Genomic DNA, 72,089 nt, shown 5'->3' on the forward strand with positions numbered 1-72,089 from the left:
TTTGGGTTGTGAATTCTCTTGTATTTGCCAAATTTGGGTTGTAAATCCATAAACTTTTATTGTAAATCTTCAAATTTTACTTGCTCATTTGCACTTAAAACTTGCATTTGGGGTTATGACTTTATTATGTTATTTGTAATTGCCTAATTTTTGTTGCAAATTTCTGAATTGCACTTGTAAATCGTCTAATTTCACTTGTTCACTTACACTCAAACACTTATATTTTGGGTTGTGAATTCTCTTTTGTGTTGCCAAATTTGGGTTGTAAATCCATAAACTTTTATTGTAAATCTTCAAATTTTACTTGCTCATTTGCACTTAAAAACTTGCATTTGGGGTTATGACTTTTATTATGTTATTTGTAAATTGCCTAATTTTTGTTGCAAATTTCTGAATTGCACTTGTAAATCGTCTAATTTCACTTGTTCACTTACATTTGGACTGTTGCGTTTATTTTGTTATATATAGTTTTTTTGCATTTTATGATTGAATGGGTTGCTTGGCTTGGTAGTTACAAGTTTTTTGGTGTGCCAAGGGGTCCTGGGTTCAAACCCTCCCTTGGCCACTTTGTTTTAAATAAAAAAACTCTGGCCACCGGAGGTCCCATCGGAGTTACTGTTCCGGCCACCGGTGACCGGACCCCGACGGCGGCCACCTGAGCGCCGGTGGCCGAACCTCCGACCTCCGGTGGCCGGAACAGTAACTCCGGTAAATATTTATTTTTTAATAAAATAAAAAGGGAGGGGTATTATTGTAATCTCACTCTAAAATGAGGGGCAGTGGCGTCATTTCGTTTGTGGAATTAATATCAGATTGGTCCCTTGGTCCTGTAGTGAGGTTTCAGAAAGTTTTGGGGGCTGTTTGATATTAATTGTCTTCTGCGATCGTACAGTGAAATTTTCCCTTAAAACTATCCTTTAATTAGAAACACTCTTTATACATGTGTAATTAATATGAATATTTTAAATAAAAATTGATAAATTTAAGAAGCAAACTAGACTGAGATCTTATATTTATCATCAAAATCAACCATTTATCTACATATATTTATATGTGATAGAGCAGCACGAGATGGTTCAATAACATTTAAAAGAAAAAACACTAAGTGCTTGTTTGTATCAACGATTGAGACTCTAAAAGCTACTTATTTTTCTAATAAGCCCGTTTGGAAAATTGGAAGGTGTTTAGCGGAGCTTATAAGTGCATGTTTGGATCAACATTTTCAATAGAAAATGTGTATTGGAATGGCGCAAACTAACGTTACTAGCAGATAAATGTTCAAACAGATGTTTGGGTGAGCGTTTTTGCAAATGAACTTTTGGGTAAAAAAATGCATAACGCTGAAACCAATTTTTTGAGCTTTTGCCGTCATAAACGTGGAGAGAGAAAAGATGGTAATGAAAAAAGACAAAATTACCCCTAACAAACCCAATAATTTGATACTACGTATTCTTAACATAAGAGTTAGATAACTAATTTAAAATATTAATAAAATTAATTAAATTATTTATTTGTAATAAATTAATATTGTCTTGTCTAAAATATTTTTATTAATCATGTGCATTAAAACTACCCATTAATAAAAACTCCTTAATATGTATAATCATTACAGGGATTACTTGAGAACAAAATAAATAAATATTTTATAATTTCACAAATAAACTATTTTTATTTTATCATAATAATTTTAGGTATTTTTTTCAACAATTATCATATTCAAAACATAAAATTTCAAACACTACTATTCAATAAAGTCCATGCCCTTTTCAATCATTTTACAATTAAACTAACTTTTTTATTAATCATCCAAACAACTTTTAACTTTTTCAACTGACTTTTTAAAAAACCTATCCAAACATAAATCGCATTACATTAACTGACTTTTACTCTGACTTCAATTACAAAAGTCAGTTAGGCTAGAAGTCAGTTTTGCCCAACATCAATCCAAACATATCCTAAGTCATCTGATTTGGGCCCAAAAAGCTGGATTGAAACGGACTTTTACATAAGCTGATATTTGTAGCTTATGGGAATCAAATTTGAAATCCCCGTTGGGAGACTCACCTACCACAGCCAGGTACGCGACGCGGATCGAATCTAAATGTAGTAGGAGCAAAGCTCCGGTGAACTGGGTAGACAACTAAAGGGAAAAAAAAAAATCGGGCTTACCATTGGAATTGTATATGTAGGTGGGTCCACCATCCAATTCTGACCTTTCCCCTTCATTCATTTCCCTCTATCAGCCAATTGCTATTTGAATACCATTGGGGTAACCGTTGTTCTTTTTCTTCTTTTTTTAATTTGATTTTGCTTAATTAATTAAAAATTTAAAATTAAGCAGTAAATTACAATATAAATTGTTTAAATATAATAATCTAAAGAGTTCAAGTTATGAAAAAGTAGTAAGAATTTACTCTTCTTCGATATGATAAAATTTTTTTCAATTTTTTATATTTTATTTGTTGAAAATTAAAATACTTTAAATTATGAAAAATGTATGATATTCGTATTTTATAATGCGTAAAATTCTTATAAGTTCATTTACAAATTTTATTTAAGAAAAGTGTATTTTAAAAAATTGCCTTTTTGAGGTATCTCACATATAAAAGTTGTCTCGAGTTAAAAAAAAATTATATAAAATTTCTCTTGGTAAAAAAAAATTGTATTTTAAAAAAAATATTACTTGGTTGATGCAAGATATTCAACACCAAATGAATATCTAGGTCCAATGCCAAATTAATTTTAATTCATTATATTATGTAAAATCATTTTTTAATCATGTTTCATTACTTATTAAAACTCATACCCATTTTGGTAATTTTACAAACAAACTTACTTTTACTCAATTATAATCCAAACAACTTTTTATTAATTTTACTTTTGCAAACTAATTTTTCTGAATTCCAATTCAAACACAATTCAGCTTATCCAATTTAGCTTTTACCCAACTTTACTTTTCCATAAACCAAATTAATAATAAACTACTTTTCTAATTTTACTTATACTACAAATAAATTACTTTTAAGCCCCTCAAAAGCCCTGCCAAACGGATCCTTATACAGTCTGATCATGTCTCGAAAAGTGTGTGGAGAAATGAAAAGGGAGCATCATTCACAGGTTTTGTTATTATCTATAATTTATAATTTATATTTTTTGGCCAACATATTATTTATAATTTATAATATTTAATTATGTATTTTTAATATTTGTAATTTTTTCAATTATAAATTTCTATTCACAATTATTTTATAAAATTTCTAATTTTTAAAATTAATTCACTCATTAAAATTCACTTCTTCATATTAATTTAATTTAAATTCATTGTATTATGTAAAATTATTTTTTTAATGATGTTTCATTATTTATTAAAACCCATACCCATTTTGATAATTTTACAAACAAGCTTATTTTTACTCAATCATAATTCAAACAACCTTTTATCAATTTTATTTTTACAAACTAACTTTTCTAAACTCCAATTCAAACACAATTCAACTTATCTATTTTAACTTTTACCTAATCTTATTTTTTTTAAAATTAGATTAAAAATAAACTGTTTTTTCTGTCGCTAATCTAAACAGGTCCTAAAAGAGGGGTAATAAAAGTTGAGGTTGCATCCTCCGTTTAACTGGCCTGCCTTCTCCATACGAGCCTACTTTATCAAACAATACTAACGCGTTACGCGTCATCCATTCCCGCTGTCTTTTATAATAGTTCCCGCTGCCACAGCCCACGTTGCATTTATGCAATCTCACTTCCTCGACTTTTACCCTCTTTTATATTTTTTTATTTCTAAATTTAAGATTTATTTTATATTTTAGAATTAGAGAAGTTTATTTATTTATTTTTACCGCCAATCTCTTGCTACCTCGCTGCATCAAAACTCAGACCGTAACTAATTCATCTTTTACGGAAGAGTTAATATAATTTTAGATTTTTGAAATTTGAGCTCATTTTGATTTTAGTTTTTTAGTTTTTTAAATTTAGTTTATCTCAAAAACGTTAGTTTTTAAGGATGCAATGATTGTTAAAATCAGCTAAAATGTCATCAATGACGTTAAAAGTGGTAATGTTGACTCACAAGATGACATTTAAATAGATCTTGTGTGGATAATAAAATGCGATATAGTGAATAACTCTTACAATGAATAGCAAAGAAGAAAAAAAAATAGGGGGCTAAATAGCTGCGATTTGAGGACCTATTCTTTTTTTACCATTCTATTATTCACACAAAATCTAGCTAGGTATCATCTAGTGAGCCTACATCACAATTTTAACGTTATTGTTTGACACTTTAGTAGATTTTAACATCGTTACATCTTTAGAGACTAATGTTTTAAAACAAACTAAATTTCAAAAATTAAAATAATATGTTTGAAATTTGAGGGATTAAAATTTAAATAAACCCCAATTCCAGGCATATAAAAAATTATACTACCCCTTACAGAATAACCAAAATAAAAATCATTTGATTTTGACATCATTTTATCGCAAGTATTCAAGATTTTAGCCAATACTATTAAATTAGCAATCGTAAGTACACTATTCCCGCAGCTAAGCCTGCCTCTCCCATTGCCTTTTAAGGCAGGCACCTATTTCCAGCTAAGCTTGATAACCCATGCCAGCGGTTCAATTTTTTTTTTTTTTAAATTTATAGAAACGGATCTTAAAATCAGGTAAAAATATAGGGACCAAACACTTCGTTTTCCTAAATATTAGTAACGATTTCGATTTACTCTCATCCGTGTTTATGTGGTTGCTTCAAAAACTGAAAATGAATTTGACAATAAAAATAAAAATAACGACTTTTTTTCTTCCGGATAAAGGGTCGGTTTTATTAACTAACTAGGAGCCAAGGGTGGGCTTAGGTGCACGCGAATTAGGTCTTGGCATCGGAGGAACGAGAAGCTCCGACGGTGTAACATTCAGGCCATCATCGGAGCTTCTTCCTCAACCTCTAAAATCTGCCCGCGTTGCCCATCTTTCGCTTCCTGGTATAAGATTTTGTTTTCCGTTTCGTCTCATCTTCATAATTATCTCTTTCAGATCGAGGGAAATCACTTCATATTTCGAGCTACGATTGCCCTCAATTGGATTTATTTCTCCAATTAGTTTGATTTCCCAGTCTGATGCGTCTCTTTACACATATTTTCTGTGTCTGTGATGATGGTCTTTCTCATTCCTCATGTGCAATGAGGAGATTGACTGCGCATCTCTAATCTCTTCATATTATATGTTCATTTGTATGAAGTTTATACTGCGGTTTCAATAATTTCTGATTTTAATTATTTTTCTTCTCAGCTATTTATTTCAGCATTTCGGAACTTTATTTCTCGTCTCAAAGCTTTGGTGGAAAACTTCTTGCTCGTTAGGGAATGAGATTTTGTAATCTGGGCAACATCCTAGGTTTCCCCAAAAGAGAAACTGAATGTTAGAACTCTGCATAAGAGCTTAAGAATCCTTCTGGTTATCTATCAAAGCTGAACGCTACCATGTACTGTCGTTTTCGGGAAGGAATAACTCGGCAACAAGGGCTGCGATCTTTGCTATATAGACGTTCATCTGCGTCTGTTTCTTCACTTTGTTCAACTTCATATATATCTCATGCCAGTCCTTCCTTTTCAAGCCGTACGCCTAAAAGCAAATCAATGGCTGCTTCAACCTCCAAATCTGTACTGCGAGGTGTTTGTGTCGATGATATCTCCACTAGCTGTAGCAATACGCTAGACTTCAAAAAGCCTGGTGCTGGTTGCTTTGTTGACAGAACTCGTAAAGGTTACCTAAATAATGCTCTTAATACTAGGTATTCGACTCTCGATACTATTTCAAGTTTTCCTCATCGACCGTGGCTGAAGAATTTCTCTGCTACATTTTGTACTTCCTTCTTTGCTCGGGCAGCACACAATGTCTCATTTGACCGCAGCGCGTGTGATGAACAGCTTGAAAATTCCACCCCTACAGTAGCCCCGTAAGTGTGCTCTCTGTGCATTAGTTTTGCATCAATCATAATTTTCAAATAATTAAAAGAGGGACCAGTGTTGCTGGATCACATATAAACGATTTCTCGTAGGAGTCTGTTATGTGGTGAGTAGTGCTAGGGATGGTTAACTGAGAAGGTTAGTATAAAATACAAGCATGTGGTGATGTATTATGTTTCGTTTGATGTAATAGACTGTCCTTACGTTTCTTATTTGCCACGCTACATTATTGCTTGCTCTTTAGTTAATTAATTAGTCACTTATAAAGAGTATTTACTTTCTAATAACATTAGTTGTGTTATTTTCAGAACAGTTGATGGTGGCGAGACTTTGAAGCTATTTTCAGGATCTTGTTACTTACCACATCCAGATAAGGAGGAGACTGGTGGAGAAGATGCTCATTTTATTTGCACTGATGAACAAGCATTTGGAGTTGCAGATGGTGTAGGTGGTTGGGCAGAAGTTGGTGTTAATGCGGGACTCTTTTCTCGTGAACTTATGTCCAATTCAGTAAGAGCAATCCAAGACGAACCAAAAGGTTCTATTAATCCAGCGAGGGTGTTAGAGAAGGCTCACTCAAGTGCAAGAGCCAAGGGTTCATCAACAGCCTGTATAATTGCCCTTGCTGAAAAGGTTTTGCTTTTTTATTTTAAGTTCATACAAACCAATTACTTTTGGTCAATTATCTATAGAATAAATTAAATGGACTCTAAATAGGTGAACCAAGCCACAAAAGCATTTTAATGGCACTGAATCTCCAGAAGGTTACTCTTGTTTTTATCTGTATCGACATGAAAGCTTTTGACAATTGCACTGCCACTTCTGCAGTAGTTTACATTAGTAACAATCATTTGATCTTATATTGCCCAAACTTTGTGTTTGAAACATGATGTGCAGGGCATGATTTTGGACAACAATAATTATACTCTTATCTAAATTAGGATTCAGGATCATCAGTGTGTTAATGTCTTTGTGGATTGATGACTTTATCATGTCTACAACCAAGCTCTAATTCAAACGCTAAATGGAATTAATGCATGTAGGAATTTCTGCTAGCGTCTTCTCTCCTGTGTTTTGATGACATTTTTCTTGCCAATACTCATGGATATGCATACGTGCTCATACTTTTCTCGTCTGACTCGCTTATACACTTGATATTGTTTGGCTGGTGTTCTATATCCTGCATTTAATTGACTAAATTCTGCGGCCACTGAATTTTTCAAGGAAACTTGGCTAGTTTTTACCATGTACACACATAATTGCCTACATATGTGTGTATGTAACAAGTATTGTTGATTTGTTGATATTCACTTCCATCCATTTGACTTCTTGGTCCAGGAGCTGCATGCTATTAACTTGGGTGACAGTGGATTCATTGTGGTTAGAGATGGAAGCACCATTTTCAAGTCTCCTATTCAACAGCATGGCTTCAATTTTACATATCAATTAGAGAGTGGCGATGGAGGTGATCTACCCAGTTCTGGTGAGGTAACTTCAAATACTAGTATCCTCACTTCATGTTGGCATGACCTTGATCTTTTCAATGGCCTGCTTTAGCCATGTGTAAATTTTCAAATTAAGGAAGTCTTCCTTCCGATAGCCATTTTTTTAAGTGAGATGTGGCCTGTTGTCAGCATAAAGCTATGTGTAGACACCGAACAGCTCTTCCCTTTGACACGGCCCACCCCCAACCAAAAAAAAAAAAAGGCCTTCAGTATGGAAGATGGAAAACAGAGAGGAGAGTGAAAATCAGTTTCTTTGATTATTTGGTAGAGAGAGGTTCATCACACACAGATTAGAGAGAATGAAAAATAAAAAGCATGTGGATCTTGTATAGACATGAAAGAGGATTTGCGTTTTAAATTTTGTAAGTTGTACAGTTGCATGGGTCTGTTTTCACTCAAGGAGACACTGAAGATGTTAGCTAACTGATTTTCTTGTTTGTTCTCCCGAAATAATGATATTAGTACTTTTCAGCAGCAAAGCCTCGTGGAAGATGAGATCTGTGTATTTGAAAACATATGTTGTTTGGATCTCTATTTTTGTTACTTAATTTCTTGTCAATTTTGAAGAAAGTAAAATACAGAATGCACGAGGCTGACTTAAGCGGTAGGTTTTATTGTGATGTATGAGACCTACTCGAGTGATGTATCCCGCACACTGTCTGGCTATCTCTTCAACATTGACAAGAAACGAGAAGAAATAAAATGCAAAGAATCTGTATAACTAGTGGTAACCCCAAGGCAACCTAAGTATGCATGTTTCTTGCAATAATGTGAACAGGTGTTTACAGTGCCTGTTGCTGGAGGAGATGTTGTGATTGCGGGAACGGACGGGTTATTTGACAACTTATACAATAATGAAATTACAGCAGTCGTAGTACATGCTGTTAGAACGGGACTTGAACCCCAAGTTACTGCGCAGAAGATAGCAGCTCTGGCCCGTCAGCGTGCACTGGACAAAAACAGACAGACTCCGTTTTCTGCCGCTGCTCAAGAGGCCGGCTTCCGGTATTATGGTGGCAAGCTCGATGACATTACGGTTGTTGTATCATACATAACCTCAGCAAACTCCTGAGTTCCTGTCCATCATGCTTTGGCTGTCTCTTGATGAGTATTTGTATTTGTCACACTGCCGTGGCTCCTGTATAATATTTTCATTTTTGACCTCTTCACACGTGCTCCCTTGCTCCTCCTACTTTTTCTCCAGCATGAGTTGCTCGAGAGATGTATAAATAGGAAATACAAGGATAAGTAGTCCTTACAGTGCAGGGCTTTATTTTTTTATTTTTGATCATTTACGTTTTTTTTTTTTTGACGTTTTGCAATCGGACTTCAGTCTCTCAAAATTCAGAAGGTTATATTTGAAGTTGTAGTTTTTATGAATTTTAAATTATATGATCTTGAAAGTCTTAATTGTATGTGGGATGGAAGTTGGAGTCCTGCAGAGTTGAGCGGCTAAGATGGACAGCCGTTAGGACTAAGGAGTGATCAATTTCTGGGACGCACATAGGATCTCCCAAGTTTATATCAGTGCACTGAATTGTGACAAAACTAGTGATATTATATGAAACTGAGTGCTGAGTATTAAAGTGATAATAAGAACAGAAAAGGGGGACGAATGTGATATGGATGTGAGAAATCAGATTTGAATCAATTACATGTAGGGAGAAAAAGGAAAGAGGAGTTTTTGGTATTTACTGATGAAAAAGATAGAAAACTGATAGGGGATTTGGGGGAGATCTAAGTATATGGTTTTTATCCCCATGAAAAGATCTAAACTGCGACTAATTAAATAAAGACCGGACATAAAGAAAATAAAAAATAATAGGTGGATCCATAATTACGAAATTAAAGATGAAACTTTTATATGTGATCAACGATAACGCTTGACGTCCATTAAATTTTTTTAAAAAAATTGTCTGGTATAATGTAAAAATTATATTAAACCATAATAGTATTTTAATTTAAAATAAAAATAAGATCAAGGGAGATGAGAGGTATATATATGTAGCATCTTGGTTCCATTTGCAAATTGATCAAAGGAGCCACAAAGGGGTGCATCGCATTTAGGAAAATAGAAGATCCTTCAATCAGTAGCCACGTGATGAATAACACTAATGTTAGTTAGAAGTAATTTTGATTAATTTTTCAACATGAGGAAACAAAATGATTTTGGGTACTTCTCTCTCTAAGATTGAGGGCAGATATCAAAGATTCCCACCTTATTGGAAAGAAAACTTTATTATTTGTGACCCCGACGACTAAAATTCCTTTTTCGAAGTGGAACACTTGGAGTTGGCACCATCATGCATATTGTTAAAATGAACATGGCTTTTCATGTATTTTTAATTTTAAATACTACCTCTGGTCCTAAATATAAGATGTCATTTGTAATTTACAAACAAAGCCTTACATTTAGGACCAGAGGTAGTATATAAATATACGTATGTACATACATAAAATAAATAAAACTCTTATATAAAAAAAATCGTTCTAAAGCATTTAATATTTTTCTCTGTTTTATCCTTCTATACAATTAAACTTTATAAATAATATAATTAATGTGTATTGGCTTTTAATGTAAGAGCATAATTGAAAACGCTAACAATTTTTTTTTACATGTTTAATGATATAACTATCATCAACTATTACTTTTTTTCAATAAAGAATAAGGTTTCTCTAATGTTTCAAAATACAAAATAAAAAAAAACAAGAGAAACATCTCAAGATTAAGAGAATATTATCATATACTCCCTTAAATCTTAAATAAAGAAGCTGAATTAAGAAAATTAATTTGGTTAATTATTTGTAAAAATGTGTATTAGTTTTTATAAGATGCCCCTTAATCATATGCATTGAAAATATAAAAACACCGATTTTGTATGTGCGATCAATGTAAATAATTTAAATAAAATATTATGAATTTAAGAATAAAATTGATTAAAATCTTATATCTATATCTCGTATTTAATCACCATTGAAATGAATAATTGTATGATTTTTTAATAAGGATGTACTGATCTTAAAACCGGAGGGTCATTGTCAGATCAAATTCAGGAGCGCAGTGAAAACTACAGAAGGTAGACAGGAGGTGAGGCCGAATTGATTGGGTGGTTTGGGCCCGGCATGAAGCAGGTCGCGTCAACCTCACGACCCTACCTAACCCGTAGATAGGTATGGATACTATTTTTTTGGGGAAAAAATATTAATTCAAATTGACTCTTTTGATTACTGTTAATTATAAGTATTATATTTTAAATAAAAAAATGGACAGGTATTCATAAATATAAATTTGAGTGTATTTGGATTAGTTTTTTAAAAATAATTTTATAAGATTTGAAATAAGTATGTGAAAAAAGTTTTGTTTCTACTTAAATTGAAACATTTTTTTCAGTGTTTTTACATGATTCTCAAATCTTTTTATGGAGTGTTTGGATAAAAATTAAATCATAATTTTAAATTTTTTTATGATATACAGAGTAAATATGTAGAAAAATTTGCTCGTTTTCTAAAAAATACTTCTAAGAAGTATTTTTGGGTGCTTTCAAACACTTCCTTCATCAAGGTTTCTCTATTGCATGAGTATCCCTATGGCTCTTTGTCTGATTGGGTCCAGCCCGTTTTGCACTATCTCCTAATTTTGAAGGATCAACGATTACGCATTTGGATTCCCCCCCCCCCAAAAAAGGAAAATATGTGTTCTAATTTGATGATAAAAATATAAATATTTCATTGAAACATAATTTTTAACGGGAGTGGCAAAAAGGCCAGGCGCAACATGTGGGAGGAATCACACGCGGGAGATAAATTGTTGTGGCAGCAGAAAAAAAGATTAAAAAGAAACAAGTATTCATAGTTACAATAAATAAAATTACAAGAGGAAAAAAAGAAGAAGAAGAAAAGAAGGGAGTTTGATAAGGAAAGCAGAAAAAGAAAACATATCCTGAAGGATCCCCATGCCATATTGTAAAGAAAGAAAAGAGGTAAAGCTTTGCTTGGGTGTGTGTTCTATTATTTTGGGACATATAAACGAAACAAGATCCATCAAACCCAACACACACGTTGATCATATACAGAGGGAAAGAAGATGCAAAGCCTTATGTTCTGTTACCTCCAGTTTTAAAAATAAAATCTAATTTGCACTAAACAATTCCGCTTCTTTGCAGATCTGTAGGTATACATGTATAAATCACTTACAGGTTAATCTAGCCACCTTCTATATACGTAGATTTAAATTTGAAATCAAATTGTCAATCTCTTTCTTATTCACTACTACTTCTTATTCTAAATATAAAATCTAATTCGTAATATAATTTGTACTATAAAAACTAGATCTTATATTTAGAATTTAAAAAGACATTTATATATACAGAGAGAGACATATAGACGCATAAACAAATTACAAAAATTGGGAAGGACGGTGACAATAGGATGCCCAAAAATATGAAAGAGGAGAAATGGGGCCACTTGTGAAGAAACAGGCGCTAGGCTGCTTTTAACTTTGCGAGTGAATGCGGACTCACCTTTTTTTTGAATTATGAAACATGGAATCTCTCTTCTCTCTTTTTTTTTGGTTCTTCAAGCTTCCCACTCCCTACCCGCGTCTCTTTCGTGTTCTTCTTTTCTTTCTTCCTTCTCTCTTCCATATCCCATCCTTAATCCTTAAGTATCTCCCAAACCCTTCCCTCTATCCTCCCCATCTCTATTCATCTTCATACACACATACATATACACATATATATATATATATATATTCTCCTCCGTTTTACTATATCATAGAATAATGCATGACGCAATTTGAATACTATAAGACATTACACTTAACGTTGACAAGAGGGACGACAAGTCCACATAATTACCGATCTCTTCTTTTTATCATGCTGACTAAAAAGAAAGAAAATATCTCTCACGTATGCTTGGGATTTTCAGCATTGGATCCTTTGCGCCCATTGACAGATCCAGGCGTTGTTTACCCATGAACCACGGAAAAGACGACGGCATAAATAGATATGAGACAATCAATCAGTGCTGTGTTTGGAAGAATGGGCAAACTAGTTCTTCACAGCAATGTTTTTTAAAAGCCGGACCGGAAGTGAACCGGAAAAAATCAAACGATGTCATGTTCAATCGGTCGGACCGGTCGAACGGGTCATGGTTCAATCGGTCGGACCGGTCGAACCGTTTGGTCGGACCGGTGATACAATAATTAATTTAAAACAATATTATATACAATAATTAATATATATGAAAAAATTAAATTATTAAATAATTTAGAAATGTATTTAAATGATCCAAAGTATAATAAATCATTGAAAATGACTAAAACCCTTATATATATTTAAATTTATGTATGTTTAAAATATTTAATAATATTAAAAATTATTAATTTATTCAAATCAAAAATTATTTTAAAATATAGAGCAGACATCAAAACAAAAAGACTAGTGATTCACGATTTTTAATATCACAATATGTGAAATTTTCAATAAGATATACTATATGTTTATAAATAGTCTAAAATATGTTAGTTTGGTGCCAAAAAATAAAATAATCATTAAAAGCCGATGATTGTGGAGCAATCTATAAATGAGATATAGGAAATTGATTTAAAAAAAAAGTGTGGCTCATGCAAGAGTCAAAAAAATATACAAACTTTTGTTTGTACTATTGGTCGCTGATTGATATGATATTCTTGCATAGTATAAATACACTAAAAATAGTCTTATATTTAGGATCAGAGGAGTATTATGCTTCCCAGACATAGCAAATGGACATAAAGACGCTTTTTAATTTCAGGAGGCCTAACTTTCTGCTAAGCTTCTCCCTCATCAACAAAGCATGGGCTGCATCTTCCATTATTTCATATATGGCCAAAGCATATGCATACGGGAGTTTCTATTTAAAAATTTAATTGTTTAAAAGGATTAAATTGAGCGAGTGCATCCATAATTTGTGAGTGCAACTTTTTTCCCATTGTGTGTAATATATCCTTAGTGATATGTAATAATTATCAATACAGAAGTTACTCGCATACAGCGAAAGATATGTTATACACAGCAGAAGAAAAATTGTACTCATAGATCATGGTTGATGTACTCAAATTTAAATTTTTTAACCAATTAAATTTTTGAACAGGATTTCATATACAATTTTTATTTTGATTTTATTTTATGTATCAAACAGTTATGGTGTCTAAATTTGTAATTTTGTTAAAAAAATGAAAAGAAATAATGAGGGAGGTCGTGTGAGTGTGAGGTACGTAATTGAAAAATGAGGCACGTAACTTGGAGACGGACGAACGGACTACACATCAAATTGGATGCCCTGTCGCCTGTCACAGATCATTGGCCCTTCCCAACTCCGAACATATTCCATTCCTCTCCCCTCACCGCAGCTCTTGGAGCGTGCTCCACACTCCCTTTTTGTCCATTTAACCCGCCCATACATGATGCATATCCGACAAAACACAAAAAAAAACAGAGGGCCCCTCCTGTGGGGTCCACCGAAAAGTCGGCCCTGACTAATCACGTCAGGGTTCCACGTCAAGCGTTAGGCCCCGCTTAAATTAATTAATTAGAGGAATATTGATTAAAGGAGGAGTCCACTGTGTTAAAAGGGTGATTCTGCGACTTGAATCGCAGAAAATTATGTTAATTTTTGTTTCCGAGTGTGAACGATCCATATGTCTGATTCCTGAGAAATGACAAATACGATCTTCATTCAATTAAGTCACTCATGTGTTAGTCAATTAACAAATATTGAGTGAAGATCATGGGAGGGAGCTTCTTTCACAAAGTGAGCAACACGAGCATCCTCCACTTTATTTGTTAGATTAAAAAAAACAGATTTTTTTTTTTTTGTAACTCAAAGTATTCTTAAACCACGTTGAAAGAAGACAAGACTGTTTACTATCTTAGTCAACAGTCTGTTGGTTTTAAGAGAAGAGATTTTATGACAAAGCCTACAATACAAACGATAAAAAGACACGTGAGTGCATATTATAAATAAACAAAACTTAAAGGTAGGTGATTACTAATATATATCTAGTAATACATTATGATCCTTGCCAGCCGAAAGAAAGAGCTGAGAAGAGACAGTTTATTCATCAGATGAAATAATAAAATTTATATATAAATAAGAGCTCTTGCACGTATTTTCTATAAACCAATGACTCTTATTATTACTTCCAGTCCTAATTATAAAATCTCGTTCGTAGTCTACAAACGAGATCTTATAATTAAGACCAGAGGTAGTATTGTTTAAGATGTCGTTTATATAAAACCTTAATTAATATTTAATTAAACTGCATTCTATGTTTATGAATTTGAAAGGATCCCCTCAGAGGCGGAAATGACATTGAGTTCTAAACTAAAAGAATTGTTGAAATAAATGTCAAACAGAGAAGGGAAAACAAAAGCCAGCTAACGTGAAAAACAGGACTGGGTGTATGTTTCCACATAAAAGAATAAAGCTAACGAAACTTTCTTCATACGAATCGATATGATTCAATGGAACATGCAGTGGCAAACCTAACGTAATATATAATCATCTGCAATTACACAGATACTGAATCCCACCAATTTTTACTGCTCATAAAGACCATCGACCACTTTATTAAAAATATAGGGGAGGAAGTCAAAAAAGCCAAGATTCGTGAACAAATATTGGAGTTCCTTTGTGTGTGTGTGTTTTTTTTTTTTTAACGTGGTTCGATCGATCCTTTTCACATTAGCTAGATGTGGATCCTTGGGGGTGAGGGAGAGAGGTAAAGAAAGGAAAAGGAAGGAGAAGGCCATTAATTCTGCCTGATTGAACTTTCTCACTCTGCAATGTTTACTTAAAAACAAAGAGTGAATATCTAAAAGTAGTTCACTTATTTTACCAACTTTACAAACAAAAAAAAGCTTTGAACGTAACTCTAGAAGATATGAATTCTTTTAATGTGAAATTAACTCTATTTGGTTTTCATTTGAGTATGGAGCCTGGAATTTGCTTCCCGATCCAATGAATATTTTGCCAAAGGGTTATATATATATCCATGAAGCCCTTCTAAAAATTCTTCGGTTTCTAAAAGAGATGAATACTAAAGAAAACTTTTTATGGTGTGCACAGTGTTCAGCGTCCTAGATATTATTAGTTTTTTCAAATAAGGCTAGGTAATTAGAATTTGAAATATGAATATTTGGTACGTACGATCGAATTAAGCTGATGCTACAGTTTTATCAAAGGCCTCATTTGATAATTATAACTGAGCAACTGGAACTATGCTTAATTCGGACTTTAATCATTTCGCAAAAAAGGTTTGCTTTGAAGAGATGGGAAAAATTAAAGGGCCAAAAACAAAAAAAAAGCAAGCGAAAAGACGAAAGGTTGAGGGTTAAAGCTATTAGAGGCTTCAAATTGAAGGTTCATGGGAGATAGAAAGGGTGTGGCTCACGCACACAAGTTGATTATTATGCATATATATATATATATATATATATGGCCATGCATTGACCCTATTAATTGATCCCACACATGGCATCCCCCACAGATATGTAACCCCACAAACTCCCTTTACATGCACTAACTCAGATAAAGCTAAGAGATGAGAGACCCCCCCCCCAAAAAAAAAAAAAAACCCACTAAACCACCACCACCACATCATCATCATCACGACGCACAAAAGCAGCCTCGCTGCTCCCCTCACTTTCACTGCCAAAACCACTCAAAGAACATCTCTATTTAGAAGCATATAGGTATATCATCTTTTCTTAGCCTCTCCTTCAGTCCTTCCTTCCTTATTCGCTTAGCGATGAGAGTTCCCGTTTCTTCATCCCCACAGGCATCCCTTAAACCCTCTCTCTCTAACAACAATAACAACACAAACACCACCACCACCACCTCTACCTCCACCAACACAAACCTAAATATTTCTCCAGAGCCCTTCCCTTATTAACCCTTCTTTGTGCTACGAACCCACATCGGTTCTCGACCTCTGCCGGAGCCCTAGCCCTCCACGGGATCACTCTGCCGTTATTGAGTCCGTGTCCAAGCCGCCGGAGGACTCTGCCGAGGTGGACGAGCATGCGTTTCACAGTCTGGATTGGGATTCCATTATGAAGGACTTGGATTTACATGACACTTCTTTGAAGAGTATTCCTCAGCCAAATCCATGTGAGCCTCAGGTCCCCATTCTTCCTGAGTTCCCTCCTTCACATGACCCCGCACTGTTCGATCACGCTTCTGCGGATTTCAACCTCTCTGATATTTACTCCAATCAAAATCTGGGATACAGTGTCAACGGTTTGGATCATTTGGTTTACGAGTTCAACCCTAACAGCAATTGGAGTAGCAACGGTTTTGATTTGATTGACTTGCTTATCCGTGCAGCGGATTGCTTTGATTCGAACCAGCTGCATCTCGCCCAGGCTATACTGGACAGGCTTAATCAGAGGCTACGATCTCCCGTCGGAAAGCCTCTCCAGAGAGCTGCGTTTTATTTCAAAGAAGCCCTCCAATCTCTTCTCTCCGGGTCGAACCATACTCCTCGCGTTTCTTCACTGTTGGAATCGTGCAGAGCATCAAAACCTTCAAGGCGTTTTCTGGTATCTCTCCAATACCCATGTTCTCCATCTTCACCACCAACCAAGCACTCCTCGAAGCTCTTCATGGATCTTCCTTTGTGCACGTCATCGATTTCGACATCGGCCTCGGAATTCAGTACGCTTCGCTGATGAAGGAGATCGCGGAGAAGGCTGAATCGTGTAAAATCAACTTGCCACTACTCCGAATCACAGCCTTGGTGCCGGAAGAATACGCCGCCGAGTGCAAGTTGATACTACGAGAGAACCTGAACCAGTTCGCTCTTGAGCTCAGGATCCGAGTCCAAGTCGAGTTTGTGCCTCTGCGCACCTTCGAGACGATGTCGTTCAAGGCTGTCAAGTTCATGGACGGAGAGAAGTCGGCTGTTCTATTATCTCCTTCCATATTCCGCCGTCTCGGTTCGACCAACAACATGGCTGCGTTTTTGTCCGACGTTCGAAGGATTCCCCGAGTGTGGTGGTATTTGTAGATGGTGAAGGGTGGACGGAGGCGTCCGCAACGACGTCGTTCCGTCGGGGGGTGGTGAACAGCTTGGAGTTCTACTCAATGATGCTGGAGTCGTTGGATGCGTCAACCGCAGTGGGGGGAGGAGGCGACTGGGTTAAAAGAATCGAGTTGCTTCTGCTGCGTCCGCAGATCATGGCGGCGGTGGAAGGAGCCGGAAGGATGGTGTCGCCATGGAGGGAGGTGTTTTACGGGGCCGGAATGAGGCCGGTGCAGTTGAGCCAGTTTGCTGATTTCCAAGCCGAGTGCTTGCTGGCCAAAGTTCAGATTCGAGGGTTCCAGGTGGCGAAACGACATGCCGAGCTGGTTCTCTGCTGGCACGAGCGGGCCATGGTTGCCACGTCAGCATGGCGATGTTAGGACAACGTAACTCTGAGAACAACACAAGGTTATAATTAATGGCAGTAGCCTGATCAAGTATCAGTTAATAATTAGTTTATGGAAAATCAAAGGTGGGGGGTGAATAATGTTTAGGTGGTTATTAAAACGAGCCTTGAAAAGTACATAAACATATATAACTTGTATTTAGTCATCAGCCATTTTCTGTTCCTTTCTCTCTCTCTCTCTCTCTCTCTCTGTTTTTTTTTTTTGCCTCTCCTTGGGATGGTAGAAAACGGGTGGAGTCTTTGGTTAGGGATGAGCTAAAACAAAAATCCGTTGTTGCATGGCATATATGACTCGCTAGTTCTTGGTGCGTTACCTAGTCTAATGAAGCGTACGCGATCAACTTTGGTTGCTGGTTTACCAATTGAGATTGCTTGTATGTGTTTTAGAAATGTTCCAATGAAACTGAGTAGAAAAGCAAAGCTTATGAATAAAAGCATATTCAGTACGTAAGGAAATAAAAGCGTTATCTTCGTCTTCCATTCTTTTCAAGGGACATGATCACACATGAAAGATCCGTATGGCTAAAAGATATTCTGTGAGTACATGCAGATGGTGGGTGGGGTAAACACGAGCATATCTGATCAGGATCCCCAGTGCATTATTTCTTATATAATTACGGGTGGTGCATGTATAGAGGAGTTCAAGCGAGGACCCTTCAGCTATACGATTGTTTAGTTTTTGTTGTTATGTTTTTTCTAGCTATATATGAAATAATTTGCCTCACAAAGTTTAAAAGCATTTAGATTCCATCGTTTGCAAGAGCCTAATTTAATTAGGACTATACAAAAATCTGGTGGTCTAATATAGTTCAGTTCAACCTGAGCAAACCTAATCCAGTCCAGTTTAGAGAAAATTGACTCGAAGCAAGACTGGACTAGATTGGACAGGACTAGTCTGATTGGGTTGGACTGGACTAGGAACTAACCTCTAAGACCAGTTGGTCAAGTCCAGTCTAGCTCAATTTTTTAATTTTTAATTATTATTTATATTGTTTTAATTCTTCTATTTAAGTTTTTTTTGTCTGTTCAAATAATCAAGATTTATTTATTAACTTCTTAAATAATGAGTATGTGTATGTATTTTATTCAATATAATATCTATGTTGATCATGATTAATAAATGAAACATGAAATTATTAAGAAATTAAAAGGGAATGATCAAATTTGATCAAGTTTGGATCAAAACCTGTGAAAAATTTTATATAATAGATTGAAATCTTGCCTCCTTTAAAGAAAAAAATTTAAAAAAAATTTAAATTGAGGTCCTAGACTGCCTAGACTAGTCTAGAAAGTCTGGTGGACCAGATCCGATCCAATCCGATCTCAGATTGATACTGGATTGGGCTAGACATCGGGCTGTCTTTTTCAACCTAAGGTCTTTATTAGATCAGATTTCAACTTGATAGCAAACACGGTCCACTCTGATTCATACACACCCCTACCTATAATTACTAATTATTAACGAACAAGTGTGATTAAACCGCTGCAATTAACCCCATGCTGTAACCACCTTAAGGTCATCGATCTTAGGACTTTGACTCGTTTTCCTGTCCTGCTTTAGTGCACTAGTGTAGAATTACAGCCAAACGCGGACAGAAGTGCATCTGGCGACTTTTTTTTTTTGGGTCAAAAGACCATAGCAGCCACCTATTAATGCTATGTTTAGAATTGTACATTATTAGTAAGAATATTTTAAGAAATATGCAACCTAACTATTTTTTTAATATTCAAAAATTAGTTATTGAGTTCTTATATTAAGAACTCAAAGTAGTAAGCTCATTTCCAACAATAACAATTAGGAGACCGATTAAGAATATATATATATAAAATATATATATAAAAGTTAAAGGTGAATTTTATTAAATGGTCTGAGTTATTTTGATATGAAGAAGATGTTGGCGGCAGCACCAAAATTCTCCAAAATCCAGCAGATCTTCCACCTCCTCTATAATGCTAGGCAAAACCTGTTGACAGCAATGCCTGCAAAGAAACGGTAAATCCGAGTCGTGTCTTACAAACACTGTCCTTAAGAGCTATTCCGTAACTACCGGCAAAGTAAGAAGTGGTACTTCCCGGGATTAAACGGATTCTTCCTATAAGAACAGGGTGAGTAGAATAGCGAAAGATAAAAGAACTCAGCAAGGCAGAATACTAGAGGAGGGAAGAAAGTTGCCCGAAAGCTCAAAGCTCAGTCGTTGTGAACTTTATCTCATGCCCCATTTATAGGCCGCGGATCACAAGGGAGCATTGGGTACTTAAACACAATTAAGTTTCGGTTTCAATATCATTAACTCACTTAATGAGGATTTAGTATTATTAAAGACGTCAATTACAAATATTGAAGAGGTATAATGGTGATTAAGGAGGTGAATTAATTAGACAGATATTTTTCATAAAAAGTGCCCAGTACTGCGTTTGACTCATGCACAGGGGGTGAGGAGAAATTGTCGGATTTATCCCTGGTGGCCCATTGTGCGTACGAGCCCACTCCTCCTCTTGGCACATTTAGCAGCCCAAGACCACTTATTACTTGGACCCTCACAATCCCAAGCGATGTGGAACTCTTCCTTTGACACACCCACACATAATATTTACAACAATCCCCCACATGTGTCAAAGGAAGTAACTTTAGCTGAGTTACACACACGGATATAACCATTGTATCTAGTAGTCCTCTGGACTATGAACTAGACCTAGACTAATAACACTTAGTACATAGAGATGTCAGTGGTCTTATGGACTATGAACTCACATCTCTTGGACGTATACTAGAGGCATTATTAGTCAAATTATACCCCTACATTTCTGCTGTTAACAGCATTTTTGCGCGTTAAGACGGCCATGCGCGTGCCTGGTACATAACGAATGCTTTAATGATTTCACCACGATCTCATAGGAGCGACCCTGCTCCACATTCGTAGAGATGATTTCATTAAATGTACCTGCAATGAGCACATCATCCCATAGGATTATGAAATCATTAAAAGCTTTCACTCAGCCTCACCAAAATGCATTCTAACACTTTCTCATGCCACAGGAAGGGACCGGTATTTTATTTTAGTGCTAGCAGATGACTTGTTCTTACCCATTGAACCTTCTTCATGGGATCACCAATCACAAAGGTTGCGTTGCCATCATTGTCAATTTCAAATTGGTTTTAGTCCCATTCCCCTAGACTAATTTGTTCCTTCCCGGGGTTTTGTTAATGGATCCACTAGGTCCGCTTTCGACCTCACAAAATCGATTGAGATAACTCTGTAATTTTTAAGCTGGCTTATTCACATAGTATCTCAAACGATATGTACTTGCATTATTGTTTTTTTACAATGGTTATTGCCTTTTAGCAATCACAACTCATCAACACTAAGTGTCGGTTCTGCGTCAATATATTTGCTGAGGAGTTTTCAACAACTTAGCCTTTAATCACCACTATAGGTGAATAATCACTAGTGGATTTTCTCAAATAACTTGAAATTCAGTTAACATCCGTGTATCTCAATACAGCGAGAATCCACCATGCATGATACCAACATTTATGGTACCCCTTGAATATTTCATTTCTCTCATAAGACTCCATATTTGAACATGTATTCATTCTTACAATAAAATTTACATGACAAAAATTAACTTAATGTAACAAATTCTCAAAAATTTGTGTATACACAAATTGAGTTGCACAACTACATCAAACAAAATGTTGGCATCATAAAGAATATTCACATATTGGTTTTTTAAAACCAAGTTTTAAAAACATTTCTCTCAAAATCTTATTCTTTTATGATTTCAACACTTAGAACCATATTTGTTTCAGTCATACTTTCATACCAAATTTTGAAGCAACACAACATTACAAATATTTTATATTCACATTCAATGTTCACAATAGTTGTGCATACTCATGTATGTTTATATCCAGATAAATTATTTATCCAAAAATAATAATGTTATGAAAATTAAAGCGCATTTATCTCCATACTAAATAAATGACTAAATTTTCATACCCATATAATGCTTGTTCTAAGCAACACAAAAAAATTTGATAATTCAGCAAATTTGCTCTCAATAGCAAATAACAAAACCTCCACTTATTATTATTATTATTATTTATTTTTAATCACAACACACATATTGAGATTTGCAAAATGAGACTAACATAATTTGAAATAAATTAAAGCATATTTTTTTCACCAATATTATTTTTGTAAGATACCCCACATTTTAGGCACTCCCACACTTTCAAATATTCATTTTTATAGAAAATTATTTACATACCTCATCAATAATAATTCTAATTAAATTAGGATTTCACACCAATATCTCCTCCCATTCTAATTATAAATTCGAATTAAAAATATCACTCTAATTTCACAAGGCGTCACAACAGATTAAATTTAAAGTTTGTTCCCAATGCTAGGCTATTAAAATAATCACCACATAAAAATACAGATACATAGGATATAAAATGTTTCATTCATATAATCAAATATTTCCGTCAAAATTGTCATCACGTAATGTATTTTAAATTCCACTAACGAGTTTAATTATCCACACAACGGTAATATATTAAAATCCACAGAAGACCACTCACATGGCATTTATATACAAGGGTTATGAAACTCATAACATCAATGTTGCAGTGTATTTTTATATATGAAGCCAATGGCACAATAAAAATGATTATTTAAGGAGAGAAAATCTTGATGGAATTATAGGAGGTTAGCAACTATTCAAACCAATTTAATATATCCATCAGCCGAAAACAATAAAACCTCAACAAATGGAAGGGATTAAATTCACCGGAATACTCATTAACTAAACCCAATAAAACCCCTAACATTAAGAGTGTATATATATATGTGGAGGTTATAAAACTTAATATAATTAAATAATCTCTTTTAATATAACAATTAACTTCCAAAATTTCTAACAAGATGACCATATATGAAATCACACCATGAACGCAAACGTTCCCATTAATGAATATTTAAGCATAACAATAATAAAACCCAATAAAGGAAGTAACAGAAGCAATTACATTAAAAGGATAAATGAAACATAATATAGATTCAAAACCCATAAATCCAATCACATCACACTCATGCAAGCGATTCATACACGTTAACTTTGTTTTCTGTTTCCACATTAATTCCACCCTCAAAATTTATAAACTGGAAACTTATTATGTGATTACTTCGAGATTCATTCGTCATGAATGTCTTTGTAACCGGAAATTATTCACTTTATTGTGAACATATAATTCACAAAACAGTGAACTCCATCAATTAATACATGCTAAATACAAGTACCATTTAGAGTTGCGAAACATCAGGTCCTACATTGAATTTTGTATACAAGCCTCAAATAATAGTTTCACACAGCACAATGAATTCTCATCAATTCATATAAAATCTCCTTTCCCATTTGGAAGAGGAAAAATTCATTAAAACATAAACAAGCTCTTTGTCTATAATCACTAACTAGGATCAGAAAAGAAACACACAATAGCACATAGACGTTAAGCTAGGTACTAAATTATTAAGATTTTCCACAATGGTCCATAGAACACAAGAAATAACATCATAGTCATAAAAGTTGTTCCTGCTTAAAGAGGAGCGGTACCTGATCAGTGCGATGTGAAGCAAGACTTCTTTTTAGGTTATGATCAATCCCATCTAGTTTTCTCCAAGCACCTTCACCATTATCACAACGTTTATACCAAGACTTTCTATCTAGACTACAATGTCTACGAGGTCTTAAGTGAGTCCTATCAAAGAGGCAAAATTGGCACTTGGTATTCATAACCACCATGACCCAATTGAGCGTATAACATATGCCTCGTCACCCAGCTTTACTCACAAATATCAATATATGATCAGACCCACTGCCTCAACACATGCTTTCATCGGGTTCACAAATCACCACACAAGACGACTGTGCCCGGGTACTAATGTGAGTTAGAACTCAAACCACAGACCATCCCTGGCCTCTACAATTACCAGAGGTTCATCCCTTGTCATCTCAATTCTTCATTAGAGAAGAAGAGTAGTAGCTTATTTTAGCCAATTTCTCTATTATGAGGTCTAAAAATGTCCTGAAAGGCGGCACAAATAATGTGAGACCAACTCAATATTCCTCTTATTCAAGAGAAAATAGAAATATGAGTTCTAAAATAGGGCAAAGCTCAGACGCCTCCCTCTTTGGTAACTTTGCCGCCAATGAATGCGAAAACGATTGATGCAATTAGCTCTTAAGATTGTTGGCGGCAGCACCAAAATTCTCCAAAATCCAACAGATCTTCCACCTCCTCTACAATGCAAGGCAAAACCTGTTGACAGCAACGCTTGCAGAGAAACGGTAAATCCAAGTCGTGTCTTACAGACACTGTCCTTAAGAGCTAATCTGCAACTACCGGCAAAGTAAGAAGCGGCACTCCCCAAGATTAAACGGATTCTTCCTATAAGAATAGGGTGAGCAGGACAGCGAAAGATAAAAGAACTCAGCAAGGCAAAACACTAGAGGAGGGAAGAAAGTTGCCTGAAAGCTCAAAGCTTGGTCGTTGTGAACTTTAGTCTCATGCCCCATTTATAGGTTGCGGATCACAAGGGAGCATTGGGTACTTAAACACAATTAAGTTTCGGTTTCAATATCATTAACTCACTTAATGAGGATTTAGTATTATTAAAGACGTCAATTACAAATATTGAAGAGGTATAATGGTGATTAAGGAGGTGAATTAATTAGACAGATATTTTTCATAAAAAGTGCCCAGTACCGCGTTTGACTCATGCATAGGGGGTGAGGAGAAATTGTCGGATTTGTCTCCGGTGGCCCATTGTGCGTACGAGCCCACTCCTTCTCTTGGCACCTTTAGCAGCCCAAGACCTCTTATTACTTGGACCCTCACAATCTCAAGCGATGTAGAACTCTTCCTTTGACACACCCACACACAATATTTACAACAGAAGACTCTAAAAAAGAGGGGTGAAAGTGTCGAAAATGTGAAAGCAAAAGGGGGGGTGTGAAGATGTGGAAAAAGGGTGTTTGTGTGTGTGTGTGTGTGTGTGTGAGAGAGAGAGAGAGAGAGAGAGAGACCGACTAATAATGTGCATGATAATGATGTTAGTAGTATTGATGCATCGATGCGAGAGTTTTCTGTTGAAGGCTTTCTACTTCATGTGTTGAAAAACCCGGTCCCCATCTCTTCAAGCGGAGGCAAATTAATTGCATTTATTGCCCACTCAATTATCTGATTTCATATACACACAAATAAAGATAACAGGGCTATTATTGGTTCCGGCATTATATTTTGCTTGTGTACTCAATTTTGTAATAAGTTATATTGTTCGTGACCTATAAATTAATTATAATTTTAATAATTGATAGATGAATATTAGTATTGAATTCCTCTGAATTTTTTTCGGCTTCCATATTCTTGTCATGTAGATCACGTTTGAAAGTGGGGGTGGGAATAGGTCAGATTGCCGGGCTCAAAATCTTGTCCAGAAAGAGCATATGTTTTTTTATAATCCACAGGAAGGGGATTTTTGTTGGACCCAACATAACATTCTTCGAATATTACTGTTCGGCCCGTACTTATTCCTTCAGTCCCTTGTCCTATTAGTCAATGGCCCAAAATGTCAATCCATTTTCCAGAACACATTTAATACTTCTTTAAGCCCACGCAAATTCCAAGATATTATAACCTACTCTGTCCAATTTTCTTTTTCAAAAAATTATTTTCTTCAGAAATTTGTTATTGATTTATCTAATTTATTAAAAATCAAAGACCACATTAATCAGTAAAATTCATCAGGGAAAAATAAAAAAAATTATGTTAATTACTTTTGTTTTAAAATTTGTGTGCGTGAGTTTGAAACATATATCAAAGGAGGAAACAGAGGGGAGTAGCAACCAGCAAGGAAGATATTACAAAAATTGTAATGCATGTCCTGTGAGAATAACACAACACTAATCAATTACCGCGTTGTGATAAATATAAAATAATTTATTGATATCGAATGTTCAATCAGAATTACCTTAATAACCAGTAAAATAGAAATCTTACGGTATTAACTATTAAGATGGCTACGGGCGTAGCTTCATTTCAACAGAAAAAAATAAAATAACCCATGCATAAGAAAAATCACAAATCACATGAACAGTATAATATAATTAGAGTCAGCTTCGAGTTGGAAAAAAATTATAGTCAGCTCCGTGCCTCTATGATATTCTTTTTTATTTTATATTCAACAACTTCTCCATATTTTTTAACTGTCTATACCTAAAACTGGGTAAATTAATACATCTCTCAGTAAAAAAAAATTTCGTTAATTACATATTTTATGCAGGGTAGGAGTAGGTTGAAAGTACATTGTAGAACACAATTACCTTGGCAATATACACACTCGTGAAACTTAGACACCAATTCATATGACATATATACTCAATAATTTACTTAAAACATTGTTTTACAGTTTTTTTTTTTTAATCTTAATATTGAGAGGACTTGCAAACACAATGGTCCTGTTTGGCACAAAACATTGAGAATGAGAGGTAAGGATCGAACTTGGGATTGGAAAAGCTACTAAAGAATGTTTATTGTAAGTAATTTCTTGTTACATAAGGATTAGATAATCCCATATAGGCAAGATTGGAAAACACCATATCTCCCATAGTATTTCTCAATTTCCCAATCCCATATATATGGATTTACCCAATTTAAAATAACAAGTAATCACTCATATTAAGCACTTTTTTAACATATTTTTTTAATTCCAATTCCAATCTTAATCTTTACCCTTATTTTCAATAGTCCGTATTAAACGAGATCATTACGTTTGATGAGCAATGTGACTCCCTGGCGTCTTTTGAAGGAATATTAGGTTTATCCTGTTCATCTCGGCCATATAAAGATTAATAACGGATCGAGTGTCAAATAAAACTATAAAAGATGCAAGGCTGAGATACTTTAATTTGTTGTTATTGTTGTTATTCTAACTGAAATTGAAAATAGATTAGCATACTTTTTATCCTTGGAATTGTGGTAAATTTCGGTCAAGGTGCCTGTATAATTTTTACCTCTGTGAGTCAATCCTCAGAATTGTGGTCAGCTTTGATCAAGGTTCTTGTAGATAACATGTCACTAACGTGGTAATAATTTATCATTACAATTAAAATGATGTTTGATATAACCGTAGGAGTTTTCGCCAAAAGTGACACAATTCTATGAATGATTCTTTAATGAAAATACCCACATGTTTCATAACATGTCACTAGCATGGTAATAATTTTAGAGATAATTATTATAAAGTCTCAAATAAAAAAACATAATTACTAAAAAGTTTTAATGACAACAAAGTAATAGAATAACTTTGAATAACAAGTTCCGGGGTAGCAAAAAAACATAAAAATATTATCTCAAGCAGCAGTAAGTTTGGGGCAGCTTTATATTATTCGTGTTAAAATAATTCGACAGATCTCATATCTACCTGAGGCCATATAAATAGGGGAAAAAAATATATATTTGATAGCTCACATTTGCTCAACAGATTATGATAGCAAACTCAACAAGAATTTTGTTATTCCATTTAAAAAATAAAAGAAATAAAGGACTACCCCTTTACCGATGTTATATTCCCGAATCTATTTGATTCTTATTGCTAAAAATTCAAAAACAAGGAGATGAAGAAGAGATAAGCTGAGGTGATCGATGATTATATTATAATGTTTCGCTTTAGAGATTCTAGTTTATTTTGAAGGGCGCTTGTTTTACACTAAAGAATTAATAAAACGTCCAATACAGCTCTAATGTCATCCTTGTTGTTTTCGTTTTCTTGCTCCGACAATTATGTATCAATGGTCAATATAGAGTGGCATACTACTTACGGTATGCGGGTAACGCATTTCCACATACGTAAGTTATGTATTTTATTTTGATATGTGATCATCGTTTCTTAAATTTATCATTACTCTGCAATCCATAAGAAATATTAGATGAATAGATTGTCATAGTCTTAATTGTCGTGTTTCTCTTTTTTCTGTTGTCGATTTTTTGTTTAATTTTTACCAACAAGTGCATGGGTTTGGTTTCTATAATATTTGAAAATTTTTTAAGCTCCATCTCAAAGTTTTTGTCTAATTCCTCTTTCAACCAGAAGCTCTTTTTTTAACATGATGTCTTTTCCGAGTCTTGGAACTAGGGACCTGAATTAGTTATATTGTTATCTAGTCTCGACAGAGTTCGGCAGATAAAGTGAACAAATATATAATCGTCTCATTGTAAAACCGATGAAGATTGCAACCTTTTATGCAGACACCCTTATCCGATCCGTATCATGTTGACCCTTTTTAAATTTGGGTGCATGTATAATTTTAACCCTAATTTTTTTGGAAGTGCCATTTTAGCCCAAAGGCTACTGGGGTAAAATTACAAAAAAAAAATCATGAGTAAATCTGCACGTGACGAACAAGATCAGATTAAAATTACACTACTGAAAAGATTAAAAGTGAAAGTATACATAAGAAATAAGATTAAAAATTAAAATTACATTTTTACCCCTTTTTAATATTTTTTTTTAAATTTTTGGTTGGAATGAAATTTCGCTTCCGTTAAGTGAAAAGAGATACTTACCAACTATGCACAGAAGGAGCAAGCACTGAAAAGGTGCCAATAAACGTGGGGAGCGGGGAGAGGGGCGAGGGAACTAATCAGGGAGCAGACGAGGAGCAGACGAGCCAAGATATGATTGGGCGTTCGTCAACATTTAGGCTTCTCCCTCCCCCCCCCCCCTCCTCTCTCTCTCACACACACAAACAAAAGTGCACACATAGCTAGGAGCGAAAAGGGTATTCATAATTTTGGTGACATTCAATTTCCCAAATCATAGTCAATAATCAAGCACACATACACTACCGTTACCTACGTACGTACGCCGCAGGGCGATGAGGCATTTACATTTAGGGGATCGTTGACGGGGAGGAGTCACGCACATATATACACAGAGAGATATATATATGGGCTACGACCAATTAAACTACAGATGCTTTAAGTGGATCAGCTTCACTTCACATGTACGAACTGAGCCATTCCATGCAATTCAGGTAGTGATCTGTTGGGTACAGCAACACATCGTCGTCATCGTCGTAACCTTCGACTCCGAATTCCCCCAAAAATAGTGGGTCCCCCCCTGCTTCCATTGTCTGTGATGAGCTTGGGCTATTCGCAGCATCGTTCGACAGAACTGATCTCTCCCCCCTCTCTAACAGGCGTTGGATCTCCTTCTCTGCTTCCGAAAGCAGCCCCTTTAGCTTCGATACCTGCATGCCAAAGCCAGGATAAGATTTACAGAGGCAAGAGGCCAAGGGCGTATGCGTAACTTCATTCGCCAACAGCCAGACAACATGCAGAGCCAATTATCTGTTTTATTTATGATTACGATCCCATCTCTTTTGGATTTATGCGAGTGGATGACACATGTCAGCCGCCCACTGCCCCACAACTGGGCCGGAGGAAAGCCCAAACTGTGCCACGTTAACGTTGTACGGTTCCTCTCGATGATTGATGCCCACAGTGCATTTTGCTGCCTTGTAAGGTGGCAGCATGCTGTTCCTTATCAAATTATCCTCTTTTAAAAGAAAAAACATGTCCCCCCATCTTTTTGGGCCATTTTTAATGGCAAAGAACTGAACAGGACGACCAGGCTTTCTTCGAGCCCAGAGCTCATCCACGTTCCTTCTTTTTCTTTGGTTCAATTCTGCCCCTATCATCCGCTCTAATTCAAGTTGTGCGAGAGCCGCATCAATCATAATCCTCCGTCGAGATTTGAGGGGCTAACTAAGCACAATAAAATAAACATCCCCATAAGCGACGTCGACAAACAAAATAAATTGCCCTTCGTTACCTCTGATTGGATAAAGGCAAAACCAATGAAAAACTGAACGTCTTGCTTTTGGACTCTACAGATCGCACTATCTCTTTCTTCTTAGTAGTTATTCTTTTTTCTTTTTTTTTGCCTGAGTGCTTTAACTTGTGATTCTTTTTTAAGACAATACCTTAAACACCTGCCTCATATACTGATTAACTCAGAGTCCAGGGTATGTTAATGGAATCAAATTGACAATTATATGTAGTACCTCAGCTTCGAGGTGGCCTTTCTCGAGAAGGGTGGTTTCGTGGAGTTTCTTGAGGTCGGAGTAGGCTTCTTCCAGCTTCTGATTCTTCCACCGAGCCCTTCTGTTTTGAAACCACACGGCCACCTGACGAGGATCAAGACCAAGCTCCGATGCCAGCCTGTCCTTCCTCTCCGACTCTAATTTATGTTCGTTCCCAAAGTTTAGCTCCAGAAGATTCACTTGCTCCTCACTGAGCTTCCTCTTCTTCGTTCCCACGGCTTGGTTTTTCTCCTTCTTACGACGTCGTCTCCGCTTCGCTTCCCCTGAACATATATAAGACGACAACAACCATGAAGAATACTGAAAATAATGCAAAGCGTTTATATACACAGGAAGAAGATCATGATAAGTAGTAACCTTGTTGAGGGATGATTTGAGAGTATGAACCAGGCGGGCATAGGTGAGAGAAGAGGGCCATATGAGCATCAGTAGGATGTTGATTCATCATAATGGTGTGGTGTGCCACCCTCGGGTCCTTACTTCCTTCCTTCTCCCTCTTCCTCTCCCCCTCTGAAGATGAGTGATATATGTTGTCATGGCAAGAAGGGTCTTCGACCTTATTTATAGCGAAAATGATGTGTCTCTTATCTGGGACTCAGTCTCTTTTCTTACCATTTGGCCCTCCTATTGTGTTGCAATTTTCGTACCGCTGCCATTATGTCGTTTTTCTTGATCACATGGTGCAGGTACAGGTGCGTGCACTAAGCAAGAAAAAAAAAATTACACAGTGTACGATCATTTTAAAATACATGATGTAGATAAGAGATATCAGCATTCAGCGGTAATAAGAACTTTTAATGTTGACCGCATGTAATATATATGTCACATATTCACAACTCAGAAATAAGTAGATTAAAAAGCTTTTTTCAAGAGCTTTTCTTTAATTTGTTTGAACTTTTTCCAAATATATTCTTCAAAGGTGGGCGTGTGTGTGTGTGTGTGAGAGAGAGAGAGAGATAAACTTATCTACACAGCAGTAATTAACCAAATTAACATCAAGCCATCATCAACTGTGGCCTTCTAACTGAGTTAGCCATATCAAACGAGCACAAGAACATGAGGATGCAACTGACACTGCAAATCACGAATAATCACAATTGCACAAGCAGCTATGAGGCAATTAAATAATATGTTAAGAAAAATGCGTTACGTTGCAAGATAAAGGCACACAAAGTTAATGAGTCACATATATATATATATATATATGCAAGCTAAGTAGAGAATCATGCACAAGTCAATGGAGATTTATATATATATATATAGTGGAAAGAAAGTCAATATTTTTCGAGAGATGGGCAAGATATTTGAAGGGAAAAATGGGTAAAGAAATGAAGTATTGGTGGGTGATGAACGAATGAAGTTTAATAGTAAAAGAAAAGGGAGAGGAGGTTGGGGATCCCAAAGCAGACGCCTGGAAGTGGGGTGAATAAAGAAAAAGGTAGGGTTAGGATTAGGGGAGTGAGAGTTATGAAGGGTGATGGGGAGCGATTGGATAGAGTAAGAGACAACGCAAAGTATAGAAAAGTACTCTTCCCGTTTTTAATATTAGACTCATTTAACTAATTTGATTAGATTAAGGAAGTTAGGTAAGTTAGTTAATTATAAAAAAAGTGACACATTTTTCTTAAAACACCATAATCATCTTTCTTAATACTCCTCTCCTTCTTCTACTTGATAATGATTGACGGAGTATCCATAGGGGTAATTTAGAAAAAATTGATAATATAAAAAATGAGTCTTATATTTAAAACCAAAACCAACTCAAAAATTGAGTCTTATATTAAGGACCGGAGGAGTATTTCGTTTATGAGCCAAGAGAAGTATTGTTGTGTGCATATAAAGCCAAAGCACACTCGGGCTCACAGCTTAGCTGTGTGCGCATGCGTGGCTCGAGATGAGTGAGCGGTTGCTTCGCTTTGCACCTTCCTGCCTCTGCCCCATGGGTCCCTGGCCGTTGGAAACAAATTTAATTTCAAAACAAAATTAAACAATGAAATTTGTGACTATGAAATACCCTTCCGGTTCTTAATATAAGACCTATTTAACTAATTGGATTAGATTAAGGAGGTTAAGTAAATTAGTTAATTATAAGAAACATGACATGTTTTTCCTAAAACATCATAATCATCTTTCTTAATATCCTTCTTCCCTCATTTATTTGATTGTGGTTGACGGAGTATTCATAGGGGTAATTTAGAAAAAATTGATAAATATAAAGAATATGTCTTATATTTAAGATCAAAATTAACTTAATAATTTAGTCCTATATTAAGGATAAGAAGAGTATCTCGCCCTGACATTACAAAAACTAAAGTGCAGACTATGATACTGCATATCTTAAATTTCACACATGTATCATGTTTCACAGTGGAAACTTTTGACTAACCATTTATGCAAAAATTTGATTATGTTTATAAAGTATAATAACGTTATGTAATTCATGCAATCAGTACGGCGTAATAGGATAAGACTTTTCATTGTTGTCACGTGACTTCAGTTCTTATATAAAAACTAGTTAACTAATTTAAACAGATTAAGAAAATTAGTTAAATTAGTTAATTGTTTTTCCTAAAATACCATAACGAATCATGTGTAGAAGAAACTTTTAACATGTATAGCTACTACAAAGGCTACAAACCTTAAGAAAAATTGATAAATATGAGAAACAGAGTGAATTGGAGGTCTTATATTTAAAACCAAATTAAATGTTAAATTAGCTCTTATACTAAGAATCAGATGTGGTATATATTTGATATTATTTGGTCAAATTCAAGCATTTTTTTGGCACTCAGGTTGTGTTATTTTAATTTAAGAAAATTCATAATATTACACATTTATATCATATTAAAATTTAACATTTTAGATATAAATTTTATTTCATTGTGAAAATTTTCTATTTAATATTTTTTTAGAAAAATAAGTTATCGCTTAAACAATTTAAAATGTAAAATTTAAAAGGTTCTGATTAATTACCTGATTCTGGTTTAAAAAAAAAAAATTAAACTGAGTAGTTGGACTTGCTCATCTACACACACACAGAAACATGACCCTTGCGTCATTGTTAACATCTTCAAGTTGTGCTGCTTCAGGAATCTCCACTGGAACTGCCAGTCTCTGAGTTCTGACCTTCATTATCATTCTTATATATATATAAAACGTGATTGGGGATCCAAATGGAAGATAATATATAGAAAGTTACACGGATAAGGTGAACCACGGATGCCAATGATGATGAAACCAACTTGTTTAATTATAACTAGTTATCGCCTTGTTGGATTAAATAATCATGCCAATCATCATCTTTTTAAACCCTTTATTTCTCTTCTTCTTCCCAGCTCCAAGCGTATGTGCCATGTTAAATACTAAGCACTGGAACTCTGTTTTTTTTTTTTTTCTAAGGAAAAAGATTGTGATTCCCAATTAAACTCCAGAATGTTACCTTTATCTGCTCAAGTTTAGTGTTGGAGGCTTACTGGTTGGGATTAATTTGTGATCGTTTGTTTTCGAAAATACCAATAACAAAATCTAAGAATGAGAATACTTGATTGACGGGAACTTGCAAGACTGCAGAAAGCGAACAAGTCTTTATTTCAATGAAATCGTGCTTACGAAAATGCCCCCCATCCACGGTCGTGGAAATGAGCTCCACGTCAAAACATGCATCCTTTTTTTTTTTTTATGGTCAAACACAAGGCGCTGTTTGGCATCTGATGACAAAGGTTTGTCTCTCTTTATTCATCTGCAATCTCTTGTCTCTATCGTCCCCATGTCTGCTCTTTAATAATATCATTTTGTTTATCTACCAAAAAAAACAAGTCAAAAATTGTTTCCCTTTATTTTTTTTCTTTTACGCTGGGACAAAAAAATATTTTTCATCAATAATTATTATTTTATTTCATTCTCTTTTTGATTTTATTATAAGTATCAAGTGAGCCCGCATATAAAAGCAGCCGGGGCGGACAGATAATTTTCTTGCATGTTATATGCATGCCTCTTCTGGTTTATAAATTTGACAGCTTAAGTGAAATAGACGAGTGGTACGTTGAATATAATCATTTTTTATTGTATTTCAGAAATAATCTAATTGATGTTCCTCTATATAAGATCTCAATCTATTTTATCTCCCAAGTTTATAATATGTTTTCAAAAATATCCTCTCTCTTTTTTTTGCTAAAGCATAGATATTCTCCTATTAGAGGCAATCCTATTCAAAACACTATTTGGCACTAAATATGGGTATATCTCTTAGTAGGAACTTGAATTAATCTTGATTTGTGAAAGACTAACTCATTCTGCTAGACTCAACTCTCGTTGGTCAAAAATATCTTTATTGATTGTAACATATTTCTACCCAGGTATAGATCCAATACACATGATTGAATGATCATAATTTAGGAAAATTAATACATATTTATTATAAATAATCAGCTTAATTGATTTTCTCAATCTTTTTAAACTAGTTATTTAGTTTTTATATTAAAAATATGAGGTAGTATATGTGAATGACTCGATGTTACAGTTATCAAACCCATAACTTCATCCTTATCAAAAAGATTAGGTTACAAGGTCACATAATGTAATCATATTTTTAATAAGCCAACACCTAAAGGCTAAAGCAGATTAATTGGGCATAATTGAGATGCGGAGTTTAACTTTATATATGTCTTCATACACCACTCTATTTCTATTTGTAAGAAACTTACATTCCAAGTTCGCAAACCAAAAAATATATTAAACAGATATTTTTTTTATATTTGTCCTTATTCAAGAGAGTGCATTAAAAATCTGTTTTAGATATTTTTTTTCATATTTATTTTATCTTTCTCTGTACTTATTAAGTGAATGAGGTTAAAATTTTAAAAAAAATCATTAATTACCCTGTAAAAAATTTATATTTAGAAGCAAATTTTGTTCTCACAGATGACTCATAAATAAATAAGTTATATTGCCCTGTCTCCTAATCCTCGGGTACTTTTTTGGTTTTTACTTCTTTTTGGCTCCCTTCTGGCTTTTGCTTCTTCCTTCGTGTGTATGTGTGTTTATGTTTTTTTTTTTTTTTAAATGGTGAATAAATTCAGGGGCGATCAGTACTTTATGTCATATTTTAGGCAATGATCACACAAAACAAGCACCCTGCCCTTGTGGGCCTCTCGAGTCTTATGCCTTAGAGGCTTGTCGCTTTTGGCGGAATATTTACCGTTGGTAGGATCGGAAGATCCCACGGCTGGGAACTGCACAGCTATGGTGGCGGGGTCCTCTGAACTCGCAAAAACACAAAAGTGATGGGATGGGAAGGATAAGGAGGCACATGGGGGGGAAGGGAGACCTAAAGATGAGGGACGCGTGTCACCTTTCCACAAGTAGATATGGGGCCCTCGGATTCCTTCCTCTCGCCAACGTGTAGCCCTCCCATTCATCTGTACCCCTTCGGTTCCCGACCAATCACCACCCCTTACCTTGCCCTCTCCTTCTCCTCTCTCGTTCTTCTTCCCTCTGTCCACGTAAAATATCCCATCAACCTTTTTGATAGTTTAAAAAAAAAAAAGAGGAAAATTTCACTTAGGCCCACAATAACTATTTAATTTTCAATACGACCCATAAAATTCTGAAATTTCATTGTATCTCTTTAAATCAAAATAAAATTAAGTTTTATGGGTGAAGTATAAAATTTACAGCTTTAAATAAGATTGTGAAGTCGCTTACGTTTCTTGCAAAAATTGTATAATTTTCATTATAAATCTTTGTAGTTTATTTCATTTATACTTGAATACTTGTATTTATATTTTATATTTTTTTTTGCACTCTATGATTAAATAGATTGGATGGCTTGGTGGCTACAATTTTTTTAGTATGTCAAAAAATCATGGTTTAATTTTGAACCTCTCTTTATCCATCTTATTTGAAAAAAAGAAATCTCTACTAAAGGTCAAAGGTTTAGCCAATTAGCTAGCCACTAGAGCTCCAGCAGTTAATATCCTTTTTTAAATAAAAAAAAAACCATATTGAAGGTACCTATACTCACTACCAAAAAACATCTGATTAGCGACGGAATTTACCGACGGAATTTTTATTTAGCGACGGAATTAGCGACGGATTAGTGACGGATTAGCGACGGAATCAAATTACCGACGGAATTGGTTCCGTCGCTAATTTTTTCGTCACTAATTGGATTACCGATGGAATTTCAATTCCGTCGCTGATTACCGACGGAATTAGCGACGGAATTTATTCCGTCGGTAATTACCGACAGAATCGGAATTCTGTCGGTAATTACTGACGAAATTTTTCCGTCTCTAATTACCGACGGAATCAGGATTCCATCGGTAATTAGCAACGGAATTCCTGATTCCGTCGCTAATATTTAAAAAAAAAAAATTAAAATGCCACTCACCTTGGCCGCCACATGTCACCACCTCATCTCCACGTGTCAGTGCCACCTCACCTCCTCTGCCACGTGTCAGTGCCACCTCACCTTCTCCTCCACGTGTCGTTGCCATCTCATCTCCACATGTCGCTGCCACCTCAGCTCCACCACCACGTGTCCCTGCCACCTCACCTCTGCCGCCACGTGTTGCTATCTCACATGCCATCTTGTATTGCCACATGTCGTCACCATATAATTTCTCTTCAAAGTGACTTCTCCACGGCTCGAACCAAAGACCTCGCTTGTGCACGCGCGCGACTTCACTAGTTGAGCTGCAATGAACTTACTGACTTATTATACAAAATTAAATATATATATATATATAATATTCTCTTACACAAATAATTATTTATACACATATATTATTAGAAACTAAAAATAAACTATATAATTTTAATTATAACTATTTTTGTAACAAAATAATTTTTAGATATTTGTTTTACTATTTATTTTATAATGCTTTATTTTTTAAAAAAATTATTTTAAATATAATATTAATTTCCAATGACACTAATTTTGAATTTTAAATAATAAATAATTTTTTCATAAATATATTTTTTAAATTTAATTCTTTTATTTAATATTTATAAGATATAGAATTTAATTATATATTTATATTATATTATATATTATATTTTAGCCACGGAATTAGCCACGGAAATTAGCGACGGAATAATTTTCCGTCGCTAATTCTGTGGCTAAATTAGCCACGGAAAAGTATTCCGTCACAAATCGCAATTATAAAACTTTAGCCACGGAATTTTCTGATGGAAAAAATTCCGTGGCTAATTCCGTGGCTAATTAGCGACAGATTGTATTCCGTCGCTAATTCCGTGGCTGAGTTTAGCGACGGAATTTTCGTGGGTAATCCGTCAGAAATTAGCGACGGAAATTATTCCGTCACTAATTCCGTCGGTAATTAGGTGTTTTTTTGTAGTGACTTTCTCTTAATTTTTAAGTTGGTACCTATGTGTTTTTTTTCCTTTAATTAAACATTTAATTTTATCTTTTTAGCAACATTAGCTCTTATAACTTTGTTCTATCGATATTTTTAGTCTCGACATAAGAATTAATGATGTTAATAGAGGAAAAATAAAGATTTAGTTAAGAACAAAAAACAAATAGGTACCAAATTGAAAATTGAAAAAAAGTATAAGTACCTCCAATATAGTTTTCCCTAAAAAAAATCAAGCACTAGTATTATTTTCTTTTTACCCCTAAAAATTAATTTTATTTTGGTCTAAAAGGTGTAATGAAATTTTACAATTTTGTGGGGTTTGTTGGAAATTAAATTACTATTTTGAGGATAATTGAAACTCTCCCACGAAAAATGTCATCCACATCATTATTTCTAAATTATAAATAATATAATGTTTTAGGCTTTCCCCTCGTTATTACAAAAAACCAAGGAACAAAAAACCGGACCGGACACTAAACCGGTTGAGGTAGTGGTTCAAGGGTCAATGGGTCAGATCGGGGTCAAACCGGGATCAAACCGGTCACATTAAAATGATAAAATTTAATTAAAAATAACAAAGTATAGCAATATTAATAATCACTAATAACAAAATGTAAGGAAATACAACAATAATTTGATTGTAATTAAAACAAAATACAATAACATTAAAGATTTTGATCTTTATGATTTCTTAATAACTAAAATTAATAATTATTAATACCAAAATTATTATTAAAATTCATTTAAATATATAGTGATTGAAATATTAAGAGTTGAATAAGAAAAAATAAGATAAATAGCAAAATATCATTCAAACCGGTTCATTACCGATTTATACCGGTTTTTGCCGGTTTGCACCGGTTTATCCCGGTTTGACCGGGTTGATGCCGGTTCATTTTATGACCGGTTCATTGCTTTAACCGGACCGGACCACTGGCCGGTTCACCGGTTCACCGGTTGAACCGGCCGGTTCGGTCCGGTTTTTTTTTTCACTGCAAAAAACATTTGACTCTACTGTCTATGGATTATAGTTCTTATACAAAAGTAATTTTTTCAATTAAACTTTGCACATATTAAAATCAATCACAGCTCTTAACATGTTTAGTTCCATGCATAAATAATAATTATAATTCTATATATTATACCTGACCCATATGGATAGGAGTCATCCCTCTTATCCCCCAGAATATCTTCATTATTTTAACTGTAATTTATATATTTATTATCTTTACCATCGATATCAATATCAATATATTAATTTCATTTAGACAATTAAAAATTATTTTAATTTTTAATAAAAAAATATTGATGAACGAAAAAAATATTCTATACAATTATATTTCCTTCTGACGAGCCTTAGCTCTGACATTTCAACCGAAAAGAACTAAAAAAAATTTATAAGATTTATGTTTACTTTTCAATCATCTCTGTTCATATATTCCATTTATTTTTACTGTTCGGGGTTCCTTGTTTGTTTGCCGAGTATAACAAGAGGCAGCCTCTATATCGAAGAATGTAATAACATGTAGATTTTGTCCCGCTATTTCAAAAACACATACCAAACTTTTTAGTCAAAAGCGTCACAAGTTTCTAACGTTGACACGTTATAAGAGGAGAATGGAATATTATGTAAAGTAACTATTGAATTCGATGCTTTAATTTGCATGAATGAACATAAAATCGATTAATTAACTTGACCGACGTGCCAAAAAATTAGTTGTCAAAAAAGAATATTAGCTTCGATTCGATAAGCTAGGCTATTTCTTTCAATATTTTTCAAATTAAAACTTCAAGCCAAATACATCACTAGGCATTGGTTTGTATAGATAACTGTATTCGCAAAATAGCTGGAAGGGGTACAAACTTTGAAACGTATGTAATAAAAAAAACATTGATTAGTACTCAAATTTTTTGAGTCTAATGCGATTTTCTATATGAACCCATCCATTGTTGAAAAGCATTGATCAATGCGTGCAAATATGGGATCTCATGACGTGGAAAAGATACGGTGAAATTTTGTTTATAAGGTGAAATTTCCCTACAGGGAAGGGAAAAGACTCCTTGGTCGAAAAGAGAAAAAGAACAGCCCGTTGAGACAAGTAACTGGAAGGTAACAATAGAAATGAGGTTGGATTCAATGAACCCTGCAGAAAGCTTGGAAGATAGGAGGTGAAATCGTCAACAGTTGTCAGGAGTCTAACTAGGAGCATTGGTCTGGTCAGATCTATGTGTACTTTATTATCCACTCACTTATTGGAAGCTTGCAAAGGCAAAGTGAAAAACGGATATATACTCACGCCACCTCTTTCTGTTTGTGGGTAAAAATTTGGGAGTTACAGTTACGGTTCCTACTGTCCAATAGATGTAGTGTTTATATCAGGTAAAAGAAGATAAGCTTGGGGGTGGATATGCTTCTTCAACTTCAATAATATTGTCCCTTTACTTGATTACATAACTGGGTTTGTAATATTATCAAACGAGGTAATCGAGGATAAGGATGAAGATATATAGGGCAAGTCATTAGTGAAAAAGAGAGACAGACAGGGATTCGCTGTTAAGTTATCTATAAATTATATAGAGTGTTTAATGTTTAAATAATATGCCAAAAAAGATGCGCATGGCACGCAATGGATTCCTTAGGTTTATGCTTTTGAGTTGTTTTTGTGAGTTTAATAATATCAACTTTGTCTAAACAAATCAAACCCTTAAACAAATGGGTGTCATGTTTATCCCGACACATCCAGCCCTTGTTTCCCATATACCAACTCTGATTAGTTTTCGTTTCAGATCTTGAAGCACTAATTAATCAAGATTTCCCATCAGTCACACCACCCTGGCTAATCATCAAATTGACACAGCCTATGTGTCATCAAATCATATATGCTTTTAAGGATCTGATTTATTAGTTAATTAATTAATAAGCATATTCGGGTCCATTCGCGAGTGCTCTGATATTATTTGATGAGGAACAACGAGTAGTGGTCCCGCTTTGTGGGTCTTTTGGTTGATTCATTAGCCTGTGTGATGTGATCTGAGAAGAAAATTCAAACATATATATATTTATATAACACTATTTTATCAACACTAAGGTTAAGACCTTTTTGTTGAAAAGATATCATCACTCGTTCACAGATTTCGATCAACCACAACATCTACATATATAGAGCTCTCATGGCCCGGCAGGACCCTCCTATCGTTCAATCCCACTTTTACTGGCCCTTGTTATCTCAGTAGCTAGGTTAGCATTTTATCTTAAGATTTTGTTAATATATTTACAACCATATGAGTAGAAGAAGACATTTTGCTTGGTTGTGTGTGTGTGTGTGTGTGTTAATGTGAATATTGTTCGTAGTATGCGCCACAAACAGTACTCTCGCGTGTTTCCCTCTTTCCAGACTAATGCCCTTCACGGTTTATCCTCTAAATCTGTGCTTCAATTTCATTTGATACTACTACTTCTTATGCCAATCACGCATGCATAGACCATATATATAGAGCCTTTCTTTATATGTATGGTACGTCCATTATTTTAACCCATCAATAGGCCTAGATTTCATCACTCCCTGGATTACGCCTTGATTTTAGCCATCATATGTTCACTTTGCCACTTAGCTAGGCCGCTCACACATATTACGTACAAGATTCAAGCTCTAACTCCAAGGTTTAAAGGGCAGCAGCGAGCCTACTACTTCACCCATCCTGCTTTGGACCTTTTGTACCCACTGAAAAAGTGCGGCAAATTAAAGGGGTAAAAGGATAGTGGAGCTCACTTAAGTCAATATGATGGTATTCATTATGCCTTTGAAAAATTTAGATTCATGCACCTAGTCGTGAAACCAAGCATGATCATTGGCCTTGGCATCGGCATCCAATATAAATATTGTGAATTTCTGTGACAGTACATCATAGACCTGTCCCTTTTTCAGTCACTCTCCCTGAGGCTAGTGACCAGTTAAACCCTATCCAGGCCATGAAGTGATAAACTGCGATTACCATTGGAAGCTTAAGCCCTAGCGGGTCGCTTTCACTAAAAGCTGGCCTGGGTCTGATCCCCACAGTAACACATATTTACAAAATCATAAAGTTGGATTAATTATATATATTATTCCGTATACTTCTAAAGTAAGAAATCTCAGGCGCCCAGCTAACGAGACAGTACATTAACATATATGATAATAAAAGATTCTGGTGCTTTGATAAATTTATATGTAATCAGGTAACGAAATGGAATTAAAAATGGAAGGAGCGTACGAAACGTGGCAGAAGGGAATAGACAATAGTGGGTATGTGGCGCCGCTTCGTCCCTTGGTTTCTATGTCTGTCACACCCTTTAAGGGATTCCGAGCTGGCTGTCCTTCCCTCTGCAAATTACCACTGCCATTAGCACATGGTGGCCACTCATCTTATTGTCTTCTTTTCCCAGCCCTTTGTTTTTTTAATTTCATTTTATTTTCATTATGCTTTGTGTTCTGATTTCTGATGTGTTGCAAGGTTGTGAGGTAAAGAGGGAAAAGACGATGTGATCGTGTCGTGTATGTCGATCAAACATCTACCGATATTCTCAAAGAAAAAGAAGGATCATTGAGATGGATCATATATATATATATATATATATACACACGTACATACATGCATCGGGCGATCCCAAGAAAACCAAACAGAACACTCTTTACCCACTTCTTTTGTATTCAATCTTCGTGTCACCTACCGATAGCTCTGTGTTGTGTGGTCCTTGTTTGAGTTTCCTTCTTGTCTGCCCCCTCTGTGAGGTTCGACGCCCGTACGTTGGTGCCGTGGCCTTCTGTTCAATATCTACGCGAGGGAAAAAATTAATGTTTTCCAGCCAAAGGCACAGGAAAATGGACCACCTGGTCGGTTTAAGGATTTGTAATACATAGTGGCGAACTCGATCATAATTAGAACATTCTGCATGTATAATCTAACGAAATAGAGCAACTAAAACATAAAATTTGACGGCTTGTTTTTTTTTTTTAACTCAAAATTAAACGATATCCAACCAATTAATCCTTCCAGAACTCTTAATCATACTGAATAAGAGACTGATTCACTTATATTTATTGGTCTCACCAATCCAGTGAGGTTGAGTTTTAAATACTATGTTCAAACCAAACTCAACATGATTTGATCCAGTAAATTTTAAATGGCGGACTGAATATAAATGGAATTTTTTAAGAAAATAAAACTACCTGGACGCTAATGGAAGCGATTGGGTCATCTTATCTGCCTGCATCAGAAAGAAAAGATATTCGAGTCATCTTATTTACATTGCTGATTATTAAATGAAGTTGACACAAAGCTATCGTAATTGAGTTTTTGTGATCAAGTTCTGGAATGCAGTTCAAGCCCGAATATTTTGTAGCATGTGGGCCATTGCTTCCTCTATTTTGTAGCGTCTGACAATGGAGTCGCATACACAGTCTAATCAACTACTCAACTATGAGCCCAATTCGTCTGAAATGTAAAAGCCCATTAATGCCCAACATTGTGGATCCCCTGTGGTCGGATCTTTTCGCACCCACAGCATTCCTGCTTCTTTTCATTACTGAAGCCCTTGACTCTTTGTTTCACTTTGGGTGAACCATCAAAAGAGAAAACAACAAACACGGTAATTTCTCATAAAATAACGAATCAAGATTTAAATTTTTATTAGATAAGGTGCATATATTTAGTACCTCATAATACTTCTAATAAAAGAATATCTATTCATAACTAAAAAAAATCAAAAGAGAAGAGCACATGATACTGACCAATGGAGATTGAGTTTAACAGAAAGGACCAATTTCTCACAAGATGGTAAATTAAAATCCGAATCCTCACTAAGAGATGTGCTCACATTTGGGCTTGTTTGGAATAGCTTATAAGTAGATTTTCAATTATAATTTACAAAATACAAGAGAAGTACGTCAGATGAGTTTTGTCTCTGCTTATACAAAACATGTTGATAAGTGCTTTTAAACGTAAGCCAAACAGGTCAATGCTTGACGAAGTCTCGAATAGAATTACTTCCAGTAGGATAACTATGTTTAGGGTGTTTGAAAACCCCAAAAAGTATTTTTTAAAAAGCACTTTCATACAAACAAAATTTGTCTCACATATTTACTTCGTATATCGTAAAATGACTTTTAAAACCGTAGTCTAGTTTTCATCCAAACACTATCTAGTAGAAAAAGAAAAGCACACAATGTTTCTTACTAAATGAAATTATAGGTGAGTCAGATGATACCTTTAAGCTCCAAGAGCTAATAATTGTCCACTAGTTAGATATTTACATCGACGGGATTTGAAGTCATGACTTAACGGCTTATAAACAAATTACTCACCAAGTGGAGTAACCTTTACTGAGAGAGCACGTAGTTGATCTGGGGCATAAAATGCAGTGACAGGAATTTAGGATCTGTTATAATTCACCTGCGATAAAGTATTTGGAGTAAACGTAACATCATTTTTATCAATTTTTGGCTTCCAAAACTAGAAACTGTGCGTAGTGCCTACAGCTTCCATGTAATAGTATCCCTATATCAATCAATCTTCGAAAAGGCGTCTTTCTTCAAACTTTCTGTGCACTGAAAATCTGCTGTAGTTAGTCTAAATAGTCGGAGGAAAGGCTTGTCAATAACAGCTCACAGAAACTTGTTAGGGACACAACCCAATTGCTTCTGGAATTTGCTGCTAACAACTAAAGTTAGGATGGAAAATAAATCATTCTTTTCTTCTTAAAGTTATTGGTCTTTTTCGTTCTAAAGTATCACGCGCCTGAGATTTTAATTATTCTTCAGCGCCCAAAGAGAAAAACGCGGATTAATTAGTTCGATTCTTGTTATTAACCGTCCGGAAAAGGAAAAATGAGCCACAAGTAACGCGGTCTGTCCATGTCATACGTATATAATACGACGAAGTAGGCAATTATCGTATAAATGCAGCATTGTCGTATAATTAAGTTGGCACGTGTCTTGTCATGATTATTGTTTTGGCTCTATGTTATCACTACTATTGTTGATTATATGGTAAGAATTGACTTTAAATTTTGTAGCCAATAATAATTGGCTCTAATTGAATTTTAGCGTGAGTGACAATGCCAGATTGAAATTGTAATCAAAAGTGAGAATTCTGCAATCCAGTCCTAGTTGAAAGCTTGAACTCTTTCCGTCCGATCTGATCTGTCGCGCCCTTTAAAAAACAAAAAGCGAATCTTTTTTAGGCCCAAAAAGACCATCACTTCAACAATTCAAATTTCCGCGATTTGGATTAAATTCAAACTATCATTGTTTTTCAGAATTTGGGTGAGATTCTTCCAGTATTGCTGCTGCCAGCGTTATATTCTTGTTCTTGATGGGGAAAGGAGGAGGCTGCGTTCCCAGCAAGAAGAAGGCAGTGTCAGTCGTCGACGATCCTCCACGTGAACGCGCCGAAGGGTTGGGAAACGCGCCGATCGTAGTTGAAGAAAACGTCCATGATGCCGATGGAGATACTACCGCTGCATCAATCCAAGAAACAGCGTCGCACTCGCATCCAGTGGTGAAATTGAAGATTTTCATTGTGTTCTATTCAATGTATGGGCATGTTGAAGGACTGGCTAAGAGGATGAAGAAGGGCGTCGATGGAGTGGATGGGGTGGAAGGGGTTTTGTATAGGGTACCGGAGACATTGCCAATTCAGGTATTGCAGCAGATGAAGGTGCCGCCGAAGGACGAAGCCATTCCGGAGATCGCGGCTGCCGAGTTACCGGCGGCTGATGGGCTTTTATTTGGGTTTCCGACCAGATACGGGACCATGGCGGCACAAATGAAGGCATTCTTTGATTCAACGGGGCAGTTATGGAAGTCGCAAGAGCTCGCAGGGAAGCCTGCTGGATTCTTTGTCAGCACTGGGACTCAAGCAGGTGGCCAAGAAACTACCGCGTAAGTATCTTCCTTTTGTTACCACTTTCGCTTTATATGTGCGCAGCTTCACTGTGAAATCGTTTCGAAATGGCCATAGTTGATACATTGGTACAGGACAGCTGGAAATGAATGCTTGTGTTTATAACTTACAACTACAATGATGGAAGTCTGCATTGAACATCTTTGATTTTGGCTTATTAATTACTCCGGTCCTAAATATATGACCCATTTTGCAGTGCAAGTTACACTGCAAAATGGGTCATATATTTAGGACCGGAAGAGTATTATTAATTCGATCTAACTAAACACAATTATAGTGTACAAATTTATGGCTACGTGTGCTTTCCTTCGTGAAGTCAATCTTCATGCGGAAGCATTGTTTTCCTTCTTTTGGGTTTTTTTTTTGTTGGGGGGGGGGGGGAACTTGTTGGCCAAAGAGGAAAAAAGAAACTACACAATAAAATATCGTACGCAAGACTTGAGAAATTTCAATTGCTCTTGATTGCAAGCTTTGTGTCAAAGGTGTAAAAACATTGAAGTTACGACTTTGAACTACTGCCTTGTTGCATAGATGCTTCATTTTATTGTGACGGATCTGATGTGGAAATCCAAATTGGCTTGAATAGGTAACTTTGCATGGGGTGAAAGATTGCATTGGTAATACATACAGGAGGAACATGGTCAGAGATAGTAACATTGTCTGGACTGTTAGTGATCATGACGAGAGTTCAAAGCCGTTATGGAATTGGATAGTTTCTTTTATGACTCTTGACCATGCATACACGCTTTTCTTTATCAGATAATCCATTTAAGATGGAAATAAACATCTTTTGCAAGACTGCACATAATGTTCAAGCAGGCTTTGCTCTTCTATGTACTTAAGCTGTTAAGTAAATCTTCAATCCTTTATACCCTTCATAATTAATAGATTTCATTCAGTGTAGTGCTTGTTCTTTCTTTAATATGGATGGAACATAGCTTATATTCATACTCTATGCATCTCTGTTTTTTCGCTCTGGACGGCATAAACATACACCCAGCAATGAAGACACTGACATTTCATTTTGTCATTGCTTGGGTATCTTGAACGGCAAGGGTATCTATGAGTTATTTTATACATGGGTAGCTAGGATAAGAATTGCAAGTTGTCAAAGCAAATAAAAAATGGTTAATATGAAACTTGGTAAAGCCTTGTCTGATTTCCACATTCTTTGGGATTTACTAGGCAGTAGTCAAGATATTTGTAGCTTGGTGTGTAAACCTTTAATCGTACATTAAAGGCAGTACCCAGTTTGGATAACTAAGATGTTTGAGAATCCTAGATGCTTGGCTTATTACCTCCCCGATGGCTCTTTGGTCTTGAGGACGAGACAGAAATCTAATGAGTGATTGAGACGTAACTGAAGTTGAAGTGAAATGGAGAGACTGGAAGCCACTTCTTATTTATGGGTTATATCTTACATCTAAATGACAAAATTAACAGAATTTACGGCCATGATTTGCGAATAATGTCAGATGTAGTTTGGATTCAGTTCGAGTTAGTGTGAAAATCTTGTCACGGAACAATCACATCAGTAGAGTATATATGGCTGACTTTCACTTGGAGTGGAAGGAGGGATGTGCTTTGCATCCTCAAGTCTGAATATTACTGTAAACTTTCTTTCACATGTTTTAAATGAAGATTTTGTAGCATTTCAAGATGGAAAAACCAGAGCAGATTATTAGATTTTGATTGTCGAAGGATATTACTGATTGCTGTGCTTTTTTTTTCCTGTTGCAGTTGGACAGCAATCACTCAGCTGGCACACCACGGGATGCTGTTTGTTCCTATTGGATACACGTTTGGACCTGGTATGTTCAAGATGGATTCCATAAGAGGGGGTTCTCCATATGGGGCAGGAGTGTTCGCTGGTGACGGCACAAGAGAGCCAAGTGAGACAGAGCTGGCACTTGCAGAGCATCAGGGCAAGTATATGGCTGTGATTGTCAAGAGGCTGGCCCGGTCTTCTTGATGCTTTCTTGGTTTCATTGTCTATTCTTGTTGGGCATCTATATTTTTCTACCTCTCTGTTTTGTGGAAGATTGGTTTTTGGCATTTTACTGTTGTAGTAGGTCCCAGGAATATGATAGTCTGTTCCCATGTCAATTCCCTAGCTGCTCTCGGTTCTGCATTGTTGTGGAAGGTATAGATTTTTTTTTAAGGGGGAATAACAAATAATACTGTGAATTCGTGTATCTTCTTGTCCCCTAATTGTGGTCTGTTTTGATGAATGTATAGTGACGATTTGCTTTAATGAAATTGATTTATTTTTGGAAGGATAATCTGATAATTCCTGGTCACAACTAAGCTTTGTTGTGCATAAAAGAGGAGGGCGATTGAGAGTTAAAATATTTAAAAAGAAAATGTGCGAGTTATGTTCAAGAGCATAATATTATCATCTGGAACGTGTTTTCTTCAAAGAAGATACTGGGTTGGGCCGTTGTGTCCAAGAATCATTGTTATTGAGTTCCAATGGTAGCCAATGGATACATCAGTTTCTTCATGCCTATATTTAGTACCCAACAGTATTTCGAATAGGATTGTTTCCAATAGGAGGATACCTATGCTTTAACAAAAAAGAAGCATAAGAAATAATTGGAAGTTAATCTTTTTTGCTTCGGTTTCAATTAGCTTATGAGAAGGATAAGCCGAAGTGGCCAATGGAGAAGTGTACCATTGAAGCCTCAGTGGAAATGGTACTATGCAGTGCATGTTGGGACACCTTCAATAATTTGCTGAAGTTGTTGCTAGCTAATTTTGTTTCTCATTTTGCTACCACTCATTTTGCTCTTACAAATAAAGGACATGCTCAGCAGGGAGTGGCTAACCATATTCCAGGTGCTTGATCGGTCCAATAATGGGCGGGCAGACTGCCTGGCAAAGACAGCTCTGAGTGGTGCCACGGGTCTGCAGTGATACCACGCTGAAACTTTGATGGAGATTCTTGCCGCTGATGGCGATCTTTAGTCTGTGGCTTTCTTTTTCCCCTCTATAAAAAAAAAAAGGTTAAATGCCACTCTTTGTTCAAAATATTAGTATTATATTATAATGCTATTCCTCCGATCTTTAATATATAACCTAATTGTTAAGTTAATTTTGGTGCTAAGTATAAGACCTATTTCTCATGTTTATCAATTTTTTCTAAATTATCCTTATAGATACTTCCTCGATCATAATCAAATGAGGGAGGGAGGATATTAAGAAAGATGATTAGGATATTTTAGGAAAAACATGTCATATTTCTTATAATTAACTAACTTACCTAACTTTCTTAGTCTAATCAAATTAGTTAAATAGGTCTTATATTAAGGGTCGGAGGAGTATAATTTTTTCAGAAAAAACTATAAAAGAAATAAAATGTAACTTCGTCAACCTTTTTTTCCCCTTAAAAATTGAAAGATTGTATAGGATCCCTCATTGCAGGCGGAACAAGCGCGAGGAGCGAATGGGTCCAAGTTTGTAAAGTTATATCAAAGAAGCCACCTTCAAAGAATGAATATAAGGCTCAAGCTTCTTATTCATCCTTTGCTTCTGCTGTATTTGGGGGTTTATTAAAGTGTTCATTTTTACGAGGCAGTTTATTCTCTTTTGTCTGTTCACTGTTCATTTCGCTGATCGTTATTCTAACAGTAATTTCTTAATATTTGCATCAGTTTCATCAAATTTTTCGAACAATGAGTGATGCCGGTAACGCTTTTTCTTTTTACCTTTCCTTCTAATTCTTCCCCATAAAAAATTTTCCATTTTGATTGGAAAACGAGAAAAAGTTAAAAAGCTTTGCAAAGCCGAAAGGATTAAAGGCGCCTATATGATATCGGAATAATTATATGGTTTTGCTTTTTGAACATTATTTAACCCTGAACAACATTATGATTGAACACTCCGATTTCTCACGAGCATCATTCATTATCATCATTCCCAATTCTTTCCATGTCCCCAAATATTTGTCATTTAGTTTAATGATTGCGAATCTGATTAATTTGGTCTGTGAGATTTCAGGATTTCGCATCACAGTAACAATTAATCAATGTCATCGATCACCAATAGTCAGCTAATAATTAACTCATTGTCTGCCCTTCAGATTTCTTCTCACTTTATCCATTTAATTGTAAAATGTTTTTCTCTCAATTAGGAATTTTAAATTGCGCAAATAATTTACAATTTAACTAACCTTGGAGATGAAGCACGTCGTATTATACAAAATGAAAAAAGCAAAATAAAAAAGAAACTCGACGCTTTATGAAAGGATCATTTCGGGAGAACATGTTTGATTAAACCTCACCCTCCAAAAAGAATCATTGGCCAACCAAAGTCCAAAATCGGTCTAAAAGTGGCAAGTATTTCGCCAATATCTCACTAATGCATAAGCTCAAATTCCACTACCAACAGATTAAAAGTTGTGTTGCTGGGTGACATAAGCTATTTTTTGAACCATGTGACGTCTTGACTTCAACAAACCCCAAGAACCCAACTCACTCCTTTATATTTTTATTCACCGATTAAAAAAAAAAAAAAGCAAAAGAAAAGCATGGTCAAGACTAAATACCATGATTCACCTAAAATAGTGATCGTTTAGGAATTAAATTGACCAGTCATATTTGAAGGACCAAATGAAAAATGATATTTCAGGAAATGTATCACCCCAATTTATTGTGCTGCCATTACCGTTGTGCCCATCAAATGCCCGGGGAGAGAGAGGGAGGGAAAGAGAAAGCAAATGAATCTTGTCTCTACCTTGAACCACATCCAACTAATAGATCAAGATACAAATAGAACACAAGTGTTCCAGTAACGTTCTGCTTGAGTGGAGGATAAGATCGTTCCAGGAATCAATACCCCTTGCTCCACCAAGACGAATTAGAGACAGGGAAGAAAGGAAAAATGTAAATTGGTAAATAAATTACACAAACCATGGACTGAAGCTTTGATGATATATTTTGAACAGCGGCTTGAAGTAATCGAGCAAAGGCTACATACAGCGAGGGAAAAAGATTTGCCCCACGTAACCACCAGCCATAGCCCTCCTTACATTAGACTCGAACATTTTGGGATTCTCCCTCAAAACTGCCGCTGCATCATGATTGAGAGGGTCCTCATAATTTGGCTCCTGCACACGTAATCTGAGAGATTAGAATCCTGAAAAAGTCAGAGACAACCACTTATAATGTCAGAACCAAAGTCATACCGTGAAAAGATGATACAATCCATAAATGACTGTGTTTATATTCAGAACAGGTTTCCAATCTTCTCGTAAGATGTTGAGGCAAACATTTCCCTCCAAGTCAATATTTGGATGGTAGACCTTCAAATTGGAGTTAATTATGCACAAAAATTAATTAAACATGTACATGAGCAACGCATGCAGGGGCAAAAATATGAGAGATTGTCCTACCTTTGTCTTGCACTTAACTTTTGGTGCTTCATGTGGATAGATGGGAGACACTTGGAAGGAAAACAAAAATGTACCACCCCTGTAACCACAAACAAGACACAATAGACATGAAGAATCGTTCCTCCTTTTCTGTTTTTGCAGTCAGTGTATTTTGTTTTTTGTTTTTCCTGTTTGCCTGTTTCTGTTTTCAGAGGAGATGTGATGTACAAATAAAAAGGAATGAAAATTCTTACTACAAAATTCATGTTTATAAAGATCAAATGAACCATATGAATGTTCTAATAAATTTCCAGATAATAGATATATCTGCTTACACATAATATCCTTCATCAGGCCGAATTGTAACTTCAAAGTTCATCAGGTCATCTTTACCATTAGGGAATTGCATGGTACAAGATTTTGGTAGATTCAGCTCACTTATATCTGCAAAACGTTATATTTCACTAACATAAACTGTTGGGAAAGAAAGAAATCACAGAAGGTACATGTTCGAACAAGGCTATAATGTGTTTTACAGGAAGAGCAACTTATAAACTACTAACTTGAGAAACAATATTATAGCTGAGCTCAAAAGTAACAACTAATTACAGAAATAGCAGTACCATAACCACGTATCTCCATAAGCATGTGATGTTTATTAACCAATGGCAGCCATATGACTCTCCGTTGTTTGACCCATACTTTTAAAGAAATAATCCACCAAACTAGAAACCAAGAAAATAGGATGTCGATATACAGAATACTAAGGTATAAAGCCAATCTCAGAGAACCTCACGTATATAGGTTATCTTGACCCCTCAATACAAACCACCCCAAGCCTGCCCAGCCTATCAGCTTATCTTATCACTTCAAGGAGAAGTCCTTTGAGATCAATAAAATCCCCTTGCATGACAGATTTCTTAACCTTCTTGCACCAGCTTTGAAAGTTTTGTTGACAACCCTTCATATGAAGGCCTTCTTGCATCAAACAAGAAATTCAGTGGTCGTCTGAAGGTTTATATGCAACCAGGATGAATATAATGTTATGCACTCTAGCCAATTATTAAAATCCATCAACAATAACACCTCAAGTCTCCTCAAAATTCAGAATTACATAAACTTGGAAACCAGAAGGTTTATAAGCTCTCACATACAAGTCTCTTAGAGCATAAAGAATGGCTGTCACTCAAAACAATAAGCCGCTAAAACCATCTAACAAAACATTTACTCTTCCAATAGCATGACCATAATCAAAGAAAAGGAGATAGAATGTTAATGGTTAGGAAGTAGAAACCAGTTGCCCAGATATACTACCTATGTAAGCCCCACCAAGTAAACGACATTAAAAAACCAACTTTAGAAACCACAAAATACACCAAAATTGCTAATATGAAGTGATGTAGCCTCGCAAAATTTAGATGAAGTTTCTTTCAGATAAAAAATATCAAAAAGAGAAAAAAAATCATGCAATAACTTCTGTAGCTTATATCTTATGACTTTTGGCCTAGATCAACGCACAACATCTTGATGAAAATGAAATTGCAACAAAAACCAAACCTTTTAATTCACTAATGATTAAATAATTATGATAAATATCCCTCAGGCCCCGAACACCCACAAAGAATTTTGTCTTGACAGTGGAAAGTCCAAAAACAACTTAAATATAAAAAAAATTTATCCAATTGTTGCTCTAACTGATCAAGCTTATTTGCAACCAATATGCCCTTTTTTTCACAAAAGATGGGAAAGAATTGCAAACAACATCTGAACATCGCATAGCAGAGACAAAACAAGATCTCATTTTGATAGCAAGAAGAAAACCTTTGTGCAGACGCAACTCCCCAGCAGTTTGCTTCTTAATCGGTGCTCCACCACTTGCATTCTCTGCAAGTTCTCTCTGTTTTTCCTTTACTTTGAATAGTTTGATCATATTCCTACATCAAGAATGTCAAATCTAGCATCAACACGTATTCCATAGTGGTCTATAAAATTGGAGAAGAAATAAGGCATCGAAAACTTTGAGGAAGAACTGCAATAAATTCAGAAAGTGCAGACACCATTGTGTTAAAAGATGCCAAATCAAAAGGAGATAAAGCATATTCAGTTGTCAAACCTTAAAAAGAACTGGAGAAGACCACACAAGTATTCAACCTACCTAGCTCGAATCCAAAACAAGGTTACGAAAAAGTACCTAATTATGTGAACAAGATATAAAAACGGGCTGAACTGGTGCTGCGAGAATTACTTGGATAATTTCTTTATAGGCATGAAAAGAAGGAAGCACTAATCAGGCACCGAGTGATAAGTTGTTTTTCAAAAAAGCTACTAGTTCAGAAATCATCCAACAGTTTGTACTCATCAATCTAGACATTTATTAGCCCGTGCGACATCGAGCTATACTTAAAAATAGTTAGCAGATCATGTTCATATAGGCCACTGGTCCAGCAAGCAGCGCAAAAATCTGACAACAGAACAACAAATCTCTACCAATAGAATATGGCAGCCTCCGATGGGATACAAGCATACCAGACATGTATGAAAAAGGAAAATGCAAACAGAACAAGGGGATAGAAACAGGTACATAATTGCTCATGTTAATATCGAAAAGAATTAAGCAAGGAACCCTAGAATGAAAATAATCCAACGAGATCAAAAACTCGGGAAACGCAAGGGGAAGAGGGGTGAGGGATCGGATTAGTAGAGAGAAATCTACGTACAAATCTGAGAAAAACGGAGAAGAGATGAGCGAGTACCCGAGATAACTACGCTAAAAGGGGGGAAAATATTCAGGAAGACGATATGGAAAGAACCTGGTCTGAGAGAGAGAGAAGGATGCGAGCGAAGCGAGAATTGGAGGCTTTCCCAGCTGGCAGTGCACTTGGGAGCAGGAACTTATATTTTTGCTTTTTATTTTGACACAAAAAGCCATCTTCCGCACAAGAAGGCAAATTTTATTTTATGCAAAAAAATAAAATGAAAAATAGATTTGATTAAAAAAAAAAAAAGCTTCGTAATTTTATTTTTAAAGGGAAAAAAATCACGCAATTACAAAACAGTTATCCAACCTCCCAACCAAACAGAACTCATCAACACACAAGGAGACATTTACAAATAATCTGCCAAAATCTATTCCTTTTATTTACCCTCCGATGAAAACATCTATTCATTTTTTTTACTGAAAAAAAAAGCACATATTCATTTCCTCAATATTGAACACTTGTTGCATATCATTGGTGGTCTCAAAATTTTAAAAAAAAAAAAACACACGCATTTGTTACCATTTGGCCAATACATGAGAACTTTTTACGGTGTATACTAGATTTCCTTTTAAAAACTGTTCCTTTATTTTTTTCATAAATTCCCTTTTATGTCCTCATGCACTCGGTGACAGTTAACTATACTTATAAAGAGAATAATTCTATAACTGATCACCTTACCAAATTATTACACTGGACGAAAGAAAATTATTGTTTATTTGATCACATTCTATCTTTCTAATATGAGATGGGTACGGATGAAAGAAGTCTCTTTTCCTGTTTGTAATCTTAACTTTGTTTTTTTGGTTTCAATAGATATACAGTTTTAAAAACAAAAACAAGAATGAACCTCCGAAAAAGATCCTGAAGTTTTGGTTCTGGGGGAAAGAGGCGGTTAGGTTGCTTTGTCTACACGCTGAATTTAATTGGGGGTTTCGTATAATGAATGAGTGATAGCGGCAGCAAAGAGTGGGAAGCCTGAATACGACGGCGTTTCTGCGGGTAGTTGGCGGGCCCCGCGGCCTGGCAGCCTGTGGGCGCAATTTGGTTCTTGTCTCACGGGGGCACTTCCCGCCTCCTCATTTATTTTTGTTTTTATTATTTATTTTGTTAGAAAATGTTTGTTTATTTATTTATTCTTTTATCTGTCAAAATAGTTCACTTAAAATATATTTTTAGTCATCTATAAAAAGAATAATAGTATTAAGATCTTTAATATTAATAATACATTTTCAACTTCTAATAAAAAATTATGATTTGAAACTAATAATTTTAAAATTAAAAAATGAAAAATATACATTTTTTAAATTAAAAGACTAAAACTTACGCCAAAATTAAAGGAAGAAATGAATATATTTGGCTTCACCAGGTACAAGGCTGGTGTTTGTTTTTGGCATAGTATTAAAAATCAGACAGAAAAGTCTATAGGAAAAAAAAAAAACAATTGACAGTGGGTCATCCTAAGGGAGGTGACCTGGGGTAACTAAAGAGAAACCAATTAACTCAGCTTGTTTGGTGGTTTAATCCAATTGGGTTGTTTTAATACTTTAAAATTATATTAGTTTAAATATTAAACAATTGTATATAAGAATATTTTGTTATCATAAATTTACTTTAATATTTTACTAGAATGAATATTTAGTGATTTTAATAATATGATATTACAATGTCAATCTGTCAAGAAAATTATACAAAAAATTGAGAAAAAAATATAAGTATATAATTATTTTGGCAGAGATTCAAATTATTAAATTGATGTTTAATCTTTTAGATGACATGATGAGAATTTAAATTAATATTTTTAATTTTTTGTATTTCTTACTAATTTGATTCTTGAATTGACTCTATTTAATTCATTAACTCTTGATTTACTGTCTTCAAAAGATCATACTCTGTTTTTTTTATTTATTTAAATGTTGAGCTACTGGACGCTCTGTACCGCGACCACCTGCCATCCCATCATCTGCTCTCTTTCTATCTATCATGTCTCTCCATGCCACGGCCTATCTCCCCATTTTTTTTCTCAATATTTACATCGATATTACTATATCTTCATAAATAATGATATCATGAGGTCAAAAAAAAAAAAATCATATACTACCTCTTGTCCTTAATATAAGACGCTGTTTGATTTTTATTTTGGTTTTAAATATAAAACCCTAATTCACTTTGTCTCTCATATTTATACATTTTTTTCTAAAGTAACCCTTCTAACAATGATAGTTCTAGTCAATACACTTGATTAGCAAGGATATTTTAGGATAGACAACATCTATTTAGCACGAATAACTAACTTAACTTATTTCTTTAATCTCCTCAAATTAGTCAACTGACTCTTATAATTAAGACCAGAGGTAATACTTCATATTTCAAGTCAGTTCTGATAACTTTATTACGTCCCTTTTATAATTTATTGTACTCCTCCTATTGCTTTTATAATTTAATATAAAGGTCTTATATTTAGGACAGAATATTAGGTTTTATATTTAGGACAGAATACTATTTATTTATAGTATCACTGATAATACATTTAATTAGATATTGATAAATTGATGATATGTTGTTTCTGGTGGATGAGTGCCCCTGATGTTTTCTCTTTACGATAAATGGTTTGATTATTGGCGATTTTTCTTCTTGTCAAGTCGGCAGGACACGAAGATCAAGCTGCCACCATGCACTTGACTTCAATTATTTACCTTTTTTTAATAAATACATAAATAAACAGGAAACGAATAATTGGAGATATTTTTAATGCGCGGTTTTTATAGTTGCAATTATTTGATTAGAATCCAGCACCATTATAGCAGCAATTATGGTGATACTGAAACTCCTAAAAAAACGAGGGATTGACAAGTCGGTTCGTTTTTATTTTTTTCAATTTGAAAAAAAAAAACTCTTCCAGCCTTAATATAAAAACTAATTGTTAAGTTGATTTTAGTACTAAATATAAGACTTATTTCTTATATTTATCAATTTTTTCTAGATTGTCTCTGTAGATACTCCTTCAACTATAATCAGGTAGAATAGAATAGGGAGAGAGAATATTAAAAAAGATTATAATAAAATTTTAGAAAGAACATGTCATATTTCTTAAAATTAACTTACCTAATTTTTTTAATATAATCAAATTAGTTAAATAAATTTTAAATTAAGAAACGAAAAATATTAAAAAAAGGCAGGCATGTACTTTAAAAGCGAACACTGATTCGTACGATTCAAACAAGGGTCACGAGAGAAGAACATTTTATTTGCTATGCTAAAACGATCAGGGGCTCCGAGTTAATCCTTCGTTCACAAGGGCATTTCTCGATCTGGTTTCTTGCTACCTGCCATCTTATTTATAAGATTTGCCCGCGAGATTGAATATACGAAGCATAAATTTACAAAAACTTACATTTATAACTTATTTTTTAAAATCGTCTCCTTTTCAATTCTTAATTCAATTTCCATTTGTCAACCCCTTTCCTGTTGGAATGAGCTGTACTTGTCATGAGTAATTCCAAGTAATAAAAATTTCCTCTGCGCAAGGAAAAAGTTACTATTTCCATTCCTAAATATAAATATAAATGATGGAATGTCGGATAAGAAAAATAATTAGAAAAATGACAAAAAATTACCTCTTAAATTTGAAGATGACAAATAAGTGATTTTAACAGATTTTGGTATATCAAAACCATTACAAGAGTGGTCAAAATTATCGTAAAAGTAGTCAACATGGCCTATTTATTCTTTTGAAATTTAAGAGGTATTTTTTTGTCATATTCCCAAATAATTATGTTATATTAGATATTTAAGATTTTTTTTAGATAATGTAAATGTTAAAAGATAAATAACAAAATGAGTTCCAATTCTAATGGATAAATATACTCGTTCATCTGATTGGTCATATATTGTCAGGTCCGACTAATAGCTCTTTTAAAAACGTTTTTTGGGCCAAAGTCTCTTTTACAAGAACCAAATGTTTGCTGATAATTATAATTTTATGAAACTCTCTTATCATTATCTTTCTTAAGATTCTTTTAGTTTTAGTTATTTCCAATAAAATACTATATCTAAATTAGTTAGATTTTTTGTTTGATTATCTTTTAGATTCAAGAGAGATTTAAATTTGAATTAATTTATTATTTTTATAGCTCTGTAGATAGAGTTGGGTTTTAAGTTTTATTCAGATTATCTTTCCATTTGATTAAATAAGAATTATTATTTCCTCAATTCCTAGCTCTTCTCTTCAATTTCTTCTCCCTTTCTGTCTCTCCTCTACTCTTTCTCTTTTCCTCTTTCCCCTTTCCCCTCCCCGTTTCCCATTAGTCAAAAATACTTAGCTCACATTTTTAAACTTTACAAGACTGAATGTAATATTCATCGTATCATTCCATCAAACGACTGTGAATGATATTATAGGATAATGCTCTTATTGTAACCTAAAATATATATATATATCACTCCATTTATAAACTGATAACAGAACACATACTTCACAGGTTATCAGCAACTATGTTTCATGTCATCACATGCGTCAATTTCATATAAAATAAATTGTGAGTTGTGACAATTATATCATAACCTAATTTAATTTTTTCTGGGTACAAAAAACTTGAGGTGAATTTGGTTTTCACATCCATAGCAAGATTTAAATTGACAACTTTGTGAGTTATAAGTTAATTTATTATCAACTGAACCAGTTTTTTTTTGTTGCTAAAACATAGGTATCCTTCTAATAGAGGTAATCTTATTCGAGACATTCTCAAATATTAGATTTGGGCACCTCTCATAACAGGAATTTAAACTTTGATTTGTCACGTTGTGAGAAAATAACCTTTTCTACTAGACCCAATCTCTATTAGTTGAATCAATTCTTATTTATTATAAGACCTTGATTTATCATGTTGTGAGAAATTAATTTTTTTTACCAGACCAAATCCGTATTAGTTGGATCAATTCATATTGATTACAAGAATTCAGATTGACAAATTCCATATCGAGGAGTGGTTAGGCAAGGAAGAAAACTCATGAAAGGCCCAAGTGAAAAACATGTCGCATGAGAAGGACCAAAACGATGTTTTAGTCGACACTTTAAATAAAATGGGGCTCATAACTAATATAGTGCGATCACTCACCCGGCTAGACAGGTGCGTGATTGGGTCTGAAGATGGACCTCATTCTAATTCCAAAATTGGGCTTAATTCCTTCCCACTCCCAATACTTAGTATCATTCAATATCAAACAAGAAGTAAGCTTTAGGGTATGTTTGGATAAAACCAAACCATGGTTTGAAGAATAGTTTCTGAAAAATAGATTCTGGAGAGAATAGATTCTGAAGAGAATAGATTTTATGAAAAAGTGATTCTGAGAAATGAGAGTGTTTGGATAGTTGTTACCAGAAGCACTTTTTATATGTGCAAATTACTAAAAAGGGCATAAATTAATATTATAATTATATAAGGGATAGATTTTATAATATATTTTGATTTGAAGAAATAAAATTGTTAATAAAATAATTTTTACTAACATAATTAATAATATATAAGATAATATAACTAATAAATAATTAATATGTGTATATATATTTATAAATTATAAGATTAAATAGTGAAGAACCGAGTGTGGAATGAAGAGTGAGGCATCAATTATGGGGGCTGCTTTGTCATATGCTGTTGGGCCCACACCAATGTCTGGAAAATTTGAACCAGAAGCAACTTCAAACCACTTCTGCTGAAACCATGGTTTTGGGGTTCAAAACCATGGTTTGACCCCAAACCATGGTTTCACATTTTTTGTCCCTGTTTGGCTGGTTTTTTTCCCAAACCATGGTTTGGGTCTCCAAACCATGGTTTGAAGGGACATCCAAACAGGGCCTTAGTCAGTTTTAGTATGTTTGTGTGTGTGTAAAGCCATGGCAATTGCTCTTGCATCACAATTATATTATTAACAAATGTGAAAATTTAAATATTCATACAAAACTCTGTAATGTGCCTCCACTTTACAATGCCATTGGTAGTTTAATTTGTTTATTTCTCCCTCAATCCTTTAACCAACATATTGTGGCATCGTGATCATTTTTGGCCATAGTTAACATCTAATAAGCTTAATACGCGTATATTTTTCAGATCATCTATCAACTCATTAAATGTCTCAAATATTATTAGTGATTGTGTTGGAATTCCGAGCGTTTGAAAAACACCATAAGCACTTAAAAAAATCAAGACAAAACTCATTTTACATATTTATGATGGATATCGTAAAATTATTTTTAAAAACTAATCCAAACATGCTCCGCAGCTCTCATATCGTAAAATTCCGATTGGGATGACAACCCACCTAAGCAGAAATTAAACGTTTTTTATTTGTCTAACTGCTCGCACTAACTCTTTCTTTTCTCTTCTTTCTTTCCCCACCATTTGTCACGCTACCTTATGAACATGTTATTCTCATGCTATTTTGTTATTGAAATGAAATATTGCAACAACAAAAAATGTTATTACGTGTTCCCCTTTTTATATATATTTTACGAGCAAACCGACTAATTGGGACAGAAATGCTGTTTTTTTTTTGTTATGTCGGAAATATTTAAATCTTGAGCATTGACCCACGCTTCACCCATAATTCTAGACCAAAGGGGGAAAACTCTTTTTAGGTAGGAGAGCAGCAAAGATGGTAAATTGAAAAAAAGACAATGGAATAATTGAACGGATAAATAATTTAATAAAATAAAAAGAAAATTTTATATTTAATAGCTGCTATATGACAAGTAAGTTCATGATATTATTTCTCTAGAAATGTAAATCTAATATCGACCAGCATATTTTTATGTTTCACTTGTCATGAAAAACTGTACAGGAGAGAGATACGAAGGGCGATAAGAAAGGTGGACGAACAGAACAAAGTATCAAAAACGAAATCAAAATGGATACATTTTCAATTCATGCCTTTTACTAGTCGCCCTAAATTCAAATGTGTGCCTGTTCAAAATGCGTTCTGGTGCTCGAGAAGTCAATATATATACATCGTTCCATTTAACGAGAACAACAACTGATATTTTTGCTGGTCAAAAAAAACAACTGATATTTGCTGTCGTTTACTCGGACTATTATTTTCCATTTGGAGATAATAGGGCATATGCCATGCTATCTCTAATTCTTAATATAAAAATTAATTCAACTTTCAATTTAATTCTAATTATAAAATTAAAATTTATTTTATTTTTTATATTTTTTTAAGATAGTTCTTGTAATAGCTGCACATATTAAATTAAATATTTATTCAAATGATACTTAATTAGTGAGAGTATTTTAAAAAAGATAACACCTATTTATTACAAATAATTAATTTAAATAATTTTTTTAATATATTCAAATTAAATAATTCTAGAAGACAGTATAGTATGAGGCGGTCGGCTCAGCCCAAGATCACCAATTACTTTTCTTTTCCTTTTCTCTACGCTGCTACTTATGCCGTTGAAGTATTTATTTCTCAGGAAAAAAACAAAAAAGAGACCCCAATAAAGCTTTTACTTTTCTTTGGTAAAAACGAAATTGATTATAAAAAAGACGCAAATTATAGCTTCTTGACTGGTGACTTGGGGGCCCATGTTAATTACAAGGATGGCCTGCCTAAACGCGTTTTCCTTGATGCTAATTTCGTTCGAGTTTAGCTACACTGTGCTTATCGTATGACCTTTTTAAAAAAAAAAAAATAAAACCTATATATATTAAGAACACGCAATTTACCTATATATCTTAAAATTCCAAAATACAGTTATTTTAATTTGTACTCATTTCTTACCTCGTTGCAAGCACCACTCAACATGTTTCATAATATAACATATTTTGTTTAAAGATTCAATTTTTCACTTGCTATCTCTGATTAATTAGACTTTGTAATTAATTAATCAAAATGCTCTAAATTATCATTTGCATTGAGGATAATTTTGATATTTCAAAAAATAACTTTTTTTAACTAACTCAAATAAGGACAAAAGAAGCATAATATCTTCTTCTTCTTTTCTTTTAACTTTTTGCAATCATGCAGTGGCGTGTTGGGAGAAATTTAATCATGAATAATTGAATATGTAATTATAAATCAAGATTATTACAAGTCTAGTATTTTATATATAAATTTAATTTATCACGACATCATGTATTCAAACGTTTTTATTATTCCTTTGGACTAACTCATTCTTTTATTACTCAAACGTCTTTGACTATCTAAATGAAGCATCCATCAAAGGATTTTAATTTATTTCCACGTTCAAGCCGCCTATATATATATGTGTATGTATATATATATATATATATATATATACGCGGGCCACTATATATAGAAACACATATATAAAGTATAAACACATGCTCCCCCGTCCCTTTTATAAACAATATTAGAACTCATCACGTAGATCAAAATATTAGTTAAAATTAGTTACAGATAATAAATGTGTAAAAATTAGAAGTTTTTTTCTTTAAAATGTCTTCATTTATGGGGGGAGAGAGTATAAAAGAAAGAATAAGAAAATTATTATAATAAAGAGAATTATAAGAGAGAAAAAATGTGTGATGAAGAGATGACAGTTTGGGAAATAAAATAATAAATATATTAAGTATTAAAACAACTAATTAATAAGGGCAAAATAAAAAATTTGCTATTAAAATTTAAAACAACTTATAAATGTTACTTATATTTAGGGATTAGAGGGAGATGATAGTTGTTACTTATAAAATGAGACGAGGGAGCACATACATAGTCTTCATGTGACCCACACGCAGAAAATAAGACATGACTAAGAAAAAATAAAATAATAAAATAAAGTTTATATAAATAATTTATATAAATAAAATTGTATTAAAATTGTAGCAAATTTTTTGCTATTTTCCAGACTTCACTTTGTAAAAACATGCGGGGATCATCATCAGACTTGAATTAAGGTTATCAATTACTCCTCCGGTCCTAATGTAAGACCCTATATACAAGTGTATAAGGGTCTTACATTTAGATTGTATAAGGGTCTTACATTAGGACCGGAGGAGTATCATTATCAACAGAGTAGTAGTAGAATCTATACACCGTACCAAAACACACACAAAGGACGCGATAAAACATAAATAAATTTTAAAAAAATTATTTAGCCGACCTGATGGTTCAGTCTGTAATCATTTTGTGCATATTGTAGCCTTAAATTCCAAATGAGAAAAATCAGAGCTTGGACTATTAATTTTTGAAATACTCTCTTGTAGCTATATGATAAATTTGAATAGATTAAAAAAATCAACTAACTCAGTTATATGTAATAAATAGGTTTTATCTTTCTTAAAACACTTAATCAGCTGTCATCTTTCAAATCAAATCATTTGGGCTTGTGTTACAGCATCAACTTAAAGGAGGAGATCTCCACTATATATATATGCGTCTCATCTCTCAGACCTTATTCGCAGGTTTGATCTGAAGACGATATGAATCAAAGGTAAAACTGCTTTCATCACCCTCTCTCCATCAGTTTATATACAATCCCTTCACTGATTCGATATATGAACTTCGATTTTGCAGGTTGAAGGGCAAGGTGGCTCTTGTCACCGGAGCAGCAAGTGGAATCGGAGAAGAGACAGTGAGGCTATTCGCCGATCACGGAGCCTTCGTCGTAGCAGCCGACGTCCAAGACGAATTGGGTCGCCAAGTCGCCGCCTCCATACCCTCAAACACAGTAACTTACCACCACTGTGATGTAACACTGTGATGTACAGACGAAAAACAAGTGGAAGAAACAGTGAACTTCACGGTACAAAAATAGGATGCACCACAAGCGTGTCGGCTTCAGTTGCAGGGAGTGGGCCGCAAGCTTATACGGTATCCAAGCATGCTCTTCTGGGACTGGTGCGATGTGCTTGTAGTGAGCTGGGGGCTCATGGAATTAGAGTGAATTGTGTGTCTCCTTTTGGAGTGGCGACGCCGCTATCTTGTTCGCCCTTCAATCTGCAGCCCCAAGAAGTTGAAGAAGTGACTTCTTCGAAGGCCGTTCTGAAGGGGAGTGTGTTGAAGGCGAAGCATATTGCGGAGGCGGCCTTGTTTCTTGCTTCTGATGATTCTGCTTACGTCAATGGACATAACTTGGTGGTTGATGGTGGCTTCACTGTGGTCAAAGATACGTTTCCCACTCCCGGCCAGTAGGCCGCCGTGTTTCCAGGAACATCGTCCGAGCATTCTTACGCACTTATTTTTACCTTCTTTTTTTTTGAAGCAAGCACTTATTTTTACCTTCAAATCTTGAAATTAAACACGAAATCATGTGCACTTTGTTGAATAATAATATATGTCCGTTGTTTGACTTGTCTCTTTTTACTCTTCTTTCAAGTTAGTAATATATATGGAGCACTCCACCATAATTTGCAACCAGTCAATACCGCGCGCCTTTGAAGGAGATCATTATTTATAAGTTTGATCTATTTTTTCAAACCTTTAAGGTTAACAATTTCGGGAAACCAAGGGGAAAAAAAAAACAAAAATAATTAATATTATATTGTATCATACAAAAAATGGACAATATTGCTTCACCTGTACGTTCTGTTTCTGAAAAACAGATTAAAACCAAAGAACACGAAACCCAAAATTAATGAGAATATCATATATCATAATTGGGATAACAAACGGAGTTGAGAAACTCCTTGACGCAAATCTAAAACCTTGACACAAACGGTGCCGCAAAGCTCCCCGCTTTCATGCTCCTGTGCATGTGGTGGGTTTTAAATAAGAATTGAGGTTCAAATTTATTTCAAAATTTTTTATTTAAGAACGCTGGACACGCAAAGATATTTTCAGTGCAAATTTGTATTGAAAATTTAAAATTATAACGATTTGTTCTCTATCATTAGAAATGTTAACGATTAATATTATTATTTTAACGATCAAAATTAATTTTTTAATTATAAAATGCAAAAGTTGCTACAATTTTAAATTTTGAGGCAAAACTTACACAAACAAAAACCTTCTTTTTGTTGAGCAAGCACTTATTTTTACCTTCAAATCGTGAAATTAAACACGAAATCATGTGCACTTTATGGAATAATAATATGTGTCCGTTGTTTGACTTCTCTTTCCACTCTTCTTTCAAGTTAGTAATATATATGGAGCACTCTACCATAGTTTGCAACCGGTCAATACAGCGCGCCTTTGAAGGAGTACGAAAAATGGAATTGTTGCTAGTTATTGCTTCACCCGTACGTTTTGTTTTTTAAAAACAGATTAAAACCAAAGAACACGAAACCCAAAATTAAAGAGAATACCATATATTAGAGCCGGTAATACAGGCCAACCCACCGGTTATGGGTTGGTCTGTGACGGGCTCAAGGACTAACGGGCCGGTCCTAAAAAGACTGACTTCTGGCGGGTTGATATTTTTTTAACCCAGCTTGCCAACCCATCACTTTTTTTTTGTGTTTTTGTTTTCTTTTAATGAAATTTATTATAATTCTTAAACACCTGAAATAAAATATGCATATAAAAATTATCACCAATAAAATATGAAATACAAAGTTCCAAACATTTCAAAATACTACTATAAGCATATATGATACATCAACTTAAATGATTAAACATACATTCCAAATTAAAATATAGCAAATCTAAATTAATAATAATACAAACACAATGTTACAAATCACTATCAAGTGCTCAACCATGAGCTACCATTCAATGTTAATATGATTCAAAGAATGATATGAAGATGTGAAATTATTTGGTTAAACTTTATAAGTAGAATCATTTTTTTTTCTCAACTAACTTTCCCATAAGTAAAATTCATAATACAAAGCAAAAGATATATTATATTATGAAAATTTTAAATAATAAGAATGAGATAAAAAACAAAAAAAGTAAAAATAATTATATTTGAAGGAGAAATTTTTTTTAAAATAAATAAATAAATAAAACGGGCCGGCCTGCCAACCCTACGGGTTAGCTCACCACGGGTTCGATCTTCACGGTTACGAGCTCAAAAGATCCGTTTTAAAACAAGCGTAATTTTTATCAAACCAACCCGCCACTTAACCCATGTTACCGGTTCTACCATATATCATAATTGGGACAACAAACGGAATTGAGAAACTTCTTGATACAAATCTAAAACCTTAACACAGACGGTACAGCAAAGCTCCCGGCTTCTATGCTCCTCCGCATGTGGCGTTTTCTAAATAAGAATTGAGGTTCAAATTTATTTCAAAAATTTTTATTTAAGAATGCTAGGCACGCAAAGATATTTTCGGTGCAAATTTGTACTAAAAATTTAAAATCACAATGATTTTGCTCTCTATCACTAAAAATGTTAACATTCAATATTATTATGTTAACGGTTAACATCATTTTTTTAATGATAAAATGTAAAATTGCTATAATTTTACATTTTTGGATAAAATTTACACACAAAAATCAGTACTTCTGAATAAAAATTTTCGAAACAAATTTACACTTAAATCTTTTAAATAATACAGTTTCATGTAAATTTATTACATATATACACACCGGAATTAAATCATGCTTTCTTTAATTTCCCCAAGAATTTTGAACCCCGTCACCTTGCATTTTTATGTCGCCGGCTAATTAATCCGCACGTGCCAACGAGTTCAATTTGTGCGTGTGTGTGAATCCTTGCTTGTAGGCACTCGCATTTTGAACGTGCAGTGCCCTTCAATTCATCGAAATATTTTAATACTTGAAGCACCTTTGTTTTTTTTTAATTCTTATCTTATCATGCATTAGATTTTTAAAAAAAAATTACCAAGAATGTTGTGTATATCATCAATATTTAAAATTGAACGTAAAAGATGACAGTTACGTAGTAAGATATACTATTGAGTATTGACAAGTCATGAGCATATATTTTATTCTTTAATTTTTTTTTTTTACACATAAGTATCCCATTACTGAAGACAATCCTATTCTGATATTATTGGATACCAAATGTAAGTATCTTTTTTAGCGGGAACTCAAATATTAGGCCAATCTGATGCCTTTAAACACAGCCCACTCCTCCGCCTCAAAGACACTACATTGCCCAATCCTTTGATGAAAAACCACAATCCATTCTCCTCCATGATTTCTAATAATTCCTCCACACCCAGCTACATTTCTAGAAAAGGAAATAGCTCCATCTATATTCACTTTCACCCAATCAGAAGGGTGGGGGCTGCCATAAGAAAGGATGAATGAAAGAAGATGGATACAGACTCAAAGAATGGCCATTAAAGCAAACAAATGATTTCCATATGCAGTCAGTGGGATTACTGGGTTTCTGACCATCAGAGTCAAAAAAAGTCTTATTCCTCCAATTCCGTAATAACCATACTGCATGCTGCACCCCAAACCAAATTCCAACCAGAACTCATATTCACAGCTAACTCTCTTGACAGGTTTAAAGCTATCCATCCAATCTCGAAGACGAGCTGAGAAAAATTGAGAGAAGTACCTGGGATTCATCAGATTGACCCACATCTGCCAGTTTAGCATAAATACAGTCACGCAGAATATGGAGTTCATTTTCAATCTCTGAACAACAATGGCGGCACAATGGTGTAGCATGAGACCAAACACTCCTCCAAGAATTGGGAGGAAGCAGGTTGTGATAAGCAATCCATAAGAAGACCCTTATCCTCTCAACTCCTTTCCATTTCCATATATTTTTGTAAAGGGGGCCGTAGAAATTAGAAGGTAAATGATCAGACATAAGGTACGCACTTTTCACCGTTGCATGAAAAAAAAAGGATGTTGCGACAACGAATTGGGCCAGGCCAGTGTGTGATTGGATTCGAACAGCAATACATTAAATCCAATCCCAAAGGACTGGGCCAACGAAACCCTGCCCTCAATGTTCGCAAATGCACAGACCGGCAAATAAAAAGATGAAATAATTATAGCCTATAATAACCAACAAGTGTTGGTCCAAGTAAAAAAGACTTAAATACCTTAAACATCATGTCTTGGGTTTGATTTTGGAGCAGTATGTATAGAAAAAAAATATGGTTGAGAGGGTCTCCGCTATGGCGTCTAACAGTATCTCGAGATATTAGTCTTTTATCGTTCGAGTGGGAGGATACTTTGGGCAACTAAAAAAAATTATAACCTATAATAAAGACCAGATGTAATTTACACGAAGGTGAGGACGTCATTTAAATAAGTGATGAAAACATGAAAGAGGGCAGCGTGTAACGCGTGCATTTGTTCTACTCATCTACTCCCTTCTCCCTGTAAGATTTAAATAAGTAAATTATACCACTTGGTTAAAACAAGTTAAAAATTTATTTTTCCAAAAACAACATTATTGACAGAGAAGATTAGTATAGGAGAGAGTGAATAAGAAAAAATAGGCAAATTAAACGTTGAAATGTCAATAATACTCTCATTGATACCTCATGTCATCATATTTATCAAGATCATATTTATCTCATACTTTTATATTTTAAAATCAAATAATTTGGTAAAATATAGATCTCTCTCTCTCTCTTTTTTTGGTATTTAGTAATCAAAATAGATAATTTTTTAAAATAAAATATAAAATCAGAGAAAACGGAAAAAAAAGAAGAAGAGATAACTGAGGGTGATATATTTTTGTATAATCACATGAACATGGGAATTCAAAAACCTGAAAGTGACAAAACGGGCGAAGGTGGGCAAAATTCTTCCCAAATTCTCTCCCCATATGGTTCCATCCCTCTTCTTCTTCTTTTCATATTTTTTTTCTTACTTCTATGTTTCACTCCCAAATCCCAATCCAGAGAGGGGAATAGTTATCTTATCCCATATTTTCTCTCCCACGTTTTCCTTCCATCCAAACACACCATCAGTCTCAAACTCAAACCCTCCCAATTGGTCTCAGGCCACCCAAAAAAAGAGAAAAAAAGAAAAACACGAATAACAGGCGAGGGAAAGAACTCGGATTCCCTTCTCTTGTCTCGCTGCTACTTTGTCTGTCCCCAGGAGAATATAAACGGAAGCACAAAAGGCATCCAAGTTTAAAAATATATGTAGTTACCAAAATTGTATGGCCAACCTTGTCGCGCTATATATACCATATTCTGGATCACTCCGTATGATATCAATTAGTATATATATGAACCTTAGCTACTGATACACGATACTCACAAAAAACAAGCATACCATAGGCCAAACATCCTCCAAATTTTAGAAGCAGACAATACATAGGACAACTTAATTTCTTGACATCCAAGGCTCTGAATTTCAGATCAGGATACAGATTCTTGGGGAAAGTTTATTTTTTTTTCCTTTTCAAATGAAGACGAGAAGTGCACCACATATCAAACGATGCCGAAATAAAACTTTCTTGTTATCATTATTATTTTTTGGTTGAGAAGAACTTTGATTCTCTTCTCAGCAAAGACAGCAAGCTCAATTGACGCCTAATCTTACCGATGAAAGCCCGAAAACGATTATAAACGGCCACTCCAAGTTCTTTTACACAGCCTCATCCCCTCTGGCTCTACACGTGGATTCAAATTTCGATTCTTAAAAAATTACAAAGAATAAAGAAAAGTGAGGTAATATTTATAAAAGTTATTTGTACATAAATAAATAGGGGGCATATTTTGTCATTAATCAAACTTCACGGCATTGTAATTAATAGTAAACTCAGTGTCCTGCCTCCGATTTTAATTATAAGAGTTAGTTGATTAATTGGAAGAGATTAAGGAAAGAAGTGAAGTTAGTTATTTGTAATAAATAAGTGTTATCTTTTCTAAAATATCTTTACTCATTAAGTGTATTGACTAGAACTACCATTGTTACAAGGACTACCTTGAAAAAAAAATATAAATATGAGAGACAAAGTGAATTGTGGTCTTATATTTAAGACCAAAATAAAAATCAAATAACGCCTTATATTAAAAATCTGAAATAGTATATATCAAGGATTTTGTGTAGGAGGAGACGTCAATAACATTAAATAAGTCGAAAATCAAGAAGATACGGAAGTTTGAAGTAAGTGAGAAGATCGGAAGTTTGAAGTAAGCGAGAAGATCAAATCAAACACCAATTGTTAACGGTGGATTTGGATTCACGCACTTGACTGATGGCATTCAATGGAAACTGAGCCATTCAGGCCGGAAAAAAAAAATTCAATGGAAACTGAGTCATAGTGTTCGAAAAGTCAAAGCTGATTTTTCCAATCAGATCTGTTCCTAATACACGCCTCTGGAGATGCGTGAATGCTTGATTCGGCTGCTCATTCTACTGACTTTGATGTTAACTTGAGAGTTGAGACGCATCATATCAATCTACAGATAGAATTGCAGTTACATTTCAATCACATTACCATTTCTACTCCCGGAAAAATAAGTTGCAAATTAACTAGTGACTTGATTTTGATCTTAAACCTAAAATCTTAGTGAAATTGGACCAGTTATGGTTAGACTGTGGTCAGACGGTGGTTAAATTAATCTCAGTTAATATAACACTATCTGATCTTATTTATAAGCTTTAAACTCAAGAAGGAGTTTAATCGATTTTATAAATCTCAATTTGATGTTTAATTTGTCTTAACATTTAATACATTTTTTTAAATTTTGTCCTCAATTACTTATTCTCTCTTTTTATCATAATCTCTCTTATTATATTTTTCCACACATTTTTTTTTATCTATTTTCTCATTTATTATAAAACTATATTTGAAAACAAAGTATATTTCTAACATATTTATTGATTTTAACTAATTGTTTATTATCTGTTTAGTTATTTAAAATTCATAATAAAGATGGGGGAGTATAATTTAAGAAATATGAGTAAAAAAATAAAAATATTTTAGATTATATTTATCTATATTTTTATTATACATTCGAATTTATAGTCAATTACATCAACATTATAATAAAACTCTCTGTCACCCACTACTGCGGATCACCGAAATCATCAAATCTGCTACTTCAATTGTCTAACCAAACTAATAGAACCTTCAATTATTAACTAAAATCACCGATGATGAATTATAAAAAACTATATATATAACACCGAGAAAAACTTTGATAAAAAAGAAAAAAAAAACCACCAAGAAAATCAACTCCCGAATGAATAAAAACCAACAAGTGGTTGGTCGAGATGGCTAGTGATCTCGTTCCCGTAAAATAAAAACACAAGTTCAATTTCCAAGAAGCACCCTTGTAGAGAGACAAGTTGTCCATGATACAGATGCACTCTGCTCCTCGATCTGGACTAGTCGGTTGCTCGGATATCTGATCCAAAGAAAATCAGGGTCCAAAAAAAGCACCGGATACTGGAGGGAATTCACCTGGCTAAAAAAAAAAAGTAGGCATCACGCGGTTTAGGTTATTGAAACTGGGGGCTAAAAAGGAAAACCGGTTGGTCTTATTCCAAATCCGACTAGGCATCGAACTGACGCATCAGACATTAGTTGAGACAAACTTGCTTACGTTTATACCACTCTGGTAATGTAAGCTGTTCATAACGAGCTGGCAGTCTTGACATTAAATGTATGTCACTTAATATATATATTTTAGTTTTATTTATGGGTTTTAAATTTGAAAAGGATTATGATTTATTTTATAAGCTTTAATTTGGATTTTTCTTAATATTTGATTTTTTATTTGATTTTTAATTATTTATTCTCTCTTTTTTGTCATACTCTTTCTTATCATATTTTTCCACACATTCTCTTTTATCTTTTTTCGCATCTATTACAAGAGCATATTTATAAACAAAAATATATTTTTAACATATTTATTAGTTTTAACTAATTGTTCATTATCTGCGAATTAATTATTTAAAACTTATAATAAAGATCAAATGAAGTATTTAATGCTTGTTTTTTTAATTTTATTCTTATTGAATTCTTATTGGAAAGAGAGAAAGAATATAGAGATATAAGAATGATTTGTAAGTAGAATGGGGGAGGGGGAGAGAGAGAGAATATTAATGAGGATAAGTTTTAAAAAAATTGATAATTTAATGTATTTTTTAATATGCGAAAATATGAATCATGGATCACATGGTTTGCTAATTGGTCGCGCCCGCAGCCACCATATATTTAATATTTTTTGTTGCCAACCACCGTATATTTAATATGTCTCAATTTAAGACGCATATACATATCAACATTAAATGATACTTTGGCAATTTCCCCTCAATTTCTAACAAGTGTACATATTTTTCTTCTCTACCTTGCATTCTAGCATATAAATATAAAGGATAAAGTATAAATTTATTTCGGAAGTTTGTGTTTATGAGCGCTGAGTATTCAGAAGTATTTTTTTAGCCCAATGCTATCCTAGAAGTTTTCAAATCATAGCAATGTCGTCCTGACCGTTATCGAGGTTAAGTTTAACTATTAATTGACCAACTATACTGAGTTAGCAGGTCTACATGTTGTTCACATCTTTTTTTTTTTGAATTACAGTGCAAATTTACCTTGAAAATTTTAATTCAAGAGCATTGGGTATTCAGAAGTTTCAAATTGTAACAATATTGTCCCAGTTGTTATCCAAATTAAATTTGACCTTAACTAACCAAATA

General features: G+C 34.4%; 4 protein-coding genes and 2 pseudogenes across 8 annotated transcripts; 4 read left to right on the forward strand and 2 right to left on the reverse strand.

Moving 5' to 3' along the window:
* The first annotated feature begins 236 nt into the window (after nt 1-236).
* Nucleotides 237-8,764, forward strand: LOC114719122 (probable protein phosphatase 2C 55). Of its 3 annotated transcripts, XM_028904579.1 has the most exons (6): nt 4,847-4,994; nt 5,315-5,803; nt 5,899-5,968; nt 6,287-6,611; nt 7,317-7,466; nt 8,262-8,764. In XM_028904579.1, exons 2-6 carry the CDS (start codon nt 5,788-5,790, stop codon nt 8,553-8,555), a joined length of 855 nt encoding a protein of 284 aa, XP_028760412.1. In that variant the 5' UTR covers nt 4,847-4,994; nt 5,315-5,787; the 3' UTR covers nt 8,556-8,764. The 3 variants fall into 3 exon arrangements, with proteins under 3 accessions (XP_028760411.1, XP_028760412.1, XP_028760410.1); XM_028904578.1 differs by lacking the exon at nt 4,847-4,994 and adding an exon at nt 237-247 and having other exon boundaries at nt 5,420-5,968; XM_028904577.1 differs by having other exon boundaries at nt 5,315-5,968.
* A 7,628-nt stretch (nt 8,765-16,392) lies between these two features.
* LOC114719121 (scarecrow-like protein 15) lies at nt 16,393-18,411 on the forward strand (annotated as a pseudogene).
* A 10,497-nt stretch (nt 18,412-28,908) lies between these two features.
* LOC114719119 (homeobox-leucine zipper protein ATHB-40-like) lies at nt 28,909-30,587 on the reverse strand. Its single transcript, XM_028904575.1, has 3 exons — nt 30,484-30,587; nt 30,088-30,389; nt 28,909-29,271 (listed from the first exon to the last, which is right to left on the reverse strand). Exons 1-3 carry the CDS (start codon nt 30,572-30,574, stop codon nt 29,020-29,022), a joined length of 645 nt encoding a protein of 214 aa, XP_028760408.1. The 5' UTR covers nt 30,575-30,587; the 3' UTR covers nt 28,909-29,019.
* A 14,021-nt stretch (nt 30,588-44,608) lies between these two features.
* Nucleotides 44,609-47,728, forward strand: LOC114719120 (probable NAD(P)H dehydrogenase (quinone) FQR1-like 2). The gene is made up of 2 exons (XM_028904576.1): nt 44,609-45,427; nt 47,190-47,728. The coding sequence occupies exons 1-2, from the start codon at nt 44,859-44,861 to the stop codon at nt 47,419-47,421; spliced, it is 801 nt and encodes a 266-aa protein (XP_028760409.1). The 5' UTR covers nt 44,609-44,858; the 3' UTR covers nt 47,422-47,728.
* A 2,428-nt stretch (nt 47,729-50,156) lies between these two features.
* On the reverse strand, nt 50,157-53,677 carry LOC114719125 (NEDD8-conjugating enzyme Ubc12). Of its 3 annotated transcripts, none has more exons than XM_028904581.1 (6): nt 53,574-53,677; nt 52,642-52,754; nt 51,156-51,264; nt 50,842-50,920; nt 50,635-50,751; nt 50,157-50,556 (listed from the first exon to the last, which is right to left on the reverse strand). In XM_028904581.1, the coding sequence occupies exons 2-6, from the start codon at nt 52,748-52,750 to the stop codon at nt 50,419-50,421; spliced, it is 552 nt and encodes a 183-aa protein (XP_028760414.1). In that variant the 5' UTR covers nt 52,751-52,754; nt 53,574-53,677; the 3' UTR covers nt 50,157-50,418. The 3 variants fall into 3 exon arrangements, with proteins under 3 accessions (XP_028760414.1, XP_028760415.1, XP_028760416.1); XM_028904582.1 differs by having other exon boundaries at nt 53,538-53,659; XM_028904583.1 differs by lacking the exon at nt 53,574-53,677 and adding an exon at nt 53,012-53,030.
* A 9,257-nt stretch (nt 53,678-62,934) lies between these two features.
* LOC114719124 (short-chain dehydrogenase reductase 5-like) lies at nt 62,935-63,894 on the forward strand (annotated as a pseudogene).
* The last annotated feature ends 8,195 nt before the right edge of the window (nt 63,895-72,089 follow it).

This window comes from Neltuma alba, unplaced genomic scaffold (genome assembly GCF_004799145.2).
Source record: "Neltuma alba isolate B1F8T4 unplaced genomic scaffold, ASM479914v2 tig00011894_pilon, whole genome shotgun sequence".
NCBI classification, from domain to species: Eukaryota; Viridiplantae; Streptophyta; class Magnoliopsida; order Fabales; family Fabaceae; genus Neltuma; species Neltuma alba.

Coding starts and splice junctions, on each gene's coding strand:
- LOC114719122 (XM_028904578.1), top strand. CDS start 5,493: ATGTACTGTCGTTTTCGGGAAGGAATAACTCGGCAACAAGGGCTGCGA. Junction 5,969..6,286: donor TCCACCCCTACAGTAGCCCC/GTAAGTGTGCTC, acceptor TGTTATTTTCAG/AACAGTTGATGGTGGCGAGA. Junction 7,467..8,261: donor ATCTACCCAGTTCTGGTGAG/GTAACTTCAAAT, acceptor TAATGTGAACAG/GTGTTTACAGTGCCTGTTGC.
- LOC114719119 (XM_028904575.1), bottom strand. CDS start 30,574: ATGATGAATCAACATCCTACTGATGCTCATATGGCCCTCTTCTCTCAC. Junction 30,390..30,483: donor TCAAATCATCCCTCAACAAG/GTTACTACTTAT, acceptor ATATATGTTCAG/GGGAAGCGAAGCGGAGACGA. Junction 29,272..30,087: donor AAGGCCACCTCGAAGCTGAG/GTACTACATATA, acceptor TTTGGCATGCAG/GTATCGAAGCTAAAGGGGCT.
- LOC114719120 (XM_028904576.1), top strand. CDS start 44,859: ATGGGGAAAGGAGGAGGCTGCGTTCCCAGCAAGAAGAAGGCAGTGTCA. Junction 45,428..47,189: donor GGTGGCCAAGAAACTACCGC/GTAAGTATCTTC, acceptor TTCCTGTTGCAG/TTGGACAGCAATCACTCAGC.
- LOC114719125 (XM_028904581.1), bottom strand. CDS start 52,750: ATGATCAAACTATTCAAAGTAAAGGAAAAACAGAGAGAACTTGCAGAG. Junction 51,265..52,641: donor GGAGTTGCGTCTGCACAAAG/GTTTTCTTCTTG, acceptor AACGTTTTGCAG/ATATAAGTGAGCTGAATCTA. Junction 50,557..50,634: donor GATTGTATCATCTTTTCACG/GTATGACTTTGG, acceptor TTACGTGTGCAG/GAGCCAAATTATGAGGACCC.